Genomic DNA, 72,089 nt, shown 5'->3' with positions numbered 1-72,089 from the left:
CACTATTTGATAGTGATTCATAAATTGATCATGATAAAGTCGGGAACGTGCATTCGACTCTGCTTTAAGCAGCTAATTATTATTTCTTTCCCCGTATCATCATACGTCCTCTCTGCTGGAATGATGAGTCCATCTAATACATATGAAATATCAACGTCTTCAACAGCATACTCTCATATATCTGTATGGTAAATATCTGACTTGAAGCACATGTAAAATCACTTAGAGTTTCTGTTCCAGTATCAAAATCGCATGTAATAATATATCATGAACAGAGTAATATTTGCTAATTTTATGTTCAATATCAGTAAAAACCATTTGGGCCAACCGCTTGGTAGTATATATGGATTTCACATACAATGGAAATAGTTAAAACCATAAGAATAATTTACTATGAATCAATTAAGAGGCAACGAATTCGTTTGGAGATAGTTGTACGAGGTCGGTGATGTATATACATACGTCATGGTACATAAGCATCTGTGAAGCATGCATTCCTATTATTTATGATATATTTGTCATTGACGTGGAACAATTCCCACCAGAGGTTTTTTAGCATGAAGTATATGAAAACAAGCCGACAACCCCGTCTCTCAAGATGCCAGAAGGTCATGTGTGTTCTTGCTGTTGATAACACCCAGGCAATAAACATACACTTGGCAGTTTTGAATTCAGTCTGATATCTTCTGGCCCGACACAGCATTACAGTGATATTTCGCAAAGCGTAGGTGCCATAAACGACATCAGAAATGTTGATCCATCGTAATATTATGTACTGTGACACATTGTCAGCGTTATTACTTCTTGGCGGGGGATACTGGAACGTTATTCAATAAGTGTTTGTCTGGGAGCAATTTCACAGAGGGTATCAGTTTAATTTGTAAACCGTCAGAAGTGGAGGGCACATGTTTGACATGACAGTTTATAAAGTTCTCAACTACATATTGATATAGCTAAACATTCACATCTGTTCCTTGATACCCTGTTCTAAGTGAAGGAGGTATACATGTAGTATGGTTAGGATCACACTTAGTGTGATAAAATCCATACACGCTAATAAAAAACTTTGTAAGTTTAAACGTAGAGGGTAAACTCCATATTTGCACCCCCCTTCGTTCTATTCTTTCTGAAGTCTTAGTTTTCGGATACAGACTATTCTGTGGAAGGCGTTCCTGCTAATAATGTTATGCTTTAGTTGAGATACCGTCTTCTGCTCTGGATCTGCAAAAAGATGTCTGGGCCTTGTTCCACAAAGCGATCTTAACGGTAAGATAATCGTAACTCCCATATTTTAACATAGGCTTACGACAGTCGTAGTGCCAAGATCGCTTTGTGGAACGGGTCCCTGGTCCTAGGAAGTGGATTGGGCATGTACTTAGATGTCGGGCCGTCTTGTTTCTACGTTGAAATTGTAAAAAATGGATGCCTATATTCCTGTGTATGATGATGATGATGTTGTTTATAGTTATTTTGATTCGGCTGGTAACGCTGATAAACTCACTCATGTACGCTTGGCCGGGAAGTCCGTTGGTCGCCATTACTGTTTACGTTGTGGGCGAGTCAGTGTGGGCTGTGGGCACATATGCGAGTTATCGTTCACTCTGTAATATGTCCACTACTCACCATTTGATAGGGAAATTGAAATGTTTCATATTGTTAAAAAAACTAGAAGAGATCGGTGAATTATGAATTTGTGAACTTTTCGAAAAAAGAAGCTGCGCATGTGGAACTTATGACACTTTTATGAGCCATACTACGCAAAGTTTGCAAAGTATATCCACTTTTAAGGTTATGTTTAATAATTTAATAAATTGTGTGAAGAAGTGTTTAATGAACAAAGTCCGTTGTCATGTGTCAAACAATGACAACAAACGACATGTGACCAATAATAAGTCCAATCACCCGTCAAAATGAGAGTGTCTGAATAAAACTGAAACGTCAAAAAGTCACGAAAACAAATTCATTGTCACCCAATACAAATTTCAGTAGCACGTACATGCGATCCACATAATGCGATCAAAGCCTGGGTGGTTCTCTCTTCAGAAGGGGCGGTCAGGTAGCCTAGTGGTTTAAACATTCGCTCGTCATGCCGACGACCCGGTCTCGATTCCCGAGATAGGTACGAAGTGTGAAGCCCATCGCCCCCGCCGTGATATTGCTTGAATATTGTTCAAAATGGCGTAAAACCTCACTCATTCACTCAATCACTCTTCAGAAAGAGAATTGCCGAGTTACTGGAGAGTTGCCGGAAGGACAGGGCGTCTTGAGAGGGAATCTGCAGCTCATTGAGGTCTGGTGACCGGGCTGGCCACTCCATTCGGACAATGGTCACCTGTTCTGAGTAATCATCAACGTCCCTGGAGTCGTGCGTTATCGTCTTTGAGGATGAAGTCCGGTCCGATTGCACCAGAATACGGTCTCTAGGTACACATCCAGAAGATCTTCCGTGATATTGCTGGAATATTGCTAAAAGCGGCGTAAAACCAAACTCACTCACTCTTCCCTAAAGCGGATTCCTGTCATCATGTCCCGCTGTGGGACACAAAGATCGAATCTTCCAGTTCTACTGATCCCATCCCCAAATCATGATTGATGTTAATATGTCCATATTATATTATTAATGAACATTAGTATGAAATTGAATCGTGTTATACCACCATAAAGAGTGAAAACAAACAAAAATGCAACAAACCACAATACACAGTGTTCAAAATATAACGTAACGTGGACATAAAAGGTTCTTGAGATTTCATCGAATTGTTTAGTAATTTAGAAATTCTCCGTGTCTTCGTTTCCAAGTCGTAAAATTATTGTCCCCCTGTGTTACACGAAATCCTATCATAATCGACGTAACTATCATCAACCAGTGTTTTCAAGCCAATTCATTGCGGAGTATTTTTTTATATTGGCTAGCATTGTTCACAACCACCAGTAGCTAAAGTGATGACGTAAATCCTGTTGGGGTATCATGCAGGACGCAGAGGTACTGTAAGTCCCCATGATCCCCAGCGAGGTGGCCTAGCTTTGGTTACTGGAGGCCTATAGCCCGTGTTTTAAAACTGTATATATAATATTGTTATGCTCAAATATGTTTCATAAATTGTTTCTAAATATATTATTCTAAAATATCTTTCACAACTTGTTTTTAAATTTAAAAAATGCATTAATTACTAAATTGTAAATATATTAACTTGGTCTCGTCGCTATATGGCTGAAATAATGCCGATGCGACGTTAAACTTTAACTCACTCACTCACTCATGATGAATTACGGTGAAAATAATTTTTTTTCAAAAGGATACAAGATAAATGTAAAGTTCTTTTCGGGATGAAACAATATGAGATGGAGACAAAATATAACCCGATAGCAATCATGTGAGTGAGTTGGGTTTAGCACCGTTTTGAACAGAATGCCAGTTATACATGCATCAGCGAGTGTCACCTTAATTTGGGAATGATGAAATGATGCAAGTGTCAGACGTGTTCCAATTTGGCGACACCCACAAACAAACCCTGGCGTGCCCTAAGCGACGTAACTCCGCACAGCGAATTGCGACACATAAGACAAGTGCTCCCCGCTTGTAAATAACTTCAGCGATGACATAAAGTGGGACTAATACAGTTCGGCAGAGAAATGGATAGTTTCTCTCAACCAAGAAATAGGAGATATTTTTTTAATTGCAGGATGACCCTTTGTCATATTTGGGCATTTTGAAATATTCAAGATGGCCCCTGAAACATGAAAATATCTCTACTTTGCTAATTGTATGGAATATGGGACAGTTTGGAATGTGTGTGTTGTGTGCCTGACGTATATAGATAAATATGAGTCATCAAAGATTGACTTGCTGACATCATTTTTGGAATGAAGATTGTTGTAAAATGCAATGTTAAGTGTTACGCCGGGGACAAGTCCAATTGGATCACAGTACCCCTTTCCCATAACCGACTTGTTCAGTCACGTCCACGGGATAACTAAAAAACTGATATACATGTGTCAGATCGTTTCTGGGATCCCAAACGCGAATATGACAGTATGCCACACAGGCAGTTTAATAACAACAGAAGGCGAAGTTTGTTACAAATCGGTTCATTGTCGCTCAAAGTAGATCGTAAACATAAATTACAAGTAGGTTTTATTCCATGTTTATCAAAACAAAACGGTGTATAAAATGTCGCTGACGATGACATGCGATTCGCTAATGGATATAGGCTCGTATGCACCCTCAAGTCAGATCAAATACGTACATATAAAACCGGTTTTGCTAAATTTACAATGACTGAGCCTTGTTCTTCATAAAATGTTGAAAGTATTACACGTGCAAGCTTCCTGCAATGACACCAGACATCAATTATGATACAGGAAAATAAGAAGAACAGTGGCATTTTTCAATAAAACGCGAACTATTGAGGGACTAGATACTGAAGATTATACTTATGGAACAAATGTCCGGTAAACACTTAAATCAACGTAAACAATGGTGAATATTTAAGTGCCACTGACATGGATTTGTCTACCAGTTATCATGAAAGAAACACAGAATGTTAATGACATGGAACTGAAGACAATCTAGTACAGGAGCAAGAGAAAGTAACACTTATATGACTTAGTAAATGGAACCCGGTCTAAACAGGAAGTCCGAAAGGCCACCATCACGTTTGTTCGCGTGAAGGTTTTGTGTTTTTATTGACAATTTGTGAATACATATACACGTATGTGATACATGTACATGTACAGTAAACTACGGTTATACCGAACACACTTTTAACGAGCTGACGGGTATAACGAACTTACTTTTTTGTCCCTAAAATTTGCTGTAGTTATGCTGTATATATGCTTATAACGAACTGCGGTTATAACAAACTAAAATTAGTGGTCCCTTTGAGTTCGTTATAACCGGTTATAACAAACTAAAATTAGTGGTCCCTTTGAGTTCGTTATAACCGTAGTTTACTGTAGTTCGTAGCAGTAATACATGAAGGGTAAAGAAATCACACACATAATGAATGACACGGTACGTGGATATTTTTGTAATTTGTTTTAAACACCATAACCTTCTGTCAATATTGAATAATCATGTTTCAGTTAACATAGATACAGACAATGAATCCCGGATAGGTTATTATAAAAATGCGAAGAAGGTCACAATCTAAAAATCCTACCAACAGTAAGTCGGTGGACACGAAGCCGACTCCCCTATCAATTTGTTTAGATCACAAGTCCATAGAAACAATATCATTAAGCTGCAGCTTAACCAGACGGACTGAATGTAGTTTTATTTCATGCTCAATATCATATCTATCGCAGCCAAACAGACAGTTAGCCCCTTGGGAAGCCGCGACCACGAGGGCCTGCTGCGAGTGGCCTTCTGGTAGAAGTAATGGTTCTGGTGGAGGTCGTAGGGGTGGTAGTGGTGGAAGTAGTTGTTGTGGGGGTCGTAGTGGTAGTTGTTGGAGTGGTTGTGGTGGAGGTCGTAGGGGTGGTAGTGGTGGAAGTAGTTGTGGTGGGGGTCGTAGTGGTAGTTGTGGTTGTTGGAGTGGTTGGGGTGGTAGTGGTGGAAGTAGTTGTGGTGGGGGTCGTAGTGGTAGTAATGGCTGTTGGCGTGGTTGTGGTGGAGGTCGTAGGGGTGGTAGTGGTGGAAGTAGTTGTGGTGAGGGTCGTAGTTGTAGTAGTGGCTGTTGGAGTGGTTGTGGTGGAGGTCGTAGGGGTGGTAGTGGTGGAAGTAGTTATGGTGGGGGTCGCAGTGGTAGTAGTGGCTGTTGGAGTGGTTGTGGTGGAGGTCGTAGGGGTGGTAGTGGTGGAAGTAGTTGTGGTGGGGGTCGTAGTGATAGTAGTGGTTGTTGGAGTAGATGTGGTGGAGGTCGTAGTGGTGGTGGAAGTCGAAAGGGTGGTAGTGGTTATTGGAGTCGTTGTGGTGGAGGTCGAAGGGGTGGTTGTAGTTTGAGTGGTTGTGGTGAATGATATAGGGGTGGTAGTGGTTGCGGTAGCGGTCGTAGGGCTGTGAGTGGTTGTTGTGGTTGTTGGAGTTGCGAGAGATGTTGGAGTGGTTGTGGTGGAAGTAGTTGTGGTGGGGGTCGTAGTGGTAGTAATGGCTGTTGGCGTGGTTGTGGTGGAGGTCGTAGGGGTGGTAGTGGTGGAAGTAGTTGTGGTGGGGGTCGTAGTGGTAGTAGTGGCTGTTGGAGTGGTTGTGGTGGAGGTCGTAGGGGTGGTAGTGGTGGAAGTAGTTGTGGTGGGGGTCGTAGTGGTAGTAGTGGTTATTGGAATGGTTGGGGTGGCAGTGGTGGAAGTAGTTGTGGTGGGGGTAGTAGTGGTAGTAGTGGTTGTTGGAGTGGTTGTGGTGGAGGTCGTAGGGGTGGTAGTGGTGAAAGTAGTTGTGGTGGGAGTCGTAGTGGTAGTAGTAGTTGTTGGAGTGGTTGTGGTGGAGGTCGTAGGGGTGGTAGTGGTGGAAGTAGTTGTGGTGGGGGTCGTAGTGATAGTAGTGGCTGTTGGAGTGGTTGTAGTGGAGGTCGTAGGGGTGGTAGTGGTGGAAGTAGTTGTGGTGGGGGTCGTAGTGGTAGTAGTGGTTGTTGGAAAGGTTGGGGTGGTAGTGGTGGAAGTAGTTGTGGTGGGGGTCGTAGTGGTAGTAGTGGTTGTTGGAGTGGTTGTGGTGGAGGTCGTAGGGGTGGTAGTGGTGAAAGTAGTTGTGGTGGGGGTCGTAGTGGTAGTAGTAGTTGTTGGAGTGGTTGTGGTGGAGGTCGTAGGGGTGGCAGTGGTGGAAGTAGTTGTGGTGAGGGTCGTAGTTGTAGTAGTGGCTGTTGGAGTGGTTGTGGTGGAGGTCGTAGGGGTGGTAGTGGTGGAAGTAGTTGTGGTGGGGGTCGTAGTGGTAGTAGTAGTTGTTGGAATGGTTGGGGTGGTAGTGGTGGAAGTAGTTGTGGTGGGGGTCGTAGTGGTAGTAGTGGTTGTTGGAGTGGTTGTGGTGGAGGTCGTAGGGGTGGTAGTGGTGAAAGTAGTTGTGGTTGGGGTCGTAGTGGTAGTAGTAGTTGTTGGAGTGGTTGTGGTGGAGGTCGTAGGGGTGGTAGTGGTGGAAGTAGTTATGGTGGGGGTCGTAGTGGTAGTAGTGGTTGTTGGAGTGGTTGTGGTGGAGGTCGTAGGGGTGGTAGTGGTGGAAGTAGTTGTGGTGGGGGTCGTAGTGATAGTAGTGGTTGTTGGAGTAGATGTGGTGGAGGTCGTAGTGGTGGTGGAAGTCGAAAGGGTGGTAGTGGGTATTGGAGTCGTTGTGGTGGAGGTCGAAGGGGTGGTTGTAGTTTGAGTGGTTGTGGTGAATGATATAGGGGTGGTAGTGGTTGCTGTAGCGGTCGGAGGGCTGTGAGAGGTTGTTGTGGTTGTTGGAGTTGCGAGAGATGTTGGAGTGGTTGTGGTTGAGGATGCTGCATTGGTAGTGGATGTGGTTGAGGTCAAAGGGGTGAAATGTGTTGTTGGAGTCGTTGTTGTATATGTTCCTGTGGTGGTGGTTGCAGATATGGTAGAAGTTGTAGATGTTGTTGAGGGGGTTTGGAGATGTATTGTTTGATGTGATGTAGTTGAATCTATCAGAATGCACTCCTTGCTCGAGATAACCCTACCTGAAATAGAAGAAATTCGTCGTGTTGAATCAACAATTCAAAATAGTGTTCTCTGAATTAACAGAATACCAAGTAAATACTCCCTTGAAGACATATATACTGAAAAACAAAAGTTCCTGTGACATTGAATAAGATTTAATGCAAAGTTATATTTTTTACCAAATCTGAAACAATTTCGGTTTGCAACAGATATAAGATTCCTGTAAGCGTTCAAAATGCGTGATTTCATAAAAAAACAACATGAACATGCCAAAATGTCAATTTGCAAATCAATAGCGTGTGTGTCCACCTCTGGTTGCGATGCAAGCAACACATCTTCGTCTCATGGAATGGACCAGGCGTCGCACAAGTCCTGAGGGTTATGTGTCCATATCTGCTGGAGAATGTTTCGAAGTTCCTGGAGTGTCCGTGGAACACGTGGTTGACATCTCATCCCACATGTGCTCGATTGGTGAGAGATCAGGGGAGCGAACCGGCCAGGGGATGACATTCACGTTGTTGTGTTGAAGAGCATCCTGAACAAGGCGAGCAATTATTCGACGTGGCCTTTGGGAATTCTTTTGTCACATACTTCGACGACCCGTGAAGATTCCGGGGTAGATTAGGTCTTCAGCAACTCATGCTTGCCGTCAAAGGTGACTATGCTTGTCGTAAAAGGCGACTAACGGGATCGGGTGGTCTGGCTCGCTGACTTGGTTGATGCATGTCATCGATCGCAATTGCGTGGATCGATGCTCATGATATTAATCACTGGATTGTCTGGTCCAGACTTGATTATTTTACAGACTGCCGTCATATACATGTAGCTTGAATATTGCTGGGTGCGGCGTTAAACAACAAACCAACCAACCAACTTGAGAAGGTATATATATACCAAGTTTAATGATAATTGCATCAAAACATGTTTAACCCCCACCGTGTTACAAAACGTATATATCCCTCAAAAATTATTCGCGTGGGTGGTAGCACTGTGGTAAGTCACTATAATGTGACTACGTCGCAGGTAGGTATATTCTAAATGTATAGTAGAAACGGGGTCGGCCAAACTAGACCCGTCGAACAACGCCGCCGAAATATCATGAAAATGAGTAATATCACAAAAGTGACCATCCTCTCCTCATTAAGTCGGTTCTTGCTGTAAATATCCGGTACTGGGCGTCTCTGCCCCGGGCTCAACGTTTGGATATTAGTTTTAAGTCTCCTGTGAGTTGTGAGATAATGTAAAATTAATTCGCATAAACAATATTTGATGTAAGGCGCGAAATACGTTTGAAATACTGTACCTTCGCACTGAACAGAGTAGTGATGATAGCCAGTAGAGTGAACTGCATGTAGTCCTGCAGAATCGGATATGTTAATGGAATATCCATGACAACGCTTGCTTGTTTCACTGTAACTGAAGCCCAAACACGCAATGTTGTTTAAGCACAGCTTAAAACACACGGCATGATGAGGCGCGGACATGTTTAAAAGCATGCAGTCTTGTACAACTTCATTTTGAAATGATAACAACCTTCTGACTAGACAGTGTTGACATGCATATGTTAGGCCAAAGAAAACTAGCAAGAACAGGATGTCCACCCTTGGAGCCATATTAAAAACCTCCTTTTCTACAATCGACCGATCAACGGTTAAACTGTTCTATAAAGTTATTCACACGTGAGCATCACAACTAACTTCGAATTCTTTCAGGAAAATATATAGTTCCTCTGAGAGGTACAGTATTTCTCCTTGAAGTGTAATCAGTATCTGACAATGAAGACTGAAACGTCGAATAGGTGCAGAATACTACAAGGAGAGACGAATCATCAAACAAGCAGTGTAACACCTGTCGTGCATTGTCTCAAATCCATTTGTCGAAATTTATCCCTTGAATATTGTTGACCAATTACTTTCTCTTTCGGGGTTTCTAGGTTTGGCCACTGTCCACTGCATCAAGCACCCAGAAGGTTAGTCTGTGCAAGTTCTGTAAGTACAAGACACGAACACGCTCTAAATATGCCGATACCCGTCAAAGGACACCGGGTGTTAATATCTCCAGGACAGTTCCACTACAAAGTCAGTCCTTACAGAATGCTCCTTCAAATGTTGAATTGTCAGATCTATGTGAGAATAGCCCCAAATGTTGAATTGTCAGGTCTTTGTGAGAATACCCTCACATATAGTCGGATCTGTATGACTATAAGCACGAGGATAAGCAACAACTATCACTTTCCCCTCTTGCTTAGTATAATCTACTTCTAGGGATTATTGATTTCAGAAATTGATCGTCTGCTGTTTAAGTATCTGTCTGGTTCTGCTAGCGAATAAGGAACCAGTCTCCATGTACATGTAATCCCTTGTCTATTCCTACCAGCCTTGTGACTAGAAAACACAATGTCAATCAATTCGAGCGAAATAAATTACAAACTAACTGTAATTATTCCCAAAGGATTTGGAGGATGTTAGGTACATTCTTCTTTCTGCACTGGAAATATGATAATGTGCTTTAGGGAAATGAGCTGACAGTTCAAAGTTGATTGTGTTAAAGATAATACTGCAAACTTATTGTCAAAACCTCTCTTCGAGGTATAGAATATGAGAAAGTACATTTTTTATACTCGTTGGAAATACGATGTAACAATTAGATAATAAGTTAGACAACGCTACTGAATCAATATTAATCCATTATACTTGATAACAAGATTTGATAACTTTATTTCCTAAATTAACTAAAGGAACAGTGGGACAATATATGTATATACATTCATTATTGTGTGATCAAATATAACATCAGTTTCGAGCAATATTGGATTAGCAACATTTCCAAAGAAAACAATTCCACATAAAATAACATGGACTTAATGTTTTTCACATATATTTTATTTATCAATCTCATATATACCCATCAGAAGCAACATCCGTAAACACGTGTTATTTGGTGGAGAACGTACTCAGGGAGTATTCTCAAATCATGACACAACAAACTCAAAGTATGCATCCAAACACCCGCAGAAAACGTCACTGTACAATAAACGTTAAAGCTCAAACATAGTTGCCACGTTAGGAGTGTATCGGTCACATTAATCTTTCCCACACACACCAGACATGCCGCAGCAATCTGAAATACTTATAGCTTTTTATCAATTACACAACTATTTACAGGCCATCGTTATATAACTGGATTATTGTGTGAGTGCAAAAACAATACAAAAAATACCTTGTTTCTTTAAGGGTAGAGCAATGAAACATGGAATCCATGATAATTCTCAACTGAATCCTCCAATTTAATATATAAATCGTCACAAACCTTTCCATAAACATAAGAGTGAGTGAGTTGGGTTTAACGCGCTTTGTAACAGTATTACAGTTATATCGCGGCGTGTCAGCTTAATTTGGGAGGGAAGCCCGAAGTGATGCAGGTCTCAGACGTTTACAACTTCGGTGAAACCCACGAGCACGGGTATGGTACTGACAAATCTAGAAACATAATCGGGGCGAACCGTGTTTCGAATCCACAACTGTAGGTTTCTGGCGTGCCAAAGGGACGCAACCCTGCACAGCGAATTGCGGCGCCTTAGACGCCACGCCACCCGTGGCTCCCATAAACACAAGACAACTGCAGTGCATTGAACAACTGCCATCTGCTCTGCACCAGCGCATTTCTATAATGTGTGAACAGAGACGTGGATTGATCAGAATGTTTTTGAAACGATTTTAGTTTCGTGTCCAAGATATGTCTGAAACACGTGCAACACAGATTCGATATCCTCCCAATCATCTTCTCCTTGGAGAACATCTGTCGCACTGTGAACTTGTATCCCCATCTCGGACCTGTATCACTTTGGTCTAACGGATCACACTGTTTTAAAGAACATGGCTGCAGATACCAGTACAAGAATTGTTTGGGAGAAAATCTTAAGACAAGCTATCTGTATTAGGGTACATTCATTTAAAGTCATCTTGTTTGTTGTGATCATCATAGTTATTGCATGGACAATTTCTCAAACAAGTAAGTACAATCGCGTTTTTGTTGCACTTTGTGTGAAATTCGTTGTAATCAGCCTTTTAAAAAGCAAATTTCCTTCTATATTATGTGTTCAAACTGGCAATGTCTTAATCCCACTTTTCCATACCTTTAACCCTTTTTTGTGAACACCTGGTGTCACCACATTATCCATTCATATAGTTTTCAGTGCTATTTTGCCTTTCAATCGCACTAGTATCTTTTTCGGCAGATACTTGTAATCGATATTCATTATTTTCTGGCGGTGAAGAAAAATGTATATGTATATACTTCCGAAAAACAATAATGTTTCTGTCTAGTAATGGACGCATGTGGATAGATTAGCCAGCGGAGTGTATCAAGTCATTGAAACCACTTTTAACTTAAAATTGCACTGTATTCACTGAGTAACGAACGGTGATTTAAGACATTATTTATGTACATGATTTAAAGGTTTCTAAACTGGTTGATACAATACATGGTAAGCAATACAAAATATTCATAGATATAATGTTGAAGCACCACCAAACGAGTTCACTTGTGCGTTGGTGAGTTCGTACTTGCTAGATATCCGAGATATGGATGGATAGGTGTGTAAAAGTATCTAAACATATGTGCGATTCATCCTTGAAAGGAATATTAACATAGACAGAACTTATCCTTGGGAGATTTCAGTTATTGTTTGACAAACTGTATATTCGTTTTTGTACATGTAAGTTCTCACATATGTCAACCAGTTCATAATGAGTCGATACTAGGAAGACTACCATAAGACTAGTGCCATGTGTCTGACGTATGGACGTTTATGGCAAGCGTGATCTCCACCCTTGACTACATAGAATGGGAATTTGTGATTGGGTCCCAAGACACCTTAATTGTCTTCTAATTAAAAGGTCACGCAAGTAAAGACTCCTGTTGTGTAAGGGGAATAGTTGGATTCGCTACGGTGTGTTTTAGCTTATTGTTTGTTTGTTTGTTTGTTTGTTTGTTTGTTTGATGCACTCAGCAATATTCCAGCTATATGACGGCGGTCTGTAAATAATTAATGTCATGAGCATCGATCCACGTAACTGGGATACAATAACGTGGATCAAGCAGGTCAGCGAGCCTGCCCGCAACCACCCCCACCCCCCCCCCCCCCCCAAAAAAAAAAAAAAAATAAAAAATTATACATATTTAAATGTTTCTTGCAAAATGTCATCTACATGTAAATTGTTATGTAAGATAATCTTAGCTGCAAAGGTTTAAGGCAATACGTACTGCTTCTAATCAAACCTAAAGTGTGAAGAAATATCTTCAGATTATGGAATTAATTGTGTCGCTTTTATTTAATAACATTTGAATATTTGCGGAGGACATATCTTATGTAACTCACATAACTATAGAACTATAGAGGATCTAATCACGACCTGCCTCATCTATAGACTTTCAGTAAGGATAGTAGTCATGGATGAACAACTTTGTTTATTACAGTTAAGAGCGACGTTTCGGTGTAGGTTCTTACACCGTTATCAAGCAAGTGATATACAGTGAGCGAGTTGGGTTTAACGCCGCTTTTGGCAGTATTCCGGTTATATCACGGCGTGTCAGCTTAATGTTGGAGGAAAGCCCGAAGTGATGCAGGTCTCAGACGTTTATCACGTCGGTGAAACCCACGAGGAAGGGTATGGTGCTGACCAACCTAGAAACATAATCGGGGCGAACCGGAATTCGAACCCACGATCATAGGTTTCTTGCGTGCCCAAAGGGACTCAACTCTGCACAGTGAATCGCGGCCCCTTAGACGACTGGGCCACCCTCGCACCCTGATATAGAGTATGATTGACAAGTATATATACAGGTAGGGGGCAGTGTTTATACGGTCACAGTTTATCAATTGGTTGATAACAGTATTAGAACCTACACCGAAACATCGCTCTTAATTGTAATAAATAAGTTCTTCATCCACAGATCCTGTCCTTACTCAGCACTCTAACTTCTAAATGCCTATCAAAGAGGATATAACATTCAGTTTGCTTTATCTGATCAGGATGCTTGACCTTCGATATAAACGCTCGCACTGGACAGGGAAATTCCATACAAGGTAAGTCATATGAATATGTAGCTGTACCACTATTTTCAAATGCCTTTTTTAATCAGCAGAGGGGGCACGGATGGCCCAGTCGTCTGGGGCGCCGCGATTCACTGTGCAGAGTTGCGTCCTTTGGGCACGCCAGAAACCTATGGTTGTGGGTTCGAATTCCGGTTCGCCCCGATTATGTTTCTAGGTTTGTCAGTACCATACCCGTGCTCGTGGGTTTCACCGAAGTGGTAAACGTCTGAGGCCTGCATCACTTCGGGCTTTCCTCCCACATTAAGCTGACACGCCGTGATATAACTGGAATACTGCCAAAAGCGGCGTTAAGCCCAACTCGCTCACAATTCAGCAGATATAAGCTACCGGGCAAAAGAAAGTATCCACATGGTTTGGTCTAAACTTTGGAAACAAAATTCTCCAGTCGCCGAAAGTAAACTTTGCAAATTTGAGGTCAACGTCACAACTATGATAGCCGTATCGAATACATCACCAGTGCAATAGTTCTAATTTTCAATTACAGCTACTGATTAGGATGATCATGATGGTTTGCTCTGTCGGTGGGTCACTCATTGGCTTCAGGATGTATAAAAATGTATTGCCATTTCGCCTTGTAGTTTATTCTCCTCACACCCGTTGAGAAGTCAGCCGTGTCTCTGGAGGAGAAAAGGGAAGGACAATCCGTGGACACGGCTCAGTTGAATTCGATAAATAGATCAATTGTGATAGACCAAACCAAAAGATCACCGGGCATCGTCCTGCATGATTGACATTGACAATCATAACTCGACCTGCCCGTCTTTGTTTGTGTTTCGCTGATCAACAATGCCTGAACGACTCCATAAGGTTTCAGTCTAGTCATTCTCCCAAAGTAGAACAACTGTGTTATTGTTACGAGACCCCGTGGGTTGTAGGCCATCACTTTGTTTCTGAAAAGCACACCCACTGAACGTATTTCTTCATTGATGCGCTAAGGCTAATAAGAGCAGTCGGTCCTCTTGGGCAGTGTCAATACCTCAGTTGTCTCTTCCTCCCTCTCTTCGTGTCGTCGTCAAGTGATTGATATGTGCAGGTAACTGTCATGCTCGGGGAACAGCAAATGGGTAAATTAACATAACATGTATATATACCATGCTTAAAATGTAAGGGATATGTGAATGGTAAATGGTATTGGCAAATTGAAAAGATATGCGTAGGCGATCGGATCTGATGGGTTCCAACGGTTGGTGAGTGGAGATGGTTGCGGACTATGTCGTGAAAGAGGTCGGGGGTCAAATTCGAAAATGCATTTTGCAACCTCCACTCAGACACAGTATACTGACTCCGAGCCGACCAGTCCTTGTTTTGGCCCCTAAATGCCGAGCACCAGACAGGGTAACAACAAGTACCATCTTTTAACGTCTTTTGGTATGACGCGTCCGGGGATCGAAACCCGGACCTTCCGCTCTCCGGGCGGACGCTCTACCAATAGACCACGGAGGCGGTCTGACACCAACAGTGTTTCCTTATACTGTATTATGTGCGGTAAGCATATATTTACTCCACAAATTGATCATGACAAATGGTATACGATTGTCATCGTCAGGCAGGATACGCTCATGCTTTCGCAAACACCTGGTATTCTACATGATAAACACACATGATTATGGTATAGTCGAAATCGTACACAGGACTCTACTCCGAACAAAGTTTTCTCATGATTACAGAACGGGTTTTGTAGCTTTGAGTTTGTATATATCATAATTACTATCCCTGGATTATTCCTTTAAGACCACACCGAATATCGTCAGAACAAATACCACACAAAGTTGACATAATGAGATTGGTAAGGAGTATTTATCACATTTTCTTTGCGCGTCAGTTTGGAAACTATAGTGTCAAAGAAGACAGTGCTGACTTTTGGATTTCAATATCTACGAATTTTTTGATGGAACATGATTTATTATTATATTACGCCATATACCGCACATGTACACGTAGAAATAATTTGACATCCATAATTCAGATCCATCTTCATTCTTTACCACAATGAAAAGGATACACCATTATAATTTCTCTACGACAGGTGCCAATGCGAATGTTGCACTACAGGAAACAGAGGCACAAATACACACTGACACTCGTGTGATTCTCTTGACATACATGCGCAGTGGATCGACCTTCACCTCTGAACTCTTCCAGACTCACCCGGATGTGTTCTTTATGTTCGAACCTCTTCATACAACATGGTATTACCGGCCAAAGGTCATTCCTTATCTGCATAATTATAAGAGGTAAGACGTCCCATAATGATTCGTTTTCACGATTGTATAAACACGCGTGGGTTTCACTAAAGAGGTAAACGTCTGAGGAATAACTTCGGGCTTTCCTCCCTTATCAAGATGACACGCCATTAGTTTACTGGAATAAAACTCACCCAGTCTAAACACGAATTTTCCTGTGCATGTTTCCGTGTGTAATGCATATGTTTCAGCTATACCAGGTGCATTCGATATTCAGATGACATCGAATGCATTTTATAACAGAGCAATTATCTTCTTCACGTCCTAGTGGACATCTTCCATCTCATGCCAAGATAATTATGTAATTAGACATACACCGGTGGGAGTGAACACAAACAATGGATTTTTTTGGACAGTCTGTCACATGAACGATATCCTGCATTTCAAATTTTCAAAATGATCGGCAAACATGAACCATAATATATAATGTTACACAACCACAAAGCTTTTGTTACCTTTGATGCATTTATCCATGAACTATTATCATAATTATATTTGCATTATTTTCGAAGTTCTGTAATATGACTTCCTGATTTCTGTTGACAACCTTTTTTAAAATTTTCTTGCAGGATCTATTTTGATGACATGGAGAAGTTTATCAAAGATGTCAAGATAGATACCTTGACTAAAATCCTGCAATGTCAATTTAAAAATCTTGACATTTTAACCTTAATCCAGGAACATTGGCACCACAGTAAAACCACAAAAGCCTACAAACTTTGTACCACGGATCAACGCGGAGTGGCAGGCATTGAAAAATGTATATCGATACTGACAAATGCCTGTTCTAGGGCAAAGGTAAACTTTATCAAAACTATTAACCTTACAATTCATGAAGCTGAACAATTCATTGACAAGGATCCTCACCTGAAGATGATTTACCTCGTCCGAGATCCTCGTGCCATTCTGTCGTCCCAGATGCGTTATGGGGAATTTGTACCCAATAGCTTAAACTCATATTCTGAGATGTTTTGTAGAACTATGTTGTCAGATATTCAAGGATATGCCAAGTTAAAGAAAATACACCCGAAACAAGTAATCTTTGTCAGGTACGAGGAAATAGCTCACAAACCTATACCCTTGACAGAGAAATTGTACGATTTTGTAGGTTTGTCTTTAACACAAAATGTCACAAAACATATCTATAATATCACAAACGGCGGCAGCGATGTCGATTGTGCTCTCTGTATATCGAAAAGCAATTCGACCAAAGCTGCCGAAATATGGAGAATGCAGACAACACATGACTTTGTTCAAATTGTTGATTCAAACTGTAAACATGTCTATCAATATATTGGTTACCTTCCAATACTGAATGCTTCAACTTTAACAGATATGAATATTCCTGTCCGGACAAGCCCCTTTCATGATCTGGTGTTGTGAATGTCACGTTCAAGTTATTATCTGTGAAAATGGAAATAAATATGTTGAACACCAAACCGTCAAGAGGGACATCGTTTGTCATGTATTCATACCGTTATAAACGATTATCTGGCAGCTATATATAGACCGTGTCAATTCTCCCTTCATTGTTACAGACCACATTTGTTGGGGGTACTGTTGTGCGGCGCCAAGTAAGAAACAAGCACATTTTTGCAAAGTTGTATGAGAGGCGTGTGCTACCGGTAGGGCAGGACTTGCTGACCCTTTTCGCGATCACATGGTTTCATTGATCCATACATATAATCTTCACCACTATCTTACCTTTTACTCCCAGTGGAATTTGGATAATGGAGCCTAGTTATGCTCTGGCGGTGATGTATATTAATGCGGTGATGAGGTAGATTAATTAATTTTTGTTGTCAGTTCAAAGTGAAGATGTGATCCTCATACACTTGTTTGTTTTATTGCCGCGGGAATTATGCATTGTGTTTGAGTCCGGCATGTTTTTAGTTGTTTTTGTTTCTCCAGTTTAGACGCATCAGTGACAAAAAGTATATCTGATGCAATTCCCTATTGTTCAGGTGAACATGTGGACATCTGAAATGTCAGTGGATGTGTTTGTGGCGTGTAATACCGATGGGGCCACCGGATGTTCTCACCTTTTCGCGAGCACCTGGTATCATCGCTATAATTCATAACACATGGTTATGCAAAAGTCGGAATCGTACAATGACCACTGCTTTTAGCAGAGGTTCCTGAGGATTATTGAAAGGGGTTGCATTTATTATTTTTTAATATATGAACACATATTGGCGCCCTTGCAGCGAATACGAAGACGGATGCCCGTGTAGTTTTATTGCAAGGCGCTGACCATTTGGTATTCCTTTGAAGAGCCCTCAAAATAATCTGTTCCAGCAAATGCTTACAAACACACATTGTATGTCCTGAAGACAAATATGAAGCTTCAAACACAAAATTCCCTGGCACCCAGAATTATACTAGTACATTCTACAATGCAATTATAAGAAAGTGATGAGAATGTGCCCCTATAGCCTGCTGATGTGCTGAACGTAATAGGAATGTAATTACAGGTGTTCTGTATCCACACTGGCAAAACATGCTAACTACAGAATGTGAGTGAAAAATAGCATTCTTCATCGGCATGAAATAACTGAACTACGTGTTTGTAAAATAACAAACTCTCATTGGTCCATACCCCTCGTTTGGTGATTAAGTACGTTTCATATATAATATTTATTATTGCCCAAACAGTACACAATGAGGTTGCTTTTCCCAACTGATCATGATTCTATGATTTAAATGAGAATTCAGAAACAAAGCGAACTGTTGATACAGTAAACAAAAAGGTTCCTATTAAATGACTTACATACTGTGACGTTGCACATGAATGTTCAGTACTGCTGCCACAAGGTCGATAAGGATAACACGTTGTTGTGTGAACGTCACAACAATCGATTGCTGTTAAAATGGAACGTCTGTTTTCTTTATTTGGTCCGCCCAGTTTTTTACATATGGATAATGGTACTGTCCTTACATCATAAGAATTAAGTATGTTTACTTAAAATTGGACAGTTAGATGCAGTTATACTCCAGTTGCTAGACCACAAGCTAACCCAGTCGAAAGAGCTCACAGAACATTAGAAACTTGTTTGAGAAAACATGGGACAGATTTTTGCCAGAAATTTTATTAGCACATAATTCGTTGTTAAATCGCACCACTGTTTTTGCTCCGTATTTTGTTATGGTTGGTCGTAACAGTGTGATTCACCAGTTAGTGTCAGACGATTTTTCTTCTGTGTGGGAGGATATGGATGGCTGTGTAGAGTTATGGGATAAGTGTGTCGAATCTCATACATCAGCTAAATTACATCGTCAAGAACAGTCATCTGAAAGAGTTTCATGGATGTTTAATGTTTAAAGTTCAAGAAACAACATTTCAAGTCTGGATTTGTGGTATCCAAGTGTTATGGTGAGTTCCTGCAAGTCAAGTCATCGGGCCGTTCATCGAGAGAAACAGTCGTCGTAAGTGTTGATCAAGTAGTGCCAGACCTTTCTTGAGAGGGGAGGAATGTGAGGTTGTTCCCGGTGTTGGACAGCTTCGCCCAAACGCAACGGTTCCCAACAGTAGTGTGTGCCTGCACGTGGAATCATAGACTGTGACGCGTGATCCGATTTGGATGGTAATCAGTCTCGTTGTTGTCTTCGCCAAGTAAACGTCTTGTGTTCCTACCTCTGTGTTGCATGTTATGTGGGCCTGAAGACCTTACACCCAAAACATTCGTTAAAGATTAATTCCTTGCAAGTTAGATTGCCACGCAGATGTTTACTCTTATATTTCAAGTTATAGTGTTCATCATTTAGTTCGTGGAAACAAAACGGAGTCGGGCCAAGGTGAAGGACACGTCTTTCAGTTGACGTCACGACTAGCCTGTCCACAATAGCTGAACTGTTGGGAACATGCGATCACTATTTGACAGTGATTCATAAACACATGCTATAATATAGTCGGAATCGTACATTGGACCCAGCTTTCAGTAGAAATATCTTAGAATTATGAAACGTATTTGTCGATTTCCATTTGGATATCATTCAATCATCAGTCATTGACAGAAGAGGTCAATATATATATATCTATTTAAACTAGGGGGGTGTAAGTGTTCTTGTATGAATATGTTCAATCGTTTGAACAGCTTTGATGGAGCTAGTTATATCTATTGTTGACATACACTGAGGGATTTTCCATGCACGGGAAGAATAATGTAATTTTCAATTATCTTAATGATTAATTGTTAACGACGGTGCCACACATCATACATGTGAACGTGTAAAGCGTTTAGATGCTTGGGAAAGAAATGTGTCTGCACATGGAAGAGCACACAGTGGGCATTTATGGATTGACGCTTGGGGATGCAGCATTACAAAATGGATGAAACGATGGGAAAAAAAACACTCATGCCATCTCCTGTTTCACTTGATAGATTGACAATATGTCTGTTTTGATAATGAAAAAGGGAAAATCCGATGTTTATGACTTAATTTCGAAATCTTCCAAAAGCTATTTTTTTTAGCACGTGACACGAGATTTTTTCCTACCCTGGATATACATTTACACTGAACGATTCAAGTGAGGGAAATTATTCCTGTATACACTAAATTTCTGTGTTTAAATTTTATACAGTGGGATAAAGCATCAACATGTTTGTCCAGAATGTTGTCCATTGTTGCATAAATACACCTCGACCAATCCTACAAACTAAGTGGGCGATGGGGTAGCCTTGTGGTCAAAGCGTTCGCCCGTCACGCCGAAGACCAAGGTTCGATTCCCCACATGGGTACAATGTATGAAGCCCATTTCTGGCGTCCTCGACGTAATATTACTGGAATATTGCTAAAGTCGACGTAGAACCATACTCACTTACAAAGTGAAATATGTTACCAATTATTTGAGTAATCGTAAACTTGTTAACAAACATACTGAATTGTATTATTCTGTATAAATTTTAATTTGAAATTAATAACAGTTTAAAGTATAGAAAAATAGTATTTTTAAGTAATTCAATAAAGTGATAAAAATACCAAAAGTAAGAAATATATATATAGGCCGTTAGTTTGTTTCAGTGAAGGCGTTGCTTAATTACCCAAGTTGCGTTTTATTATAGTTCAACTATTTGTAAACAGGATTATTCTCACAATCTTAAGATAAAAACAGAAATGCTTTTTAACTTTGCTTCACGAATCATTTGGAAAAGGTTTGCTATTACATATAATTTGGAAAAACTTATCTCAGCCTTGAGTAGACGGGACTGTTTTATTAAGCATGCATAAGCCGTATTACCTGATCAATTCTCCAATTTATAAGATAAAACATCACCGCCAGAGCAAAACTAGGCTCCATTATCCACAGACACAAATTCCACTAGGCGTAAAAGGCAAGATACCTGTAGCACAAGCCACTAATCAACGATATAGTAATAAATATGTGACTGGGTTGGGTTTAACGCCACTTTTAACAGTATTCCAGTTATATCACGGCGTGTCAGCTTAATGTGGGAGGAAAACCCAAAGTGATGCAGGTCTCAGACGTTTACCACTTCGGTGAAACCCACGAGCACAGGTATGGTGCTGACAAACCTAGAAACATAATCGGGGCGAATCGGGATTCGAACCCACAATCATAGGTTTCTGGCGTGCGCAAGGGTCGCAACTCTGCACAGCAAATCGCGGCGCCTTCGACGACTGGGCCACCCTTGCCCCCTATTGTAATAAATGTGGATAAAATATGTAACACTTGGTAAAGTCATGATTAGATTTTTGACAAATTAATGCGCACATACAGTTATTATGACTGACTTATGTGAATAATACCAGGGGGTATTGTCCCCCATAATTTTTTCATCATTTAGTTGACATTTCCCACCACCCCACAATTAACAAATGCATAAATAGACGCTTCCGAACAGTCGCTATCTGGCTATCAGCGTGCTAGATTAAAGGACCAGCACCAGTCCCTAAAGACGCATTGAAAGGATAAATAAACGGATAAAAAGTCAGCTCTGGTAACATGATACCGCACCTTCTAAATGCAACTTAAAGATAAAAACAGTTTGTCTAGTAATTTCATCAATAAAATCATCAGTAAATAAAGCTAAATCTTAGAGGGTAAGTAGCTGCCGGGATTAACGCAACAGCGTCTATATGTTTGAAATTGTCCACCCATCTACAAGAGTGGTTTTATGCAGGTGGTATTACTATTCTTCGCATGGATGTGATATCATTGTGATCAAACTGTCTGTATTACCGTCTCAATATCATTTGCGCAGTTCCGCTTCTGTTTCTGCTACTGAGCCTGGCTTTGAGAAAAATGTCGTACAAACAATTAAGTCGCATATGTAAGTAAAACAGTATCTAAAAACATAATACATTCGACCCCGTTCCTTTTCTTACATTAAAATTAAGGTTCCATGATATTAGATGCTGATTAAGAATATATATATATATATATATATATATATATATATATATATATATATATATATATATATACACTGAAGAGCTGTCATGAGACAGCGACAGTACTATGTCTGAAACTGATATAAAGAAGACGATGGACTAACGTGGACTTTCTTATTGTATATAATTATATATATATAGCATTCCAGTGCTAACATCATGGTGGGTGGTTATTCCTCATTCCTCATTTACAAACTAATGTAAACTAAATCAATCACAGATACGATACACCATGGGGTGTATCACGTTCCTATCCTAGCACCTACATACAGAGAGGTTATCACGCGAGTGTGTTTTTAGATGGTAAATATCCTGCATTAGGAATAAACATTGTATCTAGCGAGCCTTGGCGAGCTAAATACATAGTGTTTATTCCTAATACAGGATATTTACCATCCCCAAACACACAAGCTTGATAACCTCTTTATCATATAATGTCATTCTTTAATTCTGTGCTTCAAAATCGCTTTCCCTCTCTCACAAACATTAGCGAAACATTGTGAGTTTTCCTGGAATGCGCGCATTAATGTTTATTACGTCACAGGATAAGTGATGTGTCAGTCGGACAGTGACAGTAGCCAATATAGTTCCAACTGACATCTGTTTCTTATACAGTGGCGAAGCAACATATACGCAAAACAACAATAATTGTTGTTTTTAATTGCTTTTCGCGGCAATCTATCGGTCTGTCTGCTGGAGTAACTGCCCTTTGTCAAAGGGAAGCTACTCTTATCCTAGTCTATGAGACGTCACGGCCACGCTCAGACGTTGTTGACAGTCGGTCTGTCCTGTCATAACGTTAAGAAGTGTAGTCAGATGTACACACAGCGACAAAACGAAACAAGGCAACAATTCAAACATATTTAGGCCAAATCCAACTATTTCAATTTTTTTAGAAGGTTTCAAGCCGCAGAGGTCGACAAGCACAGTAATGACTACTCATCCCGCTTGGCTAGGCCTCGTAAAATTGTTTCGAAATTTATATCTCCAATGTTGCCAAAACTTGTAAAATGACTAAGCTACGACACAGTTGGACACTGATTTTCAGTATATTAGATTGTTCTTTTGATAATGATAGCAATTATCCCTGTAGTTTATCCAGATTCCCGATGGTTAATTCCGACTCGATCGCCGAATGACGAGAGCGACGCCATATTTGTTTATAAACAGTGAAGTAGTCCCTACTTGACCTTTGATATTTGCATCTCTATCCGCATATGACCCCAACCGATATCGTTTTTATCCGTTGGCTTTATCCTGCCGAGAAATCTACCCATTATATGATAAATGCTTTTATTAAGTCAACATGCATAATCACTAGGGGGGGGGTTACGGTTACCGATTTTATGATAAAAATATAAATATTGATAAAAATGCATATCCACCTCATAGATTGGGCAGTATGTGTTGTTTAACAACGCACTGTATCCATGAATGATACAATTTACGAAACAACATCATCTTTATTCAAACAGCATGTCACATACTTTTGAAACCATTGAATTCGTGGACGTGTTTTGTTCGTAGCCGTCCAGGGATTTCACGGATCGAAATTGTTACGGTTACCGATTATATGATAAAAATATATATATTGATAAAAATGCATATCCACCTCAAAGATTGGGCAGTATGTGTTGTGCAACAACGCACTGTATCCATGAATGATACAATTTACGAAACAACATCACCTTTATTCAAACATACTATCATTATGTCACATACTTTTGAAACCATTGCATTCGTGGATGTGTTTTGTTCGTAGCCGTCCAGGGATTTCAAGGATCGAAATTGTGCAGTTTCAGGAATACTTGGTAAGGCTATCAAACCGACACGAGTTGCCCCCCTTGTTCCATAAGGCGTAACACGTCCAGACTTCAGGATGTACAAAGGCTGTTGTAGCCGTGAAACGGCTATTTGTATTTTTACAAGGAAGTCCACACATGTATCATTTACAGCACTTATATTCTAATTAACAGGTTCGATATTGTATATACGGTCTGATTATTACAAATCTCAGTTGACAGAACCCTAACAAAGAGTGCATTGTAATGCCGATAGTCATCAATACTGGTCTCTACTGAATGCTGTATATGTGTGTGGAGAACCAAAAACGTGACCATACACGTACATGGAATATAATATGTACATGTATTCATATATTTTGTTAATGTACATTTTGCATTCAATGCTCATCTCTACTAAATGCTATAATGTTACGAGGTGATTTCCACATTGGTTAACATAGATCTTGTTAGGCACAGAGCTAAACTGTGAAATCAGAATATGAATTATATTTAAACACATGGTTTTAGGTTTGCAATCAATAACTCTAGTTCCAGTTCGAGTCACCCTGAAGAGCGCCATCGCTGGTGTTGACTGCTGTTCAAATCCGGCCAGGACAGCACTTGATGGTATTTACTAGTAGTTCAATCAATGGCTGCCACTGATAATTACTACAAATATTACAACAGTTTCTTAAAATTTCTTACGCAGAACAATATATAGAAACATCAGATATATGTGAAGAACTGTTGAATGCGGAATTAAATATATTTCACATGGTTGTGTTCTTGGGTAAGTATTGATTGATGCAGCGTTTAACACTTTCCTAGCAAAATCACACGGCGTCCTCTACGCTCTGGCTTCAAAATCTTTGGGTTGTCTAAAATTGTTATTCGCAATGGTTAATTGTCCCTGTATGTAGTTATAGATATAGATATATTGTATTTTAATTAATATTTATTGCAATGAGAAGCATATTCATTGAATATTAGCATATGTTCCTGAAGCTAATAAACTCTTATCCAGTGGTCTAATAATAATAATGCGTGTGGTTAATTGGTTAAAGTGGGCATAGACGGTTAAGGCGCCGATGACAATGGACGCGATTTTTAAATACCACGGACCATTATCTGGATAAATCGTAGATTGGAACACACGATCAGCGGACCCTAACGCATGTAAATAACTCACAAATACACATCTCACTGTGACTGAATGAATTGAAGGCATGTTGTGTTACGCCATCGTGTTCAATATTTTAACTATATTACGGCCGTCTGCAGAAAGGCGCTTCTGGACAAAACAAACAGTGGTTGATAGCCAGAGAAACAATTCACTGCGTCGGTATACGAAAACAGAGCATCAGTCAGGTTACAAATTGTAACAACCCTGCACCGGAATACAAAATCAATGTCATAAAAATCATTATTGAAAATGCTACTACGACGAAACAGATTCCACAGGGTGTAAAAGACAAAACAGCGTAAAACCAATGACGGGATCACTGAAAATCAGTGATGACACCAGGTGTTCGCGAAAAGGGTAAGGATGTCTTGCCCCGCCACTCACACAATTTGCATAAAAACGTAAGTGTTTGTTTCTTGCCTGACGCTTGTAAATAAACCAGACAATCAAGTGATGAATCAGCAAATCCAGTGACAAAACAACGCATTTACTGATGCTGGGAAACCATCTTGAGCTTTTGGTATGACGAGCGAAAGCTTAAGCAGCAAGGCCAACTGCCCAGACTCGCCGAAAAACCCGTTTCAGCTTCTCACATGGGCGGGTTCGTTTTATTGGTGTTCCATTCTTGGGTGTTCCCCATGGACATATGTTGGAATTAAAGCCAGCGGTGACTAAAAGTATAGTCCATTGTACGATTCGAACTATATCATGAGCATGTGTTTATGAATTACTGTCAAATAGTCATGAGTGAGTGAGTTTGGTTTAACGCCGCTTTTAACAGTATTCCAGTCATACCACGGCGTGTCAGCTTAATGTGGGAGGAAAGCCCGAAGTGGTGCAGGTTTCAGACGTTTACCACTTCGGTGAAACCCACGAGGACGGGTATGGTGCTGACCAATCTAGAAACATACTCGCGGCGAGCCGGGATTCGAACCCACAATCAAAGGTTTCTGGCGTGCCCAAGGGACGCAAGTCTGCACAGCGAATCGCGGCGCCTTAGACGACTGGGCCACCCGTGCCCCCTCAAATAGTCATGAAGCCAGGTGTTCGTGATGCATGTAAAAGTATCCAGTCAAATCGACTGCAAGCTGGATGCCATTACGACAAGCATACACCAGCGCTTATTAAAGTATCACTCTAAAAAAATACAAACTATATATTTCAAATCTTTATCATACACATACATTTATCAACAATCGCTAAGCTGATTATAAGTGGATATATATTATACAACATGATACATATCTGTTTACATTTACATAAAACATTGCGCTCGTGTTCTAAAATACTTAAGAAAATTAGAACTTAGAATAACGTGCTGAAAATAAATTACATCAATGTACATGCATGTATTCAATTGTATCCGATGTATTTATTTGAGTAGCCGTATATGATAAAATCAGTATTGAGTGATTACTGTAATGTCTAGCACACACTACCTCCACCCCCCCCCCAACACCACACACACACGCACGCACGCACGCACGCACGCACGCACGCACGCACCAAACTCAAATTTATTTTCGGATTATTTCCATTTCTTTAATTTTAAGTGCTACCTCGTCCCACCTTTTCCAAGAAGTTATATCCGCGCTTGAAACAATGTGTCTTAAACACAATGAAAACTAATCAAGGCTGTTTGTACGAGATATTATCTATAAATTCATGCTTGAGACCTGCCTATGATATTTATTGTCACATACATGTTCGAAAATGTGTAATGACAGACTAAAATCGATTTGTTATTTCCGTTCCTATGGCAGAGGATATATCTTGTCAGAAAACCATATAACACACACTCCCACATGAATAAAGAAAATGGCGTCCAGGTGACTTCCGGTTTGTAACAGATTGGCAAGGGGAAGATCAGAGCAGACGATAGGTGACATCGAGGAGGCCCGGAGCGTGCTGGGGCACAAATGTCTGTGGAATTCAAATGACATGGACAAATCGGCGATGTCAAGAGTTAGGAAACATTTCAATCACCTAGGGAAGTCACATCTAAAGCGCTGACAACCATTAATGAAGAGCGACTCAGTTTGGGATTAAGTCTATCTGGCGCTACTGATAACCACAAGCTTGGGTTGTCCGGACAATAAGCATGCACTCCATGCAGACACTCAATGTATATCCATTTTTACTTGACAGATATAATTTAATTTGCTGTCATAGTTGGTGAATAATTACAAATTTACACTGTGTCTGTGTGTGCGTGTCTGTGAGTATGTATGTGCGTAGGTTTGTGTATGTATGTGTCTGTCCGTCTCTGTGTGTGCCTGTGTGTCTGTGTTTGTCTGTGCCTGTGCGCTTGTGATTGTTATCAGTGTGTTTGTGTGCTTGTTTGTGTTTGTGTGTGTGAGCCATGGGTGTCTACGTTTCACATCTTTTCAGGAAAAACATTTTTATGTACAATCTACGGAGCTTTCAAAGAGCACCATACAACAACTATTTGTTTCATGGGGGTTACAACATTCAAGGCCTTAGTACCTTGTCAAAAAACTTTGTTGTACGAATGTTCAGACGATTCACTCATTTGACGCCGATGCTATTCCCTATTTTGACTTGAACCATTATGTTCCCGTATTTGTACAAGTGTTTGTGTGTTTGTTTGTGTGACGGGTGCCACTGATATCATCTGACATCATAACACCTGATATCATCACTATTTGATTTATGTACTGATGCACAAACACATGCTTGTTATATAGTCTGAATCTACTTTTCGACGTGAATTTCCATGATTATTAAATTAATTTTTGTCGCTTTATTACATGTTCTGTTTCAATTTCATTTTAAAATAATATATGTTTTAATCATACATTTTACTGCGCGGGTCAATTCCTCCCCGTAAACAATAATGCACGATGCATGCGCTTATATATCTGTTCAAGAAGATTATGTTTCCGAGTGTCTATTCCAACATATGGATGTCTATTAAACATAATTCATATCGAGTCGATTGCTGCATATGGGACCAAAAATAAATTTCATCTATCAAGTCATACATTTGTTTGATCTAATGTCTTTTCATTTTAACAGGTGTCCATCAATCACCCACAATATCCTGTCAATTCATGGAATCCTATTCAAATTTTACTAACCCTTGACCTTAACTGTGTAGTAGTCCCTCTTGTGTCCACGATGCGTCAACAAATGTTGTCACGAATAATGTGGGTTATCTCAAGGGTAATAAACTTGTAAAAAAATGATCTATGTACGTTATCCGTCACGTTCACATGATTACTTCTCTTAGAAATGTACAGAGATCCGATGTGGAGATTAGAAATGATTAATGGATTTGATTGTGTGCAGTTTCAGATAAAGTTTAATGTACGCTGGACTTCGCACACCATGCAGGGTTTTGCTTCTTTCCTACAGGATGGTTTACATTAATTTTGATACGCACCTTTGCATGTAGCTGCGATGTCATATATCCGGGTTTCCATTACATTGGTCGTGAAATGTACGAGTCAATGATGTGTAAAACTTTGTCATTTGACTGTCAAAAAGCTGCTCGTTTTGGTGAGTTAAGATTCATGAGGAAACTAAGGATGGGTCCTCGAGAGAGCATTTTATCACCAACAGCATTAACGTGTCGTTGGTTTTAAATGCATATGGATTTGGCTACAGTAACGACCGCGAATTCTCAAAATGACGAGTTGCCATGTCGCATGGTAATAGACATGCCTGAAAGAGAGACCTTTTATAGAAACCCGGTTGTCATAAGACATCAATTTGAACAATTCTGATCCTCGGGCTTTCAAAGTGACAGGGTTTTTATATTATTAAGGAGCGGCCATAATCAACGGTAAAAAACGTAAATGTGGTAATAAACGCTAAGCTACATGTTTCAAAATGACACATCCATCTAATTTGTGATTGTGTATTGACCTTTCACAATGTTTCTGAACCAGGCGTTTTAAGCAGTTTTCTGAAACCTGGTGTGTTCCCAGATTGTGTAGAGGACTCCCCACATGAAACCTGGTGTGTGTTCCCAGATTGTGTAGAGGAGTCCCCCATATGAAACCTGGTGTATTTCCAGAGGACTCCCCACATGAAGCCTGGTGTGTGTTCCAAGATTGTGTAGAGGAGTCCCCACATGAAACCTGGTGTGTTCCCAGATTGTGTAGAGGAGTCCCCACATGAAACCTGGTGTGTTCCTAGATTGTGTAGAGGAGTCCCCCATATGAAACCTGGTGTGTTTCCAGCGGAGTCCCCACATGAAACAAAGTGTGTGTCCAGATTGTGTAGAGGAGTCCCCACATGAAACCTGGTGTGTTCCGAGATTGTGTAGAGGAGTCCCCCATATGAAACCTGGTGTGTTCCCAGGTTGTGTAGAGGACTCCCCACATGAAACCTGGTGTGTGTTCCAAGATTGTGTAGAGGAGTCCCCCATATGAAACCTGGTGTATTTCCAGAGGACTCCCCACATGAAGCCTGATGTGTGTTCCAAGATTGTGTAGAGGAGTCCCCACATGAAACCTGGTGTGTTCCCAGATTGTGTAGAGGAGTCCCCCATATGAAACCTGGTGTGTTCTCAGATTGTGTAGAGGACTACCCACATGAAGCCTGGTGTGTGTTCCAAGATTGTGTATAGGAGTCCCCCATATGAAACCTGGTGTGTTCCCAGATTGTGTAGAGGAGTCCTCCACATGAAACCTGGTGTGTTCCCAGATTGTGTAGAGGACTCCCCACATGAAACCTGGTGTGTGTTCCCAGATTGTGTAGAGGAGTCCCCCATATGAAACCTGGTGTATTTCCAGAGGACTCCCCACATGAAGCCTGGTGTGTGTTCCAAGATTGTGTAGAGGAGTCCCCCGTATGAAACCTGGTGTGTTCCCAGATTGTGTAGAGGAGTCCCCCATATGAAACCTGGTGTGTCTCCATCGGAGTCCCCACATGAAACAAACTGTGTGTCCAGATTGTGTAGAGGAGTCCCCACATGAAACCTGGTGTGTGTTCCCAGATTGTGTAGAGGAGTCCCCACATGAAACCTGGTGTTTGTTCCCAGATTGTGTAGAGGAGTCCCCCATATGAAACCTGGTGTGTTTCCAGAGGACTCCCCACATGAAGCCTGGTGTGTGGTCCAAGATTGTGTAGAGGAGTCCCCCATATGAAACCTGGTGTGTTTCCATCGGAGTCCCCACATGAAACAAAGTGTGTGTCCAGATTGTGTAGAGGAGTCCCCACATGAAGCCTGGTGTGTTTCCAGACTGTGTTGAGGATTCCCCACATGAAACAAAGTGTGTGTTTCTAGACTGTAGCGGAGTTTGTTTGTTTGTTGTTTATCGCTGCACTCAGAAATATTCCAGCTATATGACGGCTGTCTGTAAATAATGTTTGGACCAGACAATCCAGTGATCGATATCACGAGCATGGTGCAGCGGAGTCCCCACATGAAACACGGTGTGCGTTTCCAGAGTGTGGCGGAGTTCCCACATGAACCCCAGTGTGTGCTCCCTGATTGTGTAGAGGCGTTCCCACTTGAAACCAGGTGTGTGTTCCCAGAATGTGCAGGGGAGTCCCCACATGAAACACGGTCTGCGTTTCCAGACTGTGGCGGAGTCTCCACATGAACCCCAGTGTGTGTTCCCTGATTGTGTAAAGGCGTCCCCACATGAAACCAGGTGTGTGTTCCTTGATTGTGTAGATGAGTCGCCACATGAAACCCGGTGTGTGTTTCCAGACTGTAGCGGATCCGCGGAGTTTGTTTGTTTGTTGTTTAACACGCTGCACTCAGAAATATTCCAGCTATATGACGGCAGTCTGTAAATAATCGAGTTTGGACCAGACAATCCAGTGATTGATATCACGAGCATCCTGCAGCGGAGTCCCCACATGAAACCAGGTGTGTGTTCCGAGATTGTGCAGGGGAATCGCCCACATGAAACCAGGTGTGTGTGTGTGTTCCGAGATTGAGTTCCCCACATGAAATACGATGTGTTTCCAGTCTGTAGCGGAGTCCCCACATGCAACCAGGTGTGTTTTTGCAGACTGTAGGGGAGTCCCCACTGGAAACTGTATTTAGGGGCTCTAAGACAACTCAGGCTTGTCTGAAATGTTCCTGCAGTATTGTCGGTCTTACATCTTTGTCAATCTGTTTTTGTGGTATCGTAACGTTTAATCCGGAGCGGGTAAACATAGCAACATTCTAGCTGAAGATAATTTTTTATCATAATCAGAAGCTGTTTCCATCAACCTAAAGTCTGTTTACATAAACCCCTGTGGCGGTCTGGATCAATATACACATTTTAGTGTGCCTTCTTTCAGAACATAATTCACTTATGTATTCTGGACAACACTGAGATGGCCTTAAACTCGACCATTACTTTGATACGAAGAATGCAAAGTTGTATCTATTACTTTGTTTTTGTTTATTGAACCATAACTTCGAGAGCAACGATCCACAGAACCATAACAAAATAACCACTCACAACAACATGGGGCATCTGAACCACCCGATCCCCATAATTCTGCTTAGGGGACAAAGAATGTAACGGCGACGTGTTCTGCCATGGAATTACCACAGATGTTACACGTACCATTGTGGGGTTGAAAGTGAATAATGCGGCCATGGCGCGAGTGAGTGAGTATGATACTCCCCTTATTAGGCCATGTGACAGGGACTGAAGAATTGTCAAGAATGACACGTGTAGGAAATGCTTATATAAAGACACATAAGGTGCTCTAATCACTTTGAGTTGCTAGTGGTCCAATTTGTCCCACATGTCTACGCAGAAATGTGTATCTTATCCGTGCCAGTAATCGCCGATGATGGTTTAATCCAAAGTTCGCTTGAATTACGATCCTTTGTCTGTCAGCTTCTTGTCTGTGCATGAATGTTTTTTACCAAATCGCTAAACATCTAGTCGTTATATAATTTACAACGGGGAAAAATCAAACTCATTGACCAACTGTTCTCCATACACCAAATAGCTCGGTAGACCTCGAGTTTAATGTTGAACTTTATTATCAACATTCACAGAAGAAAAGTTTACATGGTCAAGTCTGTAATAAATTAAGTGAATATTATTATTAATTGGAAATAGACATTAATGGTGACGTTTAAACAAGGACGTCCACTAAACCATGAATACCTCTGTCTTTTGGCGACAAAGAATCGAGGAGTCCGGATATATTTTTTACTGCCTTGACGTTTTTTAAATATTTGTTTCTTTCTGAAATGTGTTTGTTTTCAAAATTCATTTGGGAGTCCATGTGTTTTGTAAAATAATAGCCTTATTTCCTCTGTTTTATGAGCAAGATATACCACGTCAATAGTCACCCTATGAGAATAGCGTGGTTATTATGTGTGACCTGGTCGAATGTGTGTCATCGTACCTCGGCGGCGTGTATCGTTTATCATGCTATCAACCACAAGTTTGCTTTGCCCAGTTTGTCTCCTGGGGGTTTCTAGGGTTACGGTCCTGCCACACACTGCAGTACACGTAGCACGTGTTCGTAATATAACTCTGTTCACTAAGCAATCCTACCAGGTAGGATAGGATGGTAATACAACTGGTAACCTTGAAGAACCTTTGGTTGTATACTCTCCGGGGAGCTGTGAATAAAATTCGAGTGTACACTGATCCATTGTGAGGGATTATATTTCCGTACCGTCCAGCATCAAATCAACATTGACATTGAGATTATGTCTCACATCCTTGGCTCGTCAACTAAAACTGTGGAATGCCTTGTTTTCATCATGAGTCTTGACATGCTTCACAAGAGAATCATCAGACAAATACATGTGCGCAAAAGTGCATAAAACAATTCTATCATGAAGAGCCCCAACGTTGATCAAACCACGCCCTCTCATTATGATTCGTAAATATAAGCGATTGAGGTAAGAGCGAGGGTGGTGGGATCTATTGTGAGATATGATTCTTCGTGTGAGGGTGTCAATACCCTGAATTTCTTGTTTCGTCCAATCAACAACAACAAAAGAATATGAAAGGACGGATGCAGCAAAGTATTTGTGGCTTCAACTTTATTGCGACCGTTCAGCTCTAAACTCCAGATTTACTTAAGTCTACATTTGTGCTTATTATCATTAACATTATTATTTTATTATTATTATTATTATTAGTAGTAGTAGTAGTAGTAATCTGTTGTTGATAGAACAGATGACAGCAATATCATCTGTGTGGCGTGAAACAAAACATATTGTAATCCTACAAAGTATATGTTCCTTTAGCTGGAGGTAGAATACCACTTTAACGAGTCAGACTCCACCATCTGGTACCGCCACCTGGAACTGCGTTAAATTAACGTCGATTTTAATTATGGGCATGTACATGTAACACGTGCGCTTCGACGACAAGGAAAGTTGTCAACCCATCTGGTGATTCCGACAGTAAAACACACAAAATCGTTCTTCATGCACAAGATAAGATGGGTCAGATTCTGTGAGTCCGCGAATTGCGGGTCATCGTACCCCAATCATAGATAAGTTTACCATTGCAGACACAATGCTACTGCTGGAACATTGCTGTCGGTGTTGCTACTGGACCATGGAAAGTAAACGGGTTAAATTTTGATTCAGCGGATTCTGCAACGCATAAGCGACGCAACTCTGCAAAGTGAATTGCGATGATTTATACTACGTGGCCACCTGTGCCCTGGGGACGCAAATGGAAGGCTACATTATATGTCGACACGTGTGTGAGATCATGTGGATCGTTCCGGCTCTGAAGGCACCTCTTTCCCAACGCCGGCCCGGTGTAAACCGATGCTATAAGGCTGACAATGATGTATAGCCTCATTCAACAACTCACCGATTATTTACAAACCCGAAGCCATAAACCTACTGCCATAATTGTAAAAATGGCGCAATATACCAGACAGACCCAAGGATGCTAACACAGTTAGATGGAATCGTGCAAGCGTAGATAAACTGTGTTCGATATTCCCAGGTTGTAACTCTCAGTAATGGGTAATGGTAATCAAAGCACTGGAGCGGTTACCGCAAGGTAAACGACACTATTAGCTGGAGCAAACTGCCGTAACGTCATGCCATTTCCTATAGTAGCACCATGGCGCTAAGTGATCAACAGGGATATTTCATGAAATGGATCGCAATTTGTGACAACTGAAGCGAATGTAGCAAGCTGGCCACTTTCCTCGTGTACGTGCAGTTTAATGCACATTGAAACATTGTTAGGAGTGATATTAGTATTCATTGACTGGTTAATGAGCACGGGCCTGAATTTATTTCTTACTTTTGCGAAATACACAAGACTTAGATTCACATGTCGTTGAAAGTGCGGCAAAACCCTCGTTATCAAGACCTCCTTCCTTTACCACGGTGTATCGTTTATGACGACACTACTTCATGGTCCATATTGTTTCTGTTCCGGTTCCCTTGTGTAACATTTGAATTTCTCTTGTCTCGAAGTATGTATATCGTTGGTTGGTTGTTTAACGCAGCACTCAGCAATATTACAGCTGTATGACGGCGGTCTGTAAATAATCGAGTCTGGACCAGACAATCCAGTAATTGATATCATGAGCATCGATCCACGCAATTGGGATCGATGACATGTTATGGATAACGATATATTTGGGGATGGTCTCTGGGTTTTCAAATCCATCAGGTTTTAGGGTCATTTAGTATAAACGCCAGCCTTTGACTTAATAACGCTGATATGATAAGATATGAATTATTCAATGTGATGGTGATGTCTGATGTGATGATACACTCAAACCAGAGTGCATTTAGAGGATGATATTATTTCATGATGCAATGTGTTGGCTTCATGTAATCTCTTATACGAACATTATATCACGGCTCGGAGCTGACAACATCGCAATATTCCAGTCTCATCGTAAAATGATCATCTGATAAAATAGCTGATGCTTGTTGCTTGGCAAGACCAACAGCTGGAAAACAATTTGATTACAACGGTTTTCGTTGAGGTAGTTCCTGTGCAGATTTTATGGTATCATGTCGATTGTAAATCGTTTCTTCCAAACGAAATTTCTTTTTAAAGCCTATGTCGTGGACAACAGCGTAACCCGGAGAAGTCTTTGATGCTAATGTGAGGTATCTGGAGAATATTATGTGTCGACCTCGGCCTTCGATAATAAGGGGTGCTCCCCGTTTCGTGAGCATCATTAATTGTGCACACCGAGTGAGTGAGTGAGTGTAGTTCAACACCGCTTCGAAAAGAAAATTCAGTTATGGCGTGTCAACCATTTTTATAAATCCTCGAGAACTGAGTCTTGTATGATGCTGACAAAGGTGGGCGCATAACTAGGGCGAATTATAGGATTCTTGCACATCTAAGGGTCATAACTCCCGTGACCCTATGTTCCTTGGAATTTGTTGCCTCTGTAACCCAAAGTTTGATTGCGTCCATGGATTTGTACAGGTGGCGATATCCTGGCACGTCTCATAATGGTGTCAGTGTAGCCCTACTAATGGTCTGGGTAGATCCCTCCTATTCCTATTATCTTACAAATCCAACTCACAAATGTGTGGTTAGATGACCTAATCGAGAAAGTGTTAGAAATATTCAAACGATTGATGCCCAACGCGATTGACCGCCACGGTGAACGAGTGTATGCTAGCATCGTATTGAAGTAAATCGCGACGATGGTTTATGGTTGGAGGAAAGCCAAAGTGAAAAGGTCATATATTTCTTCCACATCGGTAAACCCGCAAGCACGTTTATCATAGTGGGACAAAGCTTGCCTCGTGTGTACATGCGCACACAATCATACAGACCTGTAGTGTAAGCACCGCACTACTTTCATCATTGTATCACTTTATACCACGCTTTTTAATCGCGAGGAAAGTACTTTACTTAAACTCATGAGCACGAGTATTGTGCTGACAGACAAAGATTCTCTTTTTGAGGCGAATCACGATTTGATCTCTTAATCGCCTGGTTCTCTTGCGACTGAGAGGCGCAAAACGAATTGCGAACACTTTGCAACGTGTACCACGATTAGGCCAGAAATGCAACGAGATATAAATATGTATACAATCGTTTCATTGAAAATTGAACAACGGTAAATTGTTTTCAGCTCATGCTAAACAGATCAACAACACGATAACGTTGTTTTAGGTGAAACTGTTTGTTGACAGCAATGCATCATGTAATACTTGATTTGCTTACATGTCCAAGCAGGTAATGTACAGTGTACTGATTTCAGTATTTCCATGACGACCTTCTTAAGAGTATTCAAAAATGAAATAACACCTTTCAATCACTGTCTACAATAGAAAAACATATTGCCTTATGAATGTGATGAATTAGGTTATTTTGTGTCCGTCCGTCATAGTTTGAATGAGTGAGTGAGTGAGTATGGTTTTACGCCGCTTTTAGCAATATTCCAGCAATATCACGGCGGGGGACACCAGAAATAGGTTTCACACATTGTACCCATGTGGGGAATCGAACCCGGGTCTCCGGCGTGACGGGCGAACGCTTTAACCACTAGGCTACCCCACCGCCCCAAGTTTGAATGATGTTACAAGATAAGACTACACTGACATCCAATTTTGACATTTATTACACCTGATTTTACAATGGCCTACCTGTGTAAATTTCGAATTGTTATTTTTAACAAATTCTAAGACAACACTTTAAAAGAAAATCAGAAAGTAATTGTCAGCGTGTTACATAGTGAATTGAATTTTGAAGAGTAAAGAAAAGTTGATATTATCTGGGAATAATTTATTCATAGCTTTCCTTCAGGCGACATCTAAAAATATGTCCGAGAATTGATAGATTAGAAAACAACACTGTCTATTTTCTACATTTCTGAATGTTTTTGTTACAAATCTTACAGAACTGTTCAATAAGTATTGTTGGCGTGGTATATAATGAATTATATGACTGACGTCCTTTGAAAATCAAAGAAAATTGGAAGAAAATTGGATGTTTTGTGTGACTGGTTATTCATGTCTTTTCTCACTGTGCAGATATTATGGAACCTTCTTTGAAGAACAACCTTTTACATAACAATATCAAGCCAAATAAATATCACTATTTTCAGAACATGTTTATTATAATCGTTGTACCATATCCATGTGGTGTTTATTGATTGATTTTTTCTGTCCCTTTTGACACTAATGTGATGGACAGGATTCAGGAAAAACATGGCAAATATGCAGACCTCGCTTTCGAAATGTCACGCTTGCATTCCAAATACCAAGTAGTCTGACTCCCTATTGTTCTCGGTGCCTTAGGTTTGGTACCTCCTAATCTGTTGTCTTACACTGTGAGAGTACCCGGGTTTGCTACCAGGAATACAGCCATTTTGACAATCTGGGTAATGGAGAAGGCTGCAGTGGTGGGGAGTCTTCACATTCTCCGAATAGTTCTGGATGGGTTTGACTGGGCAGCGCCTCCCGGGAGAAATCCTCATCGCTGTCTGGGCTGCGTAAAGAGGGGACAAGGAACCTGAACTGATGATGAGCTTAACCAGCCTGACTGTGCCAGGATCACCCAACCCCTTTCTCAACTCCTTTACATGGAGGACCTTGAACTTATCGCCAATGGAGGGTCAAAACAGATTCTCATTGTCGAATCCTTTTCTAATGAAATCGGCATGTCCTTTGGACTCGACAAATGCAAAAAAAATTGTTTGAAACGTGGCAAGGTAGAAGAGGGAGGATCAGTCAGTTTACTTCTGGGAGTTTTTGACCGTCTCCTGGTAGGTCAGGAATATACGGTCGAAGTAATGTAGTTTAGGGACAAACTACGGAATGACGACAGCACGAAAACATCGAGGAGAGTTTATAGAGCTGAACAAAAGGCCACATATGCTTAGGCTGTACCCGTCCTTTCGCATTCTTTTGGTGTTGTTGATTGGACGAAACCAGAAATTCAGGATATTGACACCCTCACACGAAGAATCACTATAGATCGAACCACCCTCCTTCTTCCCTCAATCGGTTATATTTACGAATCATAATGGGAGAGCGTGGTTTTATTGAAGTGGAGGCTCTTCACGATAAAATGCTATTGTGCACGTTTCACACATATATTTGTCTGATGATCTGTTGTGGTAAGATCATTGTTTTCACCCTTGATGTCCGGCTTGGCCTATTTGGAAGCTTTGCCACTGTTGTTCTTTATTCTTACTGCATTCTGTTGCGTAAAGGTGTCTGCGATATCTCATTGTTTCAATTTTGGAAGTCGACAAGTAACACTATATATGGCTAACAGTTTTCAAACAGCACAGAAAGTGAAATAAAAGGGATTCTAACATATCTTCATTATTCCCAGAAAATCCGTACCGTTCAAAACTCTCCAAGCATTTCCACAACTTACCAAACATTTGCCAAAAAAATCGTTCCAAGCTACAACATCAGATATTTCCAACGTTGAAAAGTTTGGAGATGTGAAAGAAAGCTATTTCTTCCAGTGAATGTTGACATGAAATCGAAAGTATTCTTCCCCTGAATGAACCATGTGCCATTTGCGTTCACACTTGCGAAACACATAACAACTCACAGCAAACACAAATTTATGTCTCAAGTGTCGTTTACTATACATGTTTGTGGAGAGGCACGTAATTGATTATGGAGACTAACCTCGCGCTATCAGTGCCAAATTTGGTTCACTTAGCCAACGCCAGTCATAAAACTATCATAGTGATTGAGAAAAATGGTTCATTTACTAGGCCAGGCAGCGGAAGAAAACATATAATGTCATCAGTCCCGCAGGGCGCAGATAAAAGTGTTTAATATTCTTGGATCGTAACTTTCGGTAATGTGTAACGGCAGTCAAAGCACGGGAGCAGGTATTATTTAGTAAACGACACTGTGAACAAGAGCTAACTGCCGTAGCAACATCATTTCTTTAGCTACTTCTTGACGGTAATTTTTCGAGCCGTTATAATGTGAGTAGCTCGCCAGTACTTTAATCATTACTGTTAGTATTTATACATGTACTCGTGTGTAGTAAACAAAATGAAATGCAAAATAACGTTATATCTATCAATCTTTGTAATAAGGAAGTACTTATATCTTGCGTCATAGATACAGGTCTTGTTAACCTCCATCAAGTTACCCAAGTAGAAGTCCTGTGTCCAGTGTCACAAAACGAGACAGTCGTAACTCCCAAACTTAAGATTGGTTTACGACAGCTTCAGCTCTCAGATTGCATTGAGGAACGAGCAAGAAAGGTCCAATCACCGCATGCAAGTTCAAATGCCAGACAAATAAATAGATATGCTTATGTGTGCCATACTGATTTTACGTTTGTCCGTCTACCCAATTACTTTTAAATTCCCTCGAGCGCCTCTTTGGAAATATGCACTGAATACGACCGTCGTCATCGTCAGAAAACTAAAATGACGTCAATAATATTTAGTTTTGACGTCGTTTATAGTGTGGCGTCATTTCCATATTACGTTACAATACGAATCGCGCGACGCCAATAATGCCATCCGGGTGACGTACATGTAAACAATACACTGGCATGTGTGAATTGATATTTGCACTGGTGCACATACGATGAACTCGGTTATTTCTAACCCAATGGATAATACAGAATCGAATGGCCAGCGTCGTCTGATTGCATGCCATTGCATTACTATGGTGTGGATCATAGCCCTCAATCATTGCTTTGCCTGGCCGAGAGTCAACTGTGAGCTATTGACCACGTTGACAATTAATTTGAGAAGGAATTAGGTGTAGCAGATGATCGGAACAAACAGGACGCATCACGTCGCAAAAGATACCGACATGTTTTTGTATACCGACGGAATGTTTTGCGAACCAAGCATGCTATATAGATGTGTGAATGTTTTGCCTACATATTATAGTACTATAGAGTCGTTACGTCGTGTTGAAAAAGTGACGTCGCCTTTACAATACTATCTTATGTCGTCACTTAGATTGTTCTCTTTGAGTTACATTAGCAGGCCCAATCAGGGATACCATTTAATAGCAGATGTTTGCTTTCACATACACAAACAATAACAGTCACCATAAGATATTACTTCCATATAAGACCATTAAATAATTTAGCGCAGATACCACGTAAGCGTTTTATCAACGGTTCTCCCTGTATAAAATGAAGCAAGACTACATTCATCACCATGTTCTGTAGACTGGCAGCCCAAACAGTGTTGATGTAATGACATTGTCAGTACTCAGTACAGTAAGTACGTACATGTACGTACTCATCATATTTTAACACGCGTGTTCTTCCTGGTTGTGTTCTGAATATGTTGCAACGGTTATGAAGTAATTAAGTATTTGGAATTGCCAACCGATCAGGTGTTTGGAAAGAAGTACTGGCAAAGACTATTTTCGCTTTGGTGGTGCAGTCATCCATGAAAAACACCGTGGTCCAAACAGGGATCACTTTAAGTTTTCAATAGTCAACTTTCCTTTCCAGTATTCTTGAGTTTCAAACTTTGGTGTCTACATTTCACAACTTTTGAAGCACAATCGACCATGCTCTTTCTCAAAATTTGTTCGATCAGGGTTACTATATTTAAGCCTCAGTAAAGTTTTATGGCAGACACGTGGAAATATATATACATCAGTGGGTGAAGATATAAAATTATGACCGTTTCCTGATCGGATAACCATGTATCTCTCCAAGCAAGATGTGATTAAAATAAAAAGCGTTGGACAGTAAACGATTTATATTATTGCTTTTCATTTTGTTAAACCTGTCGCTGCTAATGATACTGAAGCGTGGATGCTATTGATTGGATACCTTGCCATCAATGTATTGTCAATCACGTTACGGATGTGTTCCTGATGTCTTGCTAATCACGAAATACGAGGGCTGTTAAAAAGGTTCTAAGCCTGACTAGCTTTCAACTATGGGCTATAACAAAATGAACTAGTTAATGTAGTACATTGTTTGAGTAGTTCATTGGAGGTGTATTTGCAGGCTGTTGAGGCCGTTTGTATATTAGTGACAGCATGCTGAACGTGATAGGGGTCCAAATGGACATAGACATGGAAAAGAACGAGTTTCGAGCAGTCATAAAATTGTTGACTTTAAAGAAAAGTACTCCCCAAGAAATGTATGACCGCATGTCAGAAGTGTAGGGGTATAAGTGCCCTAGCTATTCCACAGTTAAACGTTGGGGGGCTATGTTTAAGGCTGGGAGAACAAGCTTTGGTGATGACCCCAGGTCTAGACGTACCACAACTTCCATCAGTGAAGATTCTATCAAGGAGAATGAAATACTTATACTGTCAGATAGACGTATTATCATTGTTGAACACGAGGAAGACACAGGTGTAAGCCATGAATCCATAGAAACTATTATTCACGAACATTTACAGGTGAATAAGATATCTACTTGTTGAGTGCCAAAGTTTCTAAATTCTTATCTTAAGGAAAAAGAACTGACATTGCCAGAGAAAAGTAAGAGCTAATTGAGAAGGATTACATCAAAATATAATAGAGATTAGTAACGGGTGATGAATCGTGGATCTGCCACTATGATCCCGCGTCAAAACGTCAATCCATGCAATGGCACCGCAAAAGAAATTCAACGTCAGTGAAGAAAGTTATGGTCATTGTATTCGGTGATGCAAAAGGTGCGATCCTTGTTGACTATTGAGAAAGTCGAAAGACGATTACCGGTGGCAACTATGCTGATATGCTTCATTGCCTGAGAGATTATATCAAAGAAATGTGGCGAGGAATGCTGACTGCTTGAGGTCCACTACTTCATGACAATGCCTCTTCTTATACCTCTCGAAGGCAAAGGCCGCACCCTCCATACTCGACAGACCTGGCACCAAGTGATTTCCACCTGGAAACACCCTCGTGGAAAGCACTATGACAACAACGATGGCCTGAAAGTTGCCGTGAATGGGTTTTACAGGGTGGTTTCAGAAAACGTCTCCCTGACTGGATTGAAAAGCTTTATTATCGACGTTTATTGAAAAGCAGGGAGATTATGTTGAAGAAAAACCAAAATAACACTTTCACAATTGTTGGTTTTATTTGGTAGTCTTATAACTTTTTTACCAGCCCTCGCACCATAGGTCTCGCTTTCTGTGTACTATTTACATGTATATAACGTATATGTGCAGGTACGATTATATACTGATTTAAATAGAAGCTACTTTGAAGCTACGGCTCGCTGATTTGGTTGATGCTTGTCATTGTATCTCAATTGCGTGGATAGATGCTCATATCAATCACTGGATTGTCTGGTCGAGACTCGATTATTTACAGACCGCCGTCATATTCGAATATTGCTGAGTGCGGCGTAAAATAACAAACCAACCAACAGTGAAGCTTATTTGTGTTATGTTCCATTCTACAGGCGAACGTTTACATGTTGCAAGTCATTTGCCAAACACTTGATGTCAACGATCAAGTTGAAACAACAGCGTTGAGGCACTTCACCTCATTCTTTACATTCATAGTTCCTCATTCCTGTACGTGTCTGATGTGTCTATGTAGTGTGAGAGAGAAAACGCTGAGATCCATCTTGACGTCACATTATTCAACTGTAAAGAACATTGGTTTGGTACACTAACAAACATAAGTATCACCGGAATCTGAAGAGCAGTTCGAAATGTAACGGAGGCATTCTATTATCGCCTCGTCTTCGATAATTGATTTAAAGATAGTGACTAAAAGACAGTTGTTATTGTCATGATCGACTGAACCTAAGTGACCCAAACTTTAGACAAAATGTATAAATCTTTATCTAAATGTCATGACCAGAACTTGTAATACTTCATGTCCTTCCAGAATAACATCTCTGTCATGAGTAGTCTTCTCTTTTCTGATAATATGATGCCTTAAACTTTGTATAATCGTTTGTTCTATCAAAAAGTAAAACGTTTCAGTTCTATAACATCCATAAATTCCAGTTATAATATGGCCCTGCACATGTTATAAAGTTTGAACTTTATTGGCCATTTGTTTTTTCGGAAAAAGAATCTTGCGTGTTTGAATTTTCATTTCACACATTCATTAATTTTTATACAAATAATTGCTTTTTGTGGCAGGCATGAAGAACTCTTAACGTGATTGCCATGCCGGATGTGTTGCTATATGTCACATTGTTGTGTCATGCAGATTATCAAATATTGTTGGAAGATTTTTCGTGAGTCCTCATAAAATGAGTTTCAGGTTTATCCCTTCATGCGATTGGGATAAAGTCAAAGGTTAACTTGCGAACAACGGATGGTCACAGGGGTATGTAATTATAAACTGACGAGATACTAATGCCATGGTTACTGGCGAATCGATTCATCCCTTTCATGGCGTTGGTTAGGAGCAGAAATTCCTCTGAGACAAATTCGAACAAAATGGAAGATCAGTATGTTACGAACTAAAATTCGTACAAGACATGTGAATCCCCTATCACATAATAAGACAACCCTTTATCACCCACCAAAATGACTTCATAACAATTCAACGCTTCACTTTACATCTATCTTGCTTCGATGAGGCCCGATGTAATGACAGAGGGTCATTGTAGTGGATATCGACCCGTAAAGCAGAATTAACGAGTTGTGATCAATCAAATTGAACAGTATCCCAGATGTTTTTTATCTGTGATTGTATCATTGCAACATTCTTTATTTCAGAATGCACAACTCATTCAGATGATATGCATGTATGTACACTGTTCAAGTGTAGGATCAAACATGTGCTGGTTTTATTTGATTCACTATTTTTCTTTTGAAAATGTATAAATTTGTACAGCAGTGTACATGTGCATTGACACACATTCATTCACTTAGTACTTGGGCACATGGTATTTTTTTACACAGTGATTCCAGTCGTCGTTTTATCGGTTAACGTGATGCCTTTCATGTTCAAGGAAGAATCGCTGTGGGCACTCAACTGTTGTGTAACGACTGATAATTCAATATATATGGAGTTAACGCGACCTGTATATGGTTTGATTATATTCTGCCGCTGTAAACATGTTGACAAACGTTGTCGAGGTTATAAAGATCCCATGGCTTTAAGTCCCTAAAATACACGGCATGGTATTTGTTCGTTCATATAGATAATATACTACTCAAACGACGTTAAAGAACACCCGATTCTTTCATATTACTGTAGTTGTATTGACATGAAAGAAACGGATGTTCTTTAACTTCTTTAGTAGTAGTATATAAACCTTTTATCCGTTGAGTTCGTTTTAATTGGACACATCTAACTTTCGAATCTCTAACGTCCCTTGACATCAACATCTTTGAAGCCTTTGAAGATTGTATACAAGTAATAAGCGAGATCACCAGACATATATTGATACGACGCCTTCCACTTCAAGCGTTGCACATTTTCTTTTGAGCTTGCAAATGAGTTGGACATTAATATATATAGTTCTATAGCGACGGATACAGGAATATCTTTTGTGACAATGACGAGTCCTGCGTGGTCTACCACATTTCCATGATACCGTCTCGGTCAGACTAGATAATCCTTACAGTTGTGTAAACATAAGAAACATGATGAAAAAAGCTATCTTTCTAAATGTTCTCGTCCAGGCATTATATTATGTTTGTGTACAGAATGTTGACCTTTTCGTGTCATGAAAGGTTTTCTTCTTTGAAAAGCACTCATAATGTATCAGTGCCGCAGACAAATTCTAACAGCTATAGCTCAGCAACAACAAAGATTCACAATGGGTATACGCATATATATATGCGTTTATGTGTACAGTGGTTCTATATATCATCCGGATCGCATTGAGACATGGTTTATGCCAGACAAATTAATATTTTACAGTAGCAGTAGATCAGAACCAAACTTTTGGTTAATAATTTTCATACATTTTATGTACATTCGCAGTAGTAGTAGTAGTAGTAGTAGTAGTAGTAGTAGTAGTAGTAGTAGTAGTAATGATAATAGTACTGCTGGCCGGTAGAGAATTGAGTGTCAACCAAGCGAAGTGCCATATCAAGTCGGCCCAGACTAAGTTTTTCAAGGAGAGGCTTTCTGAACGACCACTCCATCGAGTTGATGTGCAATGGAGGAGTTATTGACCATCTCGTGGAAGGTCAGGCCTATACGTACTTAGGGATGCAGATTAGGGACACACTCCAGAATGCCCATATCAAGGAAAAACTTTGAGCAGAGTACAAATGTAGGCTCATGAAAATCTGAAGTTCAGAGCTGAACGGTCGCAATAAAGTAAAAGCCACAAATACCTATGCTGTACCCGTCCTTTCATATTCGTTTGGTGTTGTTGATTGGACGAAACAAGAAATTCAGGGTATTGACACACTCACACGAAGAATCATGTCAGACAATAGGTCCGACCATCCTCGCTCTTCCCTCAATCGCTTATATTTGCCAATCATTGTTGGAGGACTTGGTTTGATTAACGTTGGGGCTCTTCATGATAGAATTGTTTTGTGCACTTTTGCACACATGTATTTGTCTGATGATTCTCTTGTGAAGCATGTCAAGACTCATGATGAAAACAAGGCATTCCAAAAAAATTCTAAAACGAGCCATGGATATGGGACATAATCTCAATGTCGGTGTTGATTTTGTTGATAGTTCTGTACTGCTGGACAGTACAGGAATGAGTGTCAACCAAGCGAAGTGTCATATCAAGTCGGCCCAGACTCAGGTTTTAAAGGAAAGGTTATCTGAACGACCACTGCATCGAGTTAATGTGCAGTTTGCTGAGAAGATCAGCAATCCTGCAGAGTCCTTCGCTTGGATGGAGTCGTCTGGCCTGAAAAGTGAAACAGAAGGCTTTCTGTTTGCTGCTTAGGACCAGTCAATGCCCACTCGAAAACGTCAATGTGTGATTTTGCATCAAAATGTGAATATGAAATATAGATTATGTAATGAATTTAATGAGAGTGTCCAACACATTGTCCAGCTTTGGCACAGACACAGTATCTTAAGCGACATGATGGGGTGGCTCGATCATTTTATTACCGTCTTCGCAACGCGTGTCTATCCATGGTACGATATATACCAATATGTAGAGAGCGTCATGGAAAAGGATAAATACAAAATCCAGGTCATCAGACCTGACCTCGTTCGTTTTGATAAATCCAATGAAATCATTTAAATCATTGAATTTTCTGTCCCTTTAGACAGTGATGTGATTGACAAGATTGAGGAAAAACATGCCAAATATACAGACCTCGCTTTCAAAATGTCACACTTGCATCCCAAGTACCAAGTTATCCGACTACCCATTGCTCTCGATGCCTTAGGTTTGGTACCTCCCAATCTGTTGACTGACATTGGGAGAGTACCCGGGTTTGCTACCAGGAATACAGCCCTTCTGACAATCTGGGTGATGCAGAAGGCTGAAGTGTTGGGGAGTCTTCACATTCTCCGAAAAGTTCTGAGTGGGTTTGACTAGGCAGCGCTTCCTGGGAGAAGTCCCAATCGCTGTCTGGGCTGCGTGTAGAGACGGCAAGGCCCCTGAGCTGATGATGATCTGCCTAACCAGCCTGACTGTGCTAGGATCACCCAAACCCTCTTTGCTGCATTTTTATTTTAATCTGTAAATAGTAATAATAATAAAATGTGAATATGAAATGTCCGACTCCCCATTGTTCTCCTGTCTCGGAGGTTTGGTACCCAATCTGTTGACTGACATTGGGAGAGTACCCGGATTTGCTACCAGGTAATGCAGAAGGCTGCAGTGTTGGGGAGTCTTCACATTCTCCGAAAAGATCTGGGTCGGTTTGACAAGGCAGCGCTTCCTGGGAGAAGTCCCAGGGGGCAAGGGCCCTGAGCTCATGATGAGCCAATCTTTGGTTAACATTTGGGACAACATCTCGCTGGTTGTGTTCAATCACCTGGCCGTTACCTCGCATGTTTCAACGCAAATGCGTATCTCTCTGCCTCATGTTTCCAGGTATGGGTTTTGTCAATGAATTTGTTGTTACACTTAACACCATTGTATATGATTTGGTTGGTTGTTTTGTTGTTTAACGCCGCACTTAGCAATATTCCAGCTATATGACGGCGGTCTGTAAATAATCGAGTTTGGAACAGACAATCCAGTGATTAATATCATGAGCATCGATCCACGCAGCTGGGATCGATGACATGTATCAACCAAGTCAGCGAGCCTGCCCACCCGATCCCATTAGTCGCCTTTTACGACAAGCATAGTCGCCTTTTACGGCAAGCATGGGTATTCTACACCGGAATCTTCACGGGTCCATTGTATGTGTAGAACAGTTACTTTGTGTCCGTTAGTATATGTGGTTAACCTTCACAGTTAATGACAGAATTATGTGCTCATCATGTTCTCTCTACGTGGGTTCAAAATGATAAAACTAAGATCGGTGTCCTTCCCCTTTAAGGGACTTTAATGACGTTTTTGAAATGGCATTACGAAACAGCTGTTCATGTTAAATCCTTGATTTAGACGGAGTAGCGGACGGGCTTGTCAGGATATCCTCCAGTATTAACTCGACTTTACAAGAATCAACGTGACAATGGTTCTCTTGACTCCTCTGTCATACAATGAGGGTGTGCTTCTCAGTGGATGTCAAACAAAGAGTAATCCAGTTAAAAGTCAAGTTTATTCTGCCTCGAGGAACACATCCGGTCTCTGGCTTATTCAGGGAGTTCGCACACATGTAGGGTAGACTGATAAAATGGGATTAGACTGCACGTAATACACATTTTAGTCGAATTCCAAACTGGTTCACTAATATGATATGTAAAGGTGAAGTAGGAAAGGAGAGGGAATTATCGTGCACGTGCATCTGTTACTATCAACAACTGTTAAATGTTAAGTGAAAGTAGTCAACTTTCAACACATTTCCCAAACATCTTTATGCTTGACATGGTTTATACATACGCACAATGAAATTACTTTCATACACATATATGTTATGCGTTACGTGTCGACTTCCAAATTGAAACAATAAGTTAACCCAGAAATCTTTACGTAAAAGAATCCAGTGTGAAACCAACAAATAAAGAATTGGTATAAAGTAACAATTGTATTATAGAATAAACCACATTTACAAACCAATACAAATTACTGCACAGTGATTACAATGGCAGTACACAATAGTGAGGTGAGGTGAAATTGGGTTTAACGTCGCGTCCAAGAATATTTCACTTATATAGCGACGTGCATGTACGCGTGTGTGTTTGTGTGGCTGCTTGTACTAGTCCGGAATGATGCCGATTTATAGTGCTAGCTGACTGAGATACCATGCCGCTGTTTAAAATGACACAGTATACTGACTCCGAGCCGACCAGTCCTTGTTTTAGCCCCTTAATGCCGAGCGCCAGACAGGGTAACAACAAGTACCATCTTTTATCGTCTTTTGTTCGGGCGGACGATCTACCATTAGACCACAGAGGCGGTCTTCAGTACACAATAGAGTGACAGTACAAACTTCAATGGCAGTATAAAATGCAAAAGGAGAGGTGACGGCAAAAAGTCGGTGATAATATTGTTTACGTTGCAACAGTCGTTAAGCTTCCAAAATTGGCCCAGGCTGGATATCCAGGGTGAAAAGTGGTTTTCACACAACCGCTGGTCTTGATGTAATATGAGCTGATGTGCATGCGGTTGCCCCGCATATAAATAGTCTAAATACTTCTAGACCTGCTGACGTCAAAGGCATTCGTCACCACTCCAACCTTTCCGTAACCTGCAAGAAGACTCGTCCCCCTATCCAGGAATGTTATGTGCGAAAATACGACAAATCAATCAGAATGCGCGTATGATTTCAAGTTCTTCTTCAAAGAAACCCTCAGAAATAATTTTTGATTTTACATATGTCTTTCATCTAAAAATATACCAAAGACATAGTTAAATGTGTTCAATCCTACTGTATAATTCCGTAAGTCCCGATGTGCTTTAAATTGCATCTAAAATATATATAATATATGGGGAAATTGTGTGAACCATTACGCAACGAGTTGACAATTAATTTAGGTATTCCCGTTTGCGCTAAGACGGAACCCGGTCGCCAAAATGGCCACCAGAGGGGTACGAGTCGCTAATCGGCTTGTACTGGAATAATCCGAGCTTGGTCACGAATGGAATGTCATGTGCGAAAATACGACAAACCAATCAGAATGCGCGTATGATTTCAAGTTCTTCTTCAAAGAATCCCTCAGAAATAATTTTTGATTTTACACATGTCTTGCATCTAAAAATATACCAAAGACACAGGTAAATGTGTTCAAACATACTGTATAATTCTGCACGTCCCGATGTGCTTTAAATTGCATCTGAAATGTATATAATATATGGGGAAAATATGTGAACCATTACGCAAAGCGTTGACAATTGTTTCAGGTATGCCCGTTTGCGCTAAGACGGAACCCGGTCGCCAAAATGGCCACGAGAGGGGCACGAGTCGCTATTCGACTTGTCCCCGCAAAACACGAGTTGGTCACGAATGACGTCAAATGCATAAAAAATAGAAACTTCCACACCACTGCTTACATTAGATAGTACTACATTCTTGACAACTAACCATTGTGAAAACACAATGCTGTGAACTTCCACTGAATCTCAGCAAAAACAATGTACTACAATTATTACAACATTGTTTAACAATAATTACAATGCCATATACCAACCTAATGCATACAGAGGTGAGGTAAAATTGAGTTTACGCGCATATGCGCGCGTGTTTGTACTGGGTCGATGTCTTTGCTCGTGGTCTGAAGTCTCCAAGTTTCATCAAAAGCTCAGTAGAACTGTTAATGATGATGAGTCAACCACAAATGAAATGTTTGGGCCTCGGCATTAACACTGCCCACACTGTGTTGCAAAAATAGCTATTTTTGAACGTGTTTACTTTATCTATGAGTAGCAGAATCATTGTATTTATTCACAGCAGACGTAATACAAAATAAACATATCGTGTTTAGTTTCAACAAAATCAGTAAATGCGTTTTTGCGTGATTGGATTTCTGGTTCATCACTTGATCGCCTGGTTTCTTTACATGCCGCCATAACGTGGCAAGAGTACTGTTGTGCGGACCCGTGAAGATCCGGAGTAGAATACGTCTTCAGCAACCCATGCTTGTGTAGAAGGCGACTAACGGGATCGGGTGGTCAGGCTCGCTGACTTGGTCGATGCATGTCATCGAACCCAATTGTGTGGATCGAGGCTCATGATATCAATCACTGGATTGTCTGGTCCAGACTCGATTATTTACAGACCGCCGTCATACAGCTGGAATATTGCAGAGTGCGGCGTAAAACAACAAACCAACCAACTGTTGTGTGGCGTGGGGCAGCACACACATATTTTTTTCTGATACAGGTTCTGTGATAGACTCCGGCTGCTCTGGGTTTTTTCGCAAACACCTGGTGTCCGTGCTCAATTTCGTTGGTCCATTCATGCGGTTTTCACTACTGCTTTGCCTTTTGTCCGCAATGGAGTCTGTAACATCGGATAATCGAGATATATTTGTTTATATACTTAATTCCGAGCACCAGGCAGGACAGTGCCATAGTTTTGCATATTTTGGTATGACGTGGCCAGGAGATCGAGCTACCAACCTTCCGCTCCTCTGTGTTTCCTGACTGCTTGAACTTCCAGGAGATCAAGGAGCCTACGGTGGCGCTACCATACAAATCTCTCATAAATCGCTGTGCGATTGGTTGTATACAACTTTAATGTAACTATATTTTTAATTTGTTTTAAAAATGTGGTATACAAGTGAGACGTTAATAAAATCTTCTTCTACAAAGGGAAAATGCATAACGTTTGGATAACTATTTCACAACCAATACTTCAAATTGATATGTTACAGACTATCTGGAACTAAAATCGAACAACGATCTAACACATAATGAAATGATTACAAGTATGGATATGATGAAGTGAATGAATGAAAAGGGGCCAGTGTTTCAGTTATATTACCATATGTCAGCTGTGAAGAAGTGTAACGTTCGACACTTTAATGAAACCTACGATATTGCCTCAGATAATGACTTGTAGTTGAAGATATTAGGCGGTCCAGTGTGTCATCTGACAATATTAATTCAGTCTTGGCAATAGTGAAATTACTTTTTAACAAAAAAAACTCTTTCTTCGATGCAAGTCAAGCTTTTTGGAAAATTAATCTTTAGTGCTCCGAAAATAATATCAACTATCAAAATTGTGCCTAATGTAATCTGAGGCTGAGAGAACAACCAGTGTGTCTCCATTAATTCGATTATTCATGGATCCATGCATATGCTTTATGAAAAAGAAAACGCAGCATCTTCCACAACAGGAATTAGCTCTTCTCACTGCAATTATTGAGATTCATAACCAACATCCTAGCTTGTAATATTCATCATTAACTTTCATCTGAATATTCCGCTTGAACGTCTAATTTCTATCAATAATGTAAATAGCTGTGTTATAGGATGATATCAAAGAACATATCGTCGCGTCCTTGAGATAATGATGTATCGCAGCAGTCTTACCTCAATGATCCCAGTCTTCACACGACACAGCTTGTAACTCACAGTCCAGAAATTAAACGACCTTTCATCCATTGTCTAAAATGCTTTATTATATATTCTTGCTTGATTTGACAGCATCTCGCTACGTTGAGAGATTATCGAACGACTGTATGGTCAATGTGCATGTGCAGTACAGCACACTTTGAGCGTTATGAATGTGTTTGCCATGTCCTGTTAACATCTTCTCTTTACACTTTTTGTATTTTCAATTCAGCATCATAGATACAAATCTAGCATTAATTACTACAACTCAGGATAGACATGAAATGGAACTAAATGGTTATTGGATGGTCGCACTTGCTACGGACTAGGGGCATTTCTTTCATTTGTTCATTTGTTTCTTTGATACCACACAGAAACAATATTGCAGCATGAAGATGGTTAGTAAATAATCGAATATGGATCCGACAATTCAAATCATTAATTATAATAGTAACGTTCCACGCTGTAGGGTTAGGATGGGTCTCAGTTACTAATCGTGACTTACCACCGATTCATGATAACCATAGGCTGCTAGAGACCTATTCGAACCTGAAACCCTTGACTACCAGGACTACCGTTTAGCAGGAACTGACTTAATAATTGTTGTTTTACTCTGACATCCAAACACACTCTAGGAAGCAATGATCATGTCGTTTCAGTCCGATTACTTGAGCGGCTGATGGAATGCTACTTTTTTTTGTCCATTTGATTTGAGGCGAACAACTGACTACCCTTTAATGTATTTGTGACGGGTGCCCCCGGTAGGACAGGGTACTCTCTCATTTGCTTGTGTGTGTGTGTGTGTGTGTGTGTGTGTGTGTGTGTGTGTGTGTGTGTGTGTTTGTGTGTGTGTGTGTGTGTATATATATATACACAAGTATGATCCATATATATATATTTATGTATATAATCTCTCATTTGCGTGTGTGTATGTATAATTATGTATGTGTGTGTGTGTGTGTGTGTGTGTGTGTGTGTGTGTGTGTGTGTGTGTGTGTGTGTGTGCATTTCCTAACATTTAACATTGTGTAGGTTTATTTTGTTAATTTTCTTATTCTGATTTATGACTTATGAAGTATATATAACATGTGACTATAATAAACACTCTCACCTATTATCATTAATGGGGATTCATAAAACTCATGGTTATGATGAAGTCAGACTTGTGATTATTGGGGGTAACGTGCATATTTCATCTCAGGGATGCATTACCTCCTGAGACATATTGCATCAGAATTCTTAATCTCCGTTACTATACATGCGCAGGCGTTCCCTAAATACTGCTGTGGGGAATCTGTACCTTATTATGTATTGATTCTGTAAATTAAAAGCTAACAATGTATTGACGTATTTTCGCAAACACATATAAACGTATGTGTGGGCCCTTGCTCTGTATCGGTTAGAAAAAAAATGGACATAAAAATGAGAGATATTGTATAACCCTGCCATGATTGCCCTGCCTGACATTTCACATTTCAATTTCTGTTCGAAACCTACATCTCTTCCATAATGATGTCTAAGTCAGATCTCGTCTGTGACCAAGGTGCGGGAGGTGAAAGGCGCCCTTATCCCTCAGACACAGTTGCAACAATGGCTAATGATCTGTCTGGTATTTGGGCCTTTAAGGAGGCCAGCATCATTGATTTCTGATCTGAGAACACACGGAAATGATGTTTACGTGGTATGTTGCAATGTGTCACCTTCGACATCTGTTACCAGCATGGGCCTCGCATGTCGATCCTGATGACAGAACAAATTAGACTTGGAAGTAATGTAATGATTGAGCGTCGGGTTGGATCACAAACTTTTTGTTTCAATTGCCTAAGTATTACCCGTGAAGATCCGAGTTAGAATTGTTCTTCACCAACACATACGCGTATGAGGCGATATTAATAAACGGGATTGATTGGTCAGGCTTGATGAATGGCATCGTATACCAATTACGATGCTCATGATGTCAATCACTGGATTGTCTGGTCCAGAATCCATTATTTACAGACCGCCTTCTTATAACGTGAAAACGTGCGGTGTGATGTTAAGCACCAACGAAACAAACAAACCTACTTAAATGTACATTATCTGAAGCAATGTATCGTATATTATCTGCTATCAAGTAGATGGGTATACATAAACGTTTCAAAATAAACATCAAATTTGTTTATTTAAAGCCGTACTCGACCTTAGTCAAGCTATAAGCTATGAGGCTTGTTCATCGCTGATAACAGACAAGACGAACCGGTGATTGATATCATGACAACGAGCCACGACGTAGGGATACGTTGACAAATCATCGAACCTGAGCACCACGCACTCGGCACTTTAAATCGTCTCATCTGACAAAAAATAGGTTGCTGGGGACAAATACTAACACGAATATCCCATGAGGGAAAGGAGACAGTGAAAGAAACAACCCCTTTCATTACTCTTCTGTATTCTGTTATCTGATATTACATGAGCTTGTGTCGTGTGTTTCGCCCGAGCGAAGTGACAGATGCTTTTAATGCGATGGTAAATAGCATGTATGGAGAGGCGCACATGTGATGAGTTTGCAATTAATTTGGTTATGTTTGATGTGTTTAGTAACAGCACGTTTCAAACACTCGCCAGATGCTCAATTTCCATTATCCTCCTTTACCACGCATCATTCCGAGTGTCATTTCATACACACTTTAACATTAACAGGAAGTACCGTTTGTGTTGGATTGAACATCTGAGAGAAAACGAAAAAGTATAATTATTAACAACAATAATAATATAATGATGTGAATGATAAGAATCAGGAAAAATATGGCAAATATGCTGAGCTCGCTTACGAAATGTCATGCTTGCTTCCAATGTACCAAGTTGTTAGACTCCCCAATTGTTCTCTGTGGCTAACGTTCGGTACCTTGATGTCTCTTGACTTGCATGGGTAGAGAACCCGAGTTTGCTGCCAGGGTGACATCTCTTCTGACAATCTGTGTCATGAAAAAAACTGCAGTGTTGGGAAATCTGGTTGGTATATATATATATATATTATAATAATTGAAGCTGTAAAGTGGAGCACGGGTGGCCCAGTCGTCTAAGGCGCCGCAATTCGCAGCGCAGAGTTTCGTCCCTTGGGCACGCCCGAAACCTATGATTGTGGATTCGTATCCCGTTCGCCCCGATGACGTTTCTAGGTTTGTCAGTACCATACCTGTGCTCGTGGTTTTCACCGAAATGGTAAACGTCTGAGACCTGCATCACTTCGGGCTATCCTCCCAGATTAAGCTGACACGCCGTGATATGACTGGAATACCGTTAAAAGCGGCGTTAAACCCAACTCACTCACTCACTGAAGCTGTGAAGCCAACAGACATTGGTGCAGTGAATACCTCATACCATCAAGCGCAAGCGCTTCCACTTTGTCACTAAATGCAGACGTTAGTGCTGTCAAAACGACGATGGTAAAAGTGGAATCAATAATGAATGTCATTTTTATTGTCATTTAGGGACGTTTATCGCAAAGTGGGTTTATCGAACTTAGAACGATCCTAACTCTCCTGGATTTTTGACAAAGCGGAATACTGTTCAGTGATATCAGGACAGAAGGTAGTGAACGCTATTCCGTTATATAATCCACGTTATCTGCAACAATCACAAGCAGGATTTCATTTCATATTAAATCAAAACACAAATTTCAGGTTAATTCATACATGTATACATGAAATAAAATTAAACAGTTAACATTATGTTCGTAGTACAGACTGATGACAACAAACACATCATACAGACAAAAATTCTATGAAATATGCTTGCATCCATACATCAGATGTGTACATTAGAGTGCGAAAATAACCGTGAGCTACATAAATGAGTGAGTGATTTGGTTGGTTGGTTGGTTTGTTGTTTAACGCCGCACTCAGCAATATTCCAGCTATATGATGGCGGTCTGTAAATAATCGAGTCTGGACCCGACAATCCAGTGATTAATATCATGAGCATCGATCCACGCAAGTGGGACCGATGACATGCATCAACCAAGTCAGCGAGCCTAACCACCCGATCCCGTTCGTCGCCTTTTACGACAAGCATAGTCGCCTTTTACGGCAAGCATGGGTTGCTGAAGACCATGAGTGAGTGAGAGAGTTGAGTTGAACAATATGTCAGTTATATTGCGGCGTTTCAGCCCGAAGTAATGCGGGTCTCAAACGCGTACCTTTAATGAAAGCATGAGCACGGGTATGGTTCTGACAAACATAGAAACATAATCAGAGCTAACCTGGATTCGAACCCTCAACCATACATGTCTAGCCTGCCCAAGGTACGCAACTTCGAACAGCGAATTGCGGCGCCCTGGGCTCTAGACACCCAGCTACATAATGAAAACAACCGTTAGCTACATAATTGATTGTTAAATGGCATGACTGATGAAGTATCAGTATCTAAATATAAACCTTCAGCATGGGTTGATTAAATACAATTGGCAACGTAAGGATTACGATATAGTCTCAGTTTAGCGTTTTCATTAGAATGAGTAGCGTATTTGAAAGTATTTCTAACGAGCGAAATCGGGTGATGAATACGAGCAGTCCTCTTTACAGGAGTGTTATATTGTGAATATAATGACCAAAGCTAAGTAGACTTGCGATACAGGCATAAACCGAAGAATCTGAACGCAAAGCAGCTGTACAGGTCGAAGGAAGGCTACGCTCAATATGAAGGACAGGGAAGCTCTTACAGCGCATGAAGTTGGTGGTTTAATTCCCAGTTGTGAGACCCGTTAAGAAGCTGTTATTAATGCTTTGTACATTTGCATGTTCAACCATGCTCATCAATATATGTGTAAATGGGGACTACCACCTGTAGGGTAAGATATGCTTACCTTTTTCGCGAACACCTGCTGTCATAACTGGTTTTCAGTGGCCAATGTCACATCTATTTTGCACTTTACGCCAAATGAAATCTGTTTGGAGAGTGATCTAGACTGGTTATGTTCTTGCAGTGACAATTTATGTGACAATGTCGGGAAACTAAGGTATCGAGTATGGAAATGATACTTCAAGGTTGAATGGATTGCCAATCATGATCGCATGAGTCAAGCTTTCGGCTCACGTAATTACACCCTCAAGTTATTTTGTAATCCTTTTGTTGAACGGATATGTTTGCGTTTGATGCCTGCTTGTGTGAGTGTGAAGGGCATGAATATAACTGAGTTACAATAACACTTTAGTTTTGATCTTTGAATCAACTTTCCTCTTTTAAAAACAAGCCACTATTCGTTTTAAAAAGTCTCGATCACAGTAATGGTTAGTTTTATTCTGTTGTAGTCAGAATGTTTATGATAATATAATTTTGTTTGCAATGGAAATGTCTAAAATATTTAGTATTGATATTTTACCATACTTAATGCAGGTTAAATAAATAAATATTTTGCTCTCCAGTATAAGAAAGAGAGTTATGGTCATATGGCAACTAAATTGCATGATCTGTAAACTATAATCTGTGCATCAGCTTTCAATCTAGATAAAGGTGTAAAACGCTTTTCAAATTCATAAGAAATCGCTTCTGAAGAAATTTACAAGATTCAAACAAACATTTCTTGCATGATTCCATTACAGATATACACCACACAAAAGATGTATAGATACCATGATATTCTATTTTTATGTATATTTTTTAAAATTTATTTATTAATTTATTTATTTATTTATTTTTTTTTTTTTTGGGGGGGGGTAATTTTCCTATATAGTGTCCATGCTCTATTGAAATTTACGCCGCTTTACTTTTATAGTACTAAGTAGATATTCCATTCCATAAAAAACACATATTCAATTTTATGTCGCATATAACATTACTAAGATAAAAGACTCCATAAATAAATCTTTAACTACTTTTTTCATTTTAAGTTTTGTTTACTCAAGATAACATGCAGCCTATCTTTATAAAATATATGATTACAATAACTGTATGAACTACCTGTTTGTCTTTCTTATCGGAAACATACTTCCAAGGTTTTCGACAAAATGTGTAGTGTATCAAATATTCACGATCTATGAATCTAATACTTTTGTATTTCGGGTGATTGCCAGTACACGAGCCTCAAAGCTTCTGGTGTTAATCTAACACAGGCGTTGTTTTTGTGATATATTGATCATATCCAAATGACCAAAGGTATTAGGCTTGATGTTTTGTAGAAGGTTGTCATAGTAATGAACAGAATACAATCATTCTCCTGACTAATCAGGGATCTATTTATTGTCATAAGCATATTGTCTTAGCCTATATGTTTCATTGCTTAGAAATGCTCCTTCATTATTATCTTAATGTCTCATTATATTTACCAGAACGTGATGCTAGAAACGGGTACAATAAATTAGGCGATAAAAGGTATCCCCTTGCCTAGTACCGTATTTACTGGTAAAGAAAGAATAAAGATAACAATTTATATCACAAATGAAGTCACTGTAACATTTTGTTGGTTAAACGTCGGACCCATAACAAGATATAAGGATCAAATCGAATGTTTCGATACTAGCATAATAACTTCCTTACAAACTGTATCAAGTGATACATGTAACATTTTGTTTCTTACAAATTACATACGACAGACATTTTACACCTGCAGGGTAGGAAAACCAGTGCGATTGTCACGGATAGGGTGTGTATAATTGCCCTTCTCCCTGTGGTTATAAAAATGTTTAATGTAATGTTGCAGACACAATTGTTAAGCGATGTGGTACTCCAATATATCAGCAACATATGATTGTATTTGTAGCGAAACTGTACTGATTATTACGTTTTAAACAAGGCCAAAACGGTTAAGGAAGTTCAAAAACATATTTATTGGTTGATAGATGTTAGTATTGCGCTTCATACTATACCAATTCCTTTTATTAAAGGACATCACAAATGTAACATTGTGTCGAAAGCAGCAATGTGTTTTTTAATAACATGCATATTTGTACATGTTGGCTAACATGCTTGAATGTCGGGATCCTGATAGTATTGATACTGTTGTCGTTCGAAACTATCAGTGTTTTAAATCTGATATCAGGGTCTGCAAGGAGGTTGGTAACACCCAGAAGTAATGCAATGACGAGAACAATCGTAGAATGGCAATGTCAGTGATATATGTGTTGGTAAGGGCACACGGGTTATTGACGGCGTGTAATCATATTAAGGTGGCTCGAATCCCTTATTTGTACTAGTATCCTAGGTCTGTCAGAATCACACCCATTCTTGTAGGTTTTTCAAATGTGTTTGGAAAATATAAATGACCAGTGCGATGTGTCTACCGTGAAAAGTATAGCATCAAGGCTTAATGGTCTTGGTCTTGGAACTTTTTAGGCACCATGTGTTAAATTTAGTGACTGAGTGAGTATGGTTTTCGACGCTTTTAGCAATATTCCAGCAATATCACGGCGGGGAACACCTGAAATGGGCTTCACACATTGTACCCATCTCGGGAATCGAACTCAGGTCTTCGGTGTGACGAGCGAACGCTTTAACCACTAGGCTACCCGACCGCCCCCACACATGTTAAAAGTATGTTCGTGAAATTCCTCTCAACCAACGCAGAATTAAACTATCTCTGTTATACATCACCTAATCGCAGTCACATCCGACGAAACCAAACTTCGATTACGTTTCAAATCCTCACAATGATGACTTGGTTTATAGAAAACCAAAGCTGATTCTCCATCACTTGGGAATCAGATTCAAACCAAAGCATAATATTGATCCTAACGTCGCATCACAGAATCGATATTTGTCTTCTTCGCAGTTGGTGAAGCCATAAGTAGATTTCAATGTCATTCAGTTACAAGCCAAATATCATTCACATAAATCTAGTTTCATTCAAGGGTCCAATGATAGTGGCAACATTAATGCTACAATTGGATCCAAAACTTTTTTTCCCAGAATCCCAGATAATAGCTAAGGCTGTTCTTTTTGTTATCGCAAAAGCCAAAGCTGTGCTATGCAGCTCCGATAACAACAAAATACATGTAAAAATAATCCTATTTACATATCCTTTGTCATGGCTCCACACACATGGAAGTGTGACCTGATTCAACAATGCCGTTTGTTTCGTTGTTTGCTTGATGATCCAGCTATTTGACGACGGTCCGTAATTAACCGAGTCCGGGCCATATCATCCCGTGTTTCAATATAGTTTAGAAAAGTTTATGATCCTTCCGCATTTGTTGGTTGTTCAAAAATGGTTGCCATAGCGGGTAAGAAACCATGTTCTCCTCTTCTGGACCCATCCAAGTTTTTTAATAACATTTGTTTGGGATTCCAAGCAAGAAAGATGAAACACCAAAGGAGGCATGAGTAAAATATTTTGAATCTAAACCAAGAATCGGTCATTCCTACAGTCGAGTCATTGTAGGACGATGTCGACTTGGTGACAGTTGGTCTGCTCATGAAGATTCTGCTAACCATTGATCATGAGGAAGGATTTCCGATCTTTTGCCCTTCATGATGTTTGAGTCTGTTGTTGATTTCGCAATCGCAGGATATTCGTATGTGATAAAGCTGCAAACATGAAACACTTCTGCGGGTATCTGATTCTGTAAAATCTAACGGAATGTTTTTTTAATTGACCTATATAACAAAGTTCAATTACGTACATGCTGTATTTAGGATGTTAATGGTGGTTCATATAGTTGTGAAGATGTGTTTTACTGTTATCAACCTTATTTGTTTCTATTAAATCAGTGATATTAACATTATCGTTTTACTGTGCAAGTTCTTTATGAAAGTATTATTTGTTCATGTCGCCGTATGGCTGCAATATCTACACGACAAACTGATAATCTTGCTATAACAGAAGTAGTTTCCAAAGCACAGCCAAAGCAGGCTCAGTCATTAGCTCACCGGTAGTCTTAATTATTTCGTAGAATATTTGTCTCTAAAAATAAGTCTAAAAAGGAACGGTGACTAGCTACTTAACGTCGAAAATATCTGTTAACATTGACTGAAATTATTGGTCATCTGGGTAGTGAGAAACTTTTACTCAAAATGAGAGCACTGGTGGCACAGTCGTCTAACGAGTTGCAATTTGTTGTGCAGTGTTGCGTCCTCTAGGAACGCCAGAAACCTATAGATGTAGATTCGAATCCTGCTTCGCCCCATTTATGTTTCTAGATTTGTCAGTACCATACCCGTCCTTTGACGTACATCACTTCGGGCTTCCCCCCAACTCTCAGCTGACTCGCCGTGACATAACTGGAATACTGTTCAAAGCGGCGTTAAACCCAAATCACTCACTCACTCGAAATGACGTTCTTGTGTAAAGTTTCATTATTGCATCTGTATATACGCTGGGCGGGTCCCTAAGTCAGTGGGTAACCGTGTTCCTAACATTGTGATGGCACCTTCAGGCCCTGCACATTCACACCATTCAACAGACAAGGTAGTTCATCGTTAGTATCAGCATTGTGTTGACTGTGATAGGCATGTTTTATTACACCCCTGTGATGTTTAGCTCCGCCAGACAGGATAATCCTTACGGCTTTGTAAACACCATAAAAATGATAGAAAGACTTGTTTGTCCCTGGTTTAGTCAGAACCCAATCCATATATCTACAAATTACCAGTATTTCTTCCGACATCAAAGGTTGTATTTCATCCGAGAAACATTCGTTATATTGCTGCTGTCACAGACAAATTCTAATTACATATATTTACAGCCTTTTGGAAAAAAACTATGTCTTGTCGATTAATCTAGTTTCCCATACTATTGACAACAGTGATTTGTTTCTTGGCCGACGGATGTTCAGACGCTTGTCTACTCCATCACAACAAAATGTTTATTCCTGTGTGGTTGAAATGTGTTAAATTTTTAGAAGAAAATAAAAAAAAACACATTGTACAAGCCAAACGGACAGACGTGGACAGGTCGTCTATCTACGGCTCCATGGTCACTTGGGGGGCGAATGACACACCGGGAGAAGTTGATGGATGAGTGTCCAATGGGCACATTGCCTCCATTCTGTATTTGGTATTTTGTTTCACTAACATAGCTTCAGTTTTCTTGCCATTTAGCTTTAACTTGGCCGACATCCATGTACATGGATTCCGACCCGTTAGAGGCGAGTAACGGGATCGGGTGGTCAGACTCGCTGACGTGGTTGATGCATGTAATCGATCCCAACTGAGTGGATCGATGATCATGATATCAATCACTGGATTGTCTGGTCTAGACTCGATTATGTACAGACCGCCGTCATATATATAGCTGGGATACTGCTGAACCAACAAAAAATGGATTTCATTTGACATGCTTTCCGCTACTGCTTGTTGACGGTGTGTATCATCTCTATGTTGACATATGAATTGATATTTTAAATCTCTTAAAAACATTCCATTAAAAGAGTGTATATGTACTTAAGTCTTACGTTTTTACGAACACCTTGAATACAGACATACTGAAATGCCTCAGGCCTATGGTAGAAATTGGTGTGTATAAAGGATTCCAGAAGATATATTGTTTATATTCCCTGTGTTAACATTTCTCAGTTTTAATGCATGAAATATATAGATGTTAAGGGCATTAATACATTTATATATACGACATTATTTCATTAAACTTATAGATATTTCGAGGTTGGTACAAACATGGATCTAGGTATAATACAGCTAGACATTGATACTATGAGTAAATGAGCATAAAGTGACACTAGTCTTCTATAAACTGTAAATTACACATTGTAAACAGTCTACCTTCTATCGGGATTATATAAAAAAACCATTCATCGATATCCATAACTTGGCATCTTTAATAATTTTAGCCAAGTTTAAGTTGAGCTAATTTATACTGATCACCGCCAAAATGTTGGTACATATTTATTATGAAGAATTTCTCATATTCAAGAGATTTCAGATTGGTTCGATGCACAAACGAACATACTGGTATGTTGTGTGAACCGACGCTGATGTACACATGTATGCATCACACAGGAACAACGTTATTACAATCGCAAATTTCCACAAGATACATGCCTGAATCCACTTGGGGGCACGGGTGGCCCAGTCGTCTAAGGCGCCGCGATCCGCTGTGCAGAGTTACGTCCCTTTGGCACGCCAGAAGCCTATGATTGTGGGTTCGAATCCCGGTTCGCCCCGATTATGTCTCTAGGTTTGTCAGCACCATACCCGTGCTCGTGGTTTTCACCGAAGTGGTAAACGTCTGAGACCTGCATCACTTCGGTCTTTCCTCCCACATTAAGCCGACACGCCGTGATATAACTGGAATACTGTTAAAAGTAAAGGTTAAACCCATCTCACTCACTCACTGAATGCCCATCTTTCGCAATATCGGCGAAATAACCAAATCCACCAATGATTGGTACGTAATAACAAAGCAATATGTTCCTTATTCAAAGAAAACAAGGTTCATACATACACCATATACAAAAAACAGCGAATGAGTGTCAGGAAGTGGTGGCTGTAGTGGGATTAGGTAGTAGGCTACAGAGGACAACGACCAGTCTTTATTTGGTGTTGAAGCAGGAAACGAGAAGCAGATGAAAGCCTGTCCTGTCTCCTCTACCGTCTTTTGTTCACTGGGTTGAGGTGTGATCTTTTTCACATTTTACAAAAGGGAATACGTCATTATCCTCACTTTAATTCTTCACGCAATGTTTGTACAAATCTCAGCTTATTTGTTACTAGGCTGTGAGGGTGTAAAAAAAGCAACGAAACCCTTTCCATAATTATACGAAAGCTCTGCTGAAAGCAGGGTCCATTGCATGATTCCGAGTATATCAAAAGCATGTGTTTATGAATCACAATCAAACAGTGATGATACCAAATATTCGCGAAAAGATGAACGTATCCCGCCTCGCCGGTGTCACCCGTCACAAACACATGCAAAGGCAAGTAACAGTTTGCACTTGAAGAAACACGGGAACACAATGTTAAAAGTAAAAATAAGAAAGTGCATAGTTTTTGTCGCTCATGTGTCAAATTTAGAAATTCCTCCACATATCAACCATAAAACATAAATCCTTTACTAAGGCCTAGAATGTTGTAACCGTGATCAAACAATGTTTGAGCAAGAGTCAAAAAGATGTTCTTTGACATCTTAGTGGAAACAGCATGCTCGATGGTACCTCAAAATTTATTAAATTAGACACCAAAGACTGGCAGCTGCTAGAAAATTGCTCGAGGGAAAGTTGACTGTTGGGAAGCAGCAATCATCCCTTTTGTCATACAGCCTTGTGGAGAAGTGTGTTGCCACTCTGAATTTTTATGAAAATATCTAAATGGTAACAGGCGAGGCGGTTTCACTAGACTCGGGTGGATAAATCAGTAGAAGGGAATTGGCTACTTGACGATTACTAAAATATGTCTGATCATCGATATTCTTCCTAAAGCTTCAATTTAAACGTCTTGCCCAAATGTCCATGGTGATTATGCCATACCGACTTCTGACTCGTCTGGATACAGAAACATATTAGCTATGACGGGAACACAATTGGTGTCCATGGGGATGCCTACTTCTTGGCTAAATATCCCATCCATATATTTCACATGGACGCTATCTATCATAAAACACATCTAAATATACCCACATGAATTGAATTATCTCTTTGTCATTCACACTTCATATATTGCTGTAGTGGAGGAGAGTGGCTGAGAATCATTTTTGGTGCCGAGAAGCCTATATCTATATCTATATAATGATGGCATTGAAATATTCCTGATAGGAGTAGGCCCCTGCAAATTATACCAGAGTGGATCAAGTGGCCAATATCTCTGCCTTGAATGATGACGTGTCCAGTCGGCGCGGATCATTGATAAGATTATGAATCACTTCTTTGTCTGGCCCAGACAGGCCTGGTTTACAGGCCGACGTCATAGTGCGGCGTCAAAAGACAACATGCACGTATATTACCAGTGACTATATTACGTCCACTGTGATACCCATGAAGATCCGTGGTAGAATAGGTCTTCAGCAACCCATGCTTGCCATAAGAGGCGACTATGCTTAGGCGACTAACGGGATCAGGTGGTCAGGCTCGTTGACTTGGATGATACATGTCATCGTATCCAAACTGCGTGGATCGATACTTATGATGTCAATCACTTGATTGTCTGGTCCATACTCGCTTATTTACAGACCGCCGTCATATGTGCGGCGTTAAACAACAAACAAACAAAACGTCAACTATGACGCGCGCTTGTAACGTTATTCTAACAACAGTAATGATAAACCTTATGGTATGGGTATTATAATTTCTCCAAACACATGTATTCATTATCGTTATCGTCCAAGGTCATAATATGTATGTCATCGCTTTAATATTCTTTTTACAACGCCTACAGTCTAGAGACAACATTCTCACCGTTATATTTTCTAGTTTTTTCTGTGTTTGTCGATATTGATTGATTGACAAGCTGTTGCGTGCATCGATGCCAAGTACATGTATTAAACTCGCAAATAGCATGTACATCTTCAACACCTGTATGTCGTAAATCTGATTTCCTGTATCGTTCATTGATCAGGGTAACACATTGCCGGTATTGCTGGTAATTATGTTTCAAGAATGACCCTTTGTGAGAAGAGGCACACCGTGGCATTCACGTGTATTCAAATCCTATAACAATCACCGATTAAAGTTAACTTCGACATGTGTTGTACAAGTACTCTTGTAAAAACTATCAAGATGAAGTATCTATATTTTGAAGTATCTATATTTGAATTATTTCAGTTTCCATCTCTCTCTCTCTCTCTCTCTCTCTCTCTCTCTCTCTCTCTCTCTCTCTCTCTCTCACGGTGGCAAAGTGTATTTTGGAAACCGAATGTTCAGTTAAAGCATTTTCAGAGATTGGTGAAATGTATTAATAAACGATGCGTGCAGGAATGTCCATAACGTCATTCAAAAATGTGGATTTGTAGATAACATTATTAAAAATACTTCAGTGTACTTCAGCTACCTCATATATTAACATTTATATTTAGCCCTGCAATTATATAACATAATAATATATAACGAATTCTGGTTTCGAAGGTTAGTGCTGTTACAAATTGTAATATTTTAAAGTTGTCATGGTTCTATAGGAACAATAACTTTAAAATGCATTGAACAATAACTTTAAAATGCATTAAGTTCAAATAATTATTTTATTCACTTGTGATATGTCCTTGTCGTCTGAGATATGATAAATACACAAGAAGATTCAATTCCCTGCATTCCTTGCAAACAACTGGCAGCAGATAAACTGATTTTATACCATCACTACTGATATGTCGCAGTGAGCCTTTTTCATTTAGTCATTTCCCTCTCTCCACGATTCATTTATATCTGACAATTGTCAGGACATTTGTGCCCCATCACGCACTGAGACTTCACAATGTCAGCCATCGTCTGTTCAGATTATCCAGTTTTTGCGCATCGGAAGTCTACGGGACGACAGGCCCAACAGCATGACTATCAACGGTTAATAGATTGTCGGCTGATGCGGTTTGTGCCAGACAACAAACTTTGCAAGCTGACATAAAATGAGGTGAAAAACATTTATCTGGTTAGAGATATGTCTGCCATTTACATGAGCACAAAGAAGAGTTCAAAAGGGGCTTCACATGTTATACTTTGTGGAAACCTATTTCCTGCTGTGTACTCTCGCGATCAACAATAAATTATCTCATAGTGTACTCCATATCTTTGAACATTGATTGAAGCTAAAAACATATCGGATTGGGCAGGATCAATGATGTTATGATGAGTCGTTTGGTTTTATGACCCACGCAACATTTTGTTTTTACTTATTTACATATATTTATTTTCTCGGTTTAATGAAAGTGTTAAACTCACGGTCACTCAAATTCTAGGTGAACAGACGGCAAACGGATTCTGTAAACAGACGGCCTTTTGATCCTGTCAACATAAAACAGGCGGATCTTGTCCACAGACGACCAGCAGATCCGGTCAACAGACGACCAGCAGATCCTATCAACAGACGACCAGCAGATCCTGTCAACAGACGACCAGCAGATCAGCCCACCAAACTCTACCTGCGAATTATGGCGACTTTTAGCAACACACTACCCATAAGTCAACATTGCATTTTAATTTGTAACAAATGTCATCAACCGTTCATCTTACCCGTGCTCGTGGTTTTCCCGATGTGATTAACGTCTATGACGTGTTTTACTGTGGGCCTTCCTCCGACATGACATAAAATACAGAACCCGGATCAAAGCAGTGTCGAATCCAACTCACATACATGTATATATGAAAACCTTCCTGTCGATCAACGTATATACCCCTTTCGTTATAACTGTTTGACAAAAGACGAAGTCCATGTTTTATTGAATCGTCTGTTGATGATGAACTGCGTTTTAATCTTTTGTAAAATGCCTGATATTTAGTTCATTTAAAAGTTTAAAAATTCATTTAAAAAGAGCAGCCATGCCTTGCAATGTCCAGTGAAAATCTACAAAAATATCTAACCAAAACCTGCTTTCTTCTACAACGACAGAGAAACATGTTTTATCCCTGCGGTTATAATTAATGATTATAGTATTTCCATACAGTTTCCTTTTTCTACAGTCTCCCATACTTCCATAAGGAATGGCATATTCATTTTAATTCAACAGTGTTATTTTAATGTTATTATGTTGAACATAATGTGCGACTTTAATAAATAATCTGTGTGTATATATTAACTTAATACGCTTACTCAGCATTCACATGGTGAAGGGGCAAGACAATACAGAAGTTATGAACACACAATGCCATTTAGAAAGTGGTCTAATATAACAAAGTGAATAAATATCACATTTAATACGGAAGTCGTTAACCATACCAAGTTTCATGTCAACATTAACACAAGCTTGAGCAATGTTTTACATAATGCTCTCGTCGTTTCGTTATATCAATAATATAACAGCATCTTGTGTGTATTTTCAAAAACAGGGAACTGTTTTTGTTTTGGACTTTGTACTGATTACATGAACCATCAGTAAGCATTATCACAGTCCTTCTAATGTATATCATTATCTCAGACCCTTAGGCACGCCAGAAACCTATGATTGTGGGTTCGAATCCCGGTTCGCCCCGATTATGTTTCTAGGTTTGTCAGCACCATACCCGTGCTCGTGGGTTTCACCGAAGTGGTAAACGTCTGAGACCTGCATCACTTCGGACTTTCCTCCCACATTAAGCTGACACGCCGTGATATGACTAGAATATTGTTAAAAGCGGCGTAAAACCAACTCACTCACTCACTCGTTATCTCAGAAGAATCACTGAGTACCGACAATTAGGAAAGCGTCCATAAAAGCTTACCTTTCACGTTGTGTACAAGTTAAGGACCTTCTTTATAGTAATGCTGTAATAAAAACGTAATGTATATTAAAATAAATGAACATTGTTACAACATGATTGAGTATAAGTTCGTTATCGATAAGGAACACCGTGTGGTCTAAGACGACGTGTTTCATTGTCCAGGGCTACGATCCCTTCGATGTGTATAGGTTCATCTCTTTGTTGCTTCGTGATCGCCTGACTTCATTCTTGCTTCGTCAGCACATTACCTGTACTGGTAGCAAACTTAGCAAACGTCTACGACTTGGTCGTTATCGTCATTGATCAAGGATCAAGATAGAAGTTTTACAAGGGGTAACTGTCATTTGATTCTAGACAACCGACATTGATTGGATGACGAAGACTATTGTTACGACTGTAAAGTTGTCGGACAGCAGAAAAGGTTACTGCTCATAAAAGGCTTTGTTGTATTTTTGGGGTTACCTCTTCTCTGCGAATGGTAAATTATATAACGTGTAAAAAATGAAAACGATCAAGAGACACTGTGATTTCGATTACTGACAGTAATAAAGTGAAATATGTGACGCCCTTGTAATTGCTTTTGTAAGCATCCATTTTTGTGTGTGTTCAAGAAGATATTATGTATTCCTGAGTCACGATTCCTGAAATTCGTTCGGATTTAAAGGGTTTCACAGTATTCACGCATCCTGTTGTAGCCTCAGAAAGGTAGGTAAAGGGTTGTTTAGTCATCGTATGTTTTTATTTTGAGAAACAGAAATCTGACTTCATTATGTTTCCAAATAAATTTCTTTTGTTTTAACCCTACGTTTTCAAACTTAAATATTGTATCAATTTCATGATTTGAAAATGTATTTAAAGATTTAACATGTTAATCAGCAGAACAGAACTACCATGCTTATATATTTTCCAAGGTTTCCCATGAGATCCACAGTGAGTCTATTGATCGCCGCCTTAAACAGTATTTCAGTGCTATCACGGTGCAACAGCTTGTTATGGGAATTTGTAATGAACTGATGACGGTCTTAGGCATTGGTGAGACCCCAAAGCATGGTTATGATGCAGGCATACCTTGCAATAAACTGCTGGAAAAAAGCAAGTATACGTTTTGGCGTGCTTAAAGGACGCAACTCTGCACATACACGCCCCGTTAAAGAATTACAGATTACTCATTTTTAAATGATACATGTAGGACAATCCCTACACACCCTCAACATCGCTAACAATTCCATTATGTATATGAATAATCTTGTGGTCTTTTTACCCTGGGGAAATAGAACGGTACATGCCGGAAATCGGTCTGAAGACAATATATATCAAAGTTGAACCGTAAAGATAATCTTTCAGACATACTACCTATCACCATGAATTAGACCCATGGTTGAAAACACTTTCAATTTCCGTTATCTCTTTAGAAGACTGTTAGAGAAAAATAGCTTGCCGCTTCACTTGCAGTAGAGGAGAAAGCTTTGCCACGGACATATTCAAGTCTTTACATCTCGTTCATAGGAATTACCATTTTATAACCGTAAAGAATCTTACATTTATTTATCAGACAAGTGGTATCGTGGGAGAAGAATGATCGATGGAACGTTGAAACAAATGCATGTTTTCTGGAACAATGGATTTCGAAATGGAAAGTTTAGGCCTAAATCTGACACCAACTCTATATGACTGTAAACATTTTAACATTTTGCGTTTTCTGAATTGAAGGTATTACTAAATATTGCTTTCCATGAATTTATCTGTTTGTTTATTTGTTTTTTTAACGCCGCACTCAGCAATATTCAAGCTTTATGACTGTGGTCTGCAAATGATGGTCTCTGGACCAGACAATCCATTGATTGGCGTAACGAGCATCGATCTACGCAATTGGAACACGACATGCATCAACCGAGTCAGGGAACCTAAGCCTCGGCCTCAGCATCAATGCATTTTAAATTAGTTGTGATGGCGGAATTCGGGGTAGAAATATCCACGATTGATCATTTTACCCAATATAATTAAACAAAGTAACAATACCGGGTCCCTTTCCATGATCCGTGACATACTGGATAGAGAATTCGCCCGGAGAGTGGATGGTCGGTTGTTCGATCCCCGGCCGCGTCATACTTTATGACTGGACTAGCACTATGTAACCGGCATTAGTCCGGGCTACTACAAGCAACCACACACATACATTCACACACATACATGCACGTACATGTGGCAATGTAAGTGCAACAATCTTGAACCCGACCTTAAACCCCATTTCATCTTACCTTTCCATATTCATAAGATACATGTATATCCATTGTCCATTGTACGATTCTGACTATATCATGAGCATGATGAGCATGTGTCTATAAATCACTTTTAAATTGTGAGGATATCGGGTGTTCGCGAAAAGGCCATGTGTTCACCTTAATAAAACCACGAAGAAGGAATTATGGCACAAGTCAAATAGGGAATAGTATCAGATATCATTTTGTCAGTGATGAGTTCAATTTAGACATGGAATCCACATGTCTACCATAAAACCTTTTCAAAGCCTTACTGAGGCATTAAATGACGTAACCCTGATCAAACATCCTTTGAGCAAGAATCGTATGACGCTCGTGGAAATCTTCGTAGAAAGAACATGATCGGCTGTATCTCAAAAGCTGTAAAAAGTAGACCCAAAATGCTGGAGCTGATGAAATATATGCTCGGCATAAAGTGTTGGTTGGTTCGTCTGTTGTTTAACTCCGCACCCAGCACTATTCCAGCTATATGACGGCGGTCTGTAAATAATCGAGCATGGACCAGACAACCCAGTGATTAATATCATGGGCATCGATCCACGCAATTGGGATCGATGACATGTATCAACCAAGTCGACTAACGGGATCGAGTGGTCAGGCTCGCTGACTAGGTTGATGCATGTCATCGATCCCAATTGCGTGGATCGATGCTCATGATATTAATCACTGGATTGTCTGGTCCAGACTCGATTATTTACAGACCGCCGACATATAGCTTCAATATTGCTGAGTGCGGCGTTAAACAACAAACCAACCAACCAACTTTACCCATCAAAGATACTACACAAATTTATAATGGCCTAGCAAGTACCTGGCAACGTCTAGTTCTAAAGCACACACAAGTAATTTCACAATATGTGCCCACACTATATATATGCACCGCGACAATGTCCACAACGGTGAATTTCGTGAAATAATACTGACTATAGTAGTGTTTGAAAAGCGATACTTCTGAGGATTCCTCTGCAGAATTATAAAGTATAGTCTGGACCGAACACACCAGTGACTGATATTATGAGCACCTTCAAACGATGGATACGAAGGCAGACAATCAATCCTGCATAGCTGTTCCGTTCAGTCCAGAGATTCTGTGCTAAGAAGTCTATGCTACCAAAGCCGTTCATGAAAATCATAAATTTACAACACCCATTCTGTATCGGAATCCCCATAGAGTTAACTTGCTGAACGAAGAACAAATCCTGTTTTGTAGCGTCATGTTTAATTTGTATATCACTAATTCGGAATATAGCATTGGGCGCATATTCCAAAAAACCTTGACTCCTATTGAGCGATGACGTCATTTGAGTTTTGAACAAATTTTCGTTATTTTTTGTTTATTTGAGATGCTTCCTCTTGAACGGTCGCGTGCTTGGCTATAATGAGCCTGTGCGGAGCCACGGTGACTTTTCGGAACGTCACAAGAACAATTCCCGTAGACATTTAGTATAATCTGTCTGGATTGAGGGATTAATTGAAGATTAGGAGAGCCTCCAGCCTCTTTGACCTTATCGCGAACAACAGAATCAGGTGGCAATGAGCACAATCACACTCTCTTCAATGGGCATTGTTAGCGACTTGCTTCCCCACAGGAAGGTGAATTGATTCATTCAAATCATCAAATCATGATACATCTATATATGTTGTGAGAATATGTCACTGGGTTGGTTATATCATGAAAGTTTATTCTAAACTTGTTACTTGATATAATTATACCAGACAGGAAAGCTCTCTTCAGCATAAAGAAAAAATGATTTATTACCATTCTAGGGGTCTGCAAGGGGTAGGCAAAACTTCTCCTACCCAGGATAGGTTTCTGAACTGCCAAGACCGTTAAAACGTGTAAATTATT

The 72,089-nt window shown here is 40.0% G+C and overlaps 1 protein-coding gene across 1 annotated transcript; it reads left to right on the top strand.

Moving 5' to 3' along the window:
- Positions 1–15,688: 15,688 nt before the first annotated feature.
- On the top strand, positions 15,689–46,017 carry LOC139475609 (carbohydrate sulfotransferase 1-like). The gene is made up of 3 exons (XM_071258798.1): positions 15,689–15,933; positions 16,512–16,991; positions 45,798–46,017. Exons 1-3 carry the CDS (start codon positions 15,689–15,691, stop codon positions 46,015–46,017), a joined length of 945 nt encoding a protein of 314 aa, XP_071114899.1.
- Positions 46,018–72,089: the final 26,072 nt, after the last annotated feature.

The sequence above is a fragment of the Haliotis cracherodii genome, unplaced genomic scaffold (genome assembly GCF_022045235.1).
Source record: "Haliotis cracherodii isolate W230 unplaced genomic scaffold, xgHalCrac1.p SCAF_3, whole genome shotgun sequence".
Taxonomy (NCBI): Eukaryota; Metazoa; Mollusca; class Gastropoda; order Lepetellida; family Haliotidae; genus Haliotis; species Haliotis cracherodii.
This window is presented reverse-complemented; position numbering and strand designations above follow the sequence as displayed.

Coding starts and splice junctions, on each gene's coding strand:
- LOC139475609 (XM_071258798.1), top strand. CDS start 15,689: ATGAAAAGGATACACCATTATAATTTCTCTACGACAGGTGCCAATGCG. Junction 15,934..16,511: donor TATCTGCATAATTATAAGAG/GTAAGACGTCCC, acceptor ATTTTCTTGCAG/GATCTATTTTGATGACATGG. Junction 16,992..45,797: donor AAACAAGTAATCTTTGTCAG/GTACGAGGAAAT, acceptor TTTTGTTGATAG/TTCTGTACTGCTGGACAGTA.